Source organism: Bombus terrestris, chromosome 7 (assembly GCF_910591885.1).
Source record: "Bombus terrestris chromosome 7, iyBomTerr1.2, whole genome shotgun sequence".
NCBI classification, from domain to species: Eukaryota; Metazoa; Arthropoda; class Insecta; order Hymenoptera; family Apidae; genus Bombus; species Bombus terrestris.
In genome coordinates, this window is record NC_063275.1 from 25,380,021 (window position 1) to 25,452,109 (window position 72,089).

At 38.0% G+C, this 72,089-nt stretch overlaps 1 protein-coding gene and 1 long non-coding RNA gene across 6 annotated transcripts; one reads left to right on the plus strand and one right to left on the minus strand.

Moving 5' to 3' along the window:
- Nucleotides 1–8,665: 8,665 nt before the first annotated feature.
- On the plus strand, nucleotides 8,666–21,037 carry LOC125385360. 3 transcript variants are annotated; one of them, XR_007224499.1, is made up of 3 exons: nucleotides 8,917–12,552; nucleotides 13,592–13,781; nucleotides 20,904–21,037. It is a non-coding gene; the product is annotated as an uncharacterized LOC125385360 (long non-coding RNA). The 3 variants fall into 3 exon arrangements; XR_007224501.1 differs by lacking the exon at nucleotides 20,904–21,037 and having other exon boundaries at nucleotides 8,666–12,552; nucleotides 13,580–15,189; XR_007224500.1 differs by lacking the exon at nucleotides 20,904–21,037 and having other exon boundaries at nucleotides 8,666–12,552; nucleotides 13,592–15,189.
- Nucleotides 15,002–29,847, minus strand: LOC100646587 (phospholipase B1, membrane-associated). 3 transcript variants are annotated; one of them, XM_048406997.1, is made up of 10 exons: nucleotides 29,592–29,847; nucleotides 29,320–29,460; nucleotides 27,059–27,388; nucleotides 23,876–23,985; nucleotides 22,471–22,675; nucleotides 21,555–21,731; nucleotides 20,922–21,081; nucleotides 17,930–18,089; nucleotides 16,734–16,885; nucleotides 15,002–15,875 (listed from the first exon to the last, which is right to left on the minus strand). In XM_048406997.1, exons 3-10 carry the CDS (start codon nucleotides 27,158–27,160, stop codon nucleotides 15,697–15,699), a joined length of 1,245 nt encoding a protein of 414 aa, XP_048262954.1. In that variant the 5' UTR covers nucleotides 27,161–27,388; nucleotides 29,320–29,460; nucleotides 29,592–29,847; the 3' UTR covers nucleotides 15,002–15,696. The 3 variants fall into 3 exon arrangements, with proteins under 3 accessions (XP_048262954.1, XP_048262955.1, XP_020719399.1); XM_048406998.1 differs by lacking the exon at nucleotides 29,320–29,460; XM_020863740.2 differs by lacking the exon at nucleotides 29,592–29,847 and having other exon boundaries at nucleotides 29,320–29,546.
- Between the last annotated feature and the right edge of the window lie 42,242 nt (nucleotides 29,848–72,089).

The window sequence follows — 72,089 nt, forward strand, 5'->3', positions numbered from 1 at the left end:
ATATTTTAATGAAAACTTTCTTCCGAAAGTTTTAGCCGGCTTGCTTTCACTAGAATTGTAAGTAGCCTAGATAGAAAGAAAGTTTGTAAATTTTGTTCGGTATTCGTAATGGAAGTCATATAAATTCTTCGGTCCCTCTATGAGTAAGGAGGCCATCGTAATAAGGACATACCCATTATCAGTTGCTTCCCAAACACGAGTTTATGTATGCCACATATGCTATACGCTTGCGCATAATATATACTATAGGTACGTTCGATATTGCTACGAAGATAATCATCTCATTCGCAGTCGTGTTTGAAGACGAATGATACAATAGTAGGCACAGGAGGAGACAAGTAAGCAAGGAAAAGGGATGCTTACTTACTCCGGTATATTATCGCAACGCATTAAACCGATATCAGGTAACGTGTTTTGCTTCTTACAAGTAAAATGAATATTTTATATCAACACTGTTCTATAACGTTAAAAGGATATTTTCGTATTAGCAGAAAAATTGTCTTTGCATTTTCTTAAGATGGTTTTGAAAATATAGTTTTTTTCTATTTCATCGAAATTGAATATGGCCGCGTGAAAATTTGCTAAAATACTAAAATCGTGAAATACTACGTTATAATTGTTCAACGATTCCGGATATTTATACATTTACACGTGTGGAATCTTAAGTGGAAAAGTATACAGAATATACATTTATAACACTTGAATCTTGGATATTGAATATAACTGTTCTTGTTTTCTCTCTCGGTTATTTTGATATACTCTTAGCTAAGAATATTTATTAACTTGTCGTACTTTTCTTGAAATATTATACATATAAAGATCATAGTTATATCTGTAAGTACATGCTTTTCAAAAAACTTAATGTAATCGTATATAAATTCTAATTTTTGTAAAGTGTGGTAGAAATAAAAAATAAGAAATAAGAAAGATAAAAAAATAAAAAAGGTTCGAGCAAATTTTATGATATTCATTATGCAACAACCTGGTATAAAATTTAATTTTTTTTTAATATATGTGACAGAATATTAAAGAAACTAATGTCTATGTTACTGTTTTACACATAGAGAAATGGAAAAATAATTAGATCAGAGACAATCTCTAATAATATTTTTATTTAGAAAATAAAATTATCTCATTAGAGAATGAAACGCACATATTCTTTTTCTTGTCAATACATGTCTCTATTATTACAATATTATATAATATGCAATATAATCACAATTACGTATATAGAGATATAGGAAAATTTTTTTATATTTTTTTCTGACGGATTCGAAAAATCACAAGTGTTAGGCTACGGTTTACGGTTTAGAATAAGCGGATTTCTTTTAGCATGAAATTATATTCTTTGGAATAAAGTACTGTAACTGTGTGGCTTCTTATGCCTAACTATGACTAGCTAAGAAGATTAAATAACGTCGTGAGAAGTATTAAAAATATGCTACAATTAGTTCGACCATACTTTACTCTGCGTAACTACTAGCTTCCTATTTTTGCTACAGATATGAATTGACTGTTTACGTTTATGCATTTATTGAAAATGTAAACATGCAAATATGAACCTAAAGATGATACCTAAAGATATATAAATTTTTAAAATTATACAGCTCGTTATAGTATTTGCTAGATGTAAAACAAATCCTTTCTCAGCTTCCATTTCTTTAATTGTGTTCACAAAAACGAACATACGAATATGAATTTACATAAACCTTCACAGACTACATACGATATGCTATATTATGCGTACACATGTACTATATATATATGTATAAGTATAATTATAATCATACAAGCACTAGTCTATATAGGTATATATAGATATTGCTATTTGTGCCTTCTTACTTAACAAGCACATATTACTTTAAAAATCGTTAACAACATAAGGAAATATTCATAAATTGAAATGCGTTTTAGTCTTGATACTGTCACTAATGACGCACTATTTAAATATACATTCTAAAATCCTGGAATCTAGACGATCCCAAGACCGATCAACAATTCCAATTTTTATTTCTTGCTCACCGCTTTTTATCTCCACACACGTAAAAGAAGTGTCGTGCCTATTTTGAGCGTCACTCGCCCGGCTTATTTATGAATCGCTGATTGCGCATAAGGAAACGGCTTGTACATATATCATTCAATAACGATACATGCATAAGAAAGCGATTGTACGTCTTTCATTTATGATTTCTCGTGTACAAGCGCATTACGAACGATGAAGATTTTAAGCAGCAGTTAGTGCAAAGCAAAGAAATCCAACAAGATGTTATTAATTTGTTGCGCGCTAACGGTTAATGATATTGACCAAATAAGCGAAATTTACACGACGATATGAATATATACATAATCTACGTGTAATAATATCAACAAGCTAAGTCAAATCTACGCTGGAATGTAAATATACATATACAGGAAACGTTGGATAATTGCACAAATATCAGGACCCAATTATTGTAATTATGCAGAGGTAGAAGCGATTCTTCTATTCCTCAAAACTGAGATTCTAGACGTGCCGGGCGTAGAAAGAGGGAAACAAACAATAATGCTCGTGACAAGCTGAAACCTTTGACTCAAAAATTAAAATTTGTTATGCGATTTGTCTGATTTGCGATGCATGAAACTTTTACCAACACGTTTGTTACATTTCTCTGACTGAAAATGACACCATGACTTTAATACATGATAATTAAATACATATCGATAAGTAAATATAATTCAAATTATATTGTGCTTTGTCTCATTTTAACTAGGAAGATCTCACAAATACATTAGTAAAGGTTCAATTAAAAAGAGTCAGAAGCAGAAATGTTTTATTTTTTAATTAATACATAGATACATTGTTTCAGCGATATCTGATATTAGATCATGTTACACCGCTTGATCGCAATGAACCGTCGAGCTTATTGGTGCATCGACGGTATAGTGGGGATAACAACTTTGCAATTATGCACAGGATCTTTTTCTGCAATTATGCACAGGATCTTTTTCTGCGATTATCGAATGTTTCCTGTAATGTGAAATCATTCGCCATTTACAAATGAAAACCGCACGGACAAGATAGATACATACATATGGTAAGTTTCACAAACAAATTGCTTCTTAAAATACAGTTGCTCACGAAATTATTTCAACAGTTGAGATAGAAAATTTTTATCTATACATATTGGATGTGTTACGTAAGACAGTTTGGAATTTCATTAGCTGTATGATTACATTGGTAAAATTGAAAAATAATCCGATAAAATGTATATAGGGGTTGCGAGATATTTCTTACAAATGGTATGTTTCGTAAAAAATTAATGTACAATATGAACATATGCTTAAAGATATGTATAATAAGTGGTTAGTACAGATGTATTAAATCTACACTTATAATGGACAATTGACCGTTCAAATATATTTGTGATCTCTTCGCGTTATACGTATACCTCCTTCAAGATACCTCTTTCAATTGGAATGATGTGAAAAACATTTGATTTATTGGTTTTATTTAATGATATCAAGGGATCAATATGCTGCAAGAATATTTTTCTTACGAGAAAATATTTTCTATCGCACCAACGATAAGAACATCTGAAAGACTCGATCGTGAAATTCGTAAGGCCTGTGAATATAAATAAACGTGTCTACTATCGAACTTGGAACGACCCCTGACGTTTTAAAGACGTCATTCTCAATTTCATGATAAATTATAATAATTATATGTTGATCCTCTCAATTTTTCCATTCTAATCCTATCGAAAAAAATGTAGCTAAATTAAATGTGATTAAATGTGAAACTCCAAGAAATCTGTTCAAGATTTAAATTTGCATTGTAAAACCATTTATAGTAGAGAGTAGATATGTATAAAATTGAATAACACCAAATGCAATAATAACGCGAGTGTCATAACCTATCAAAATAATAATCGAAAGATGCGATATTTCACGTTATTAAATTGATAAGATTGTTATTGTAATATTGAATGTATGGGTCCTTTTGATTTGTCTCTTCAACCGAAATGTGGTACAATTTTTTAATGTTCTGGCAATTTCCTTACAATTTTTCGGGTTTACTTAGGTTTTTTGTAATCATGTTAATACTTATAAACCTCCGGATGACGGATGCAGGGTCATTTTGACCAAACGGTATTCGTTTCTCTGTTTCTCGTTCCAAAGTGCTACAAGTATGTAATAATAAATAAACAAACAACATAGAGACATCGTATGTGCATATTTGTTCAATGAGTTAGTCAGAATTATTAGCTATCTGAAAATACATTATGAAGGAAAACTGAAGCATCGAATTCGTATCTTATCACTCTAACACTAACGCATATGTCGTTCGTGTTTCGGTAATGTGTTTATCTCGCTACCGTGCTCGATATGAGAGTAGTGCCTCGATATGTAGTAGGCTCATGTTTGCCTCGATGCTAGATGTAGAGTCATTCCCACCATTTCCTGGAGCTGCTTCAGTCGAGCGAATCTCTGAGACTTTTATGCTTTGTTGGCGACGATACTCGACCTATCACACAAGACATCGCGGCGACAATGTCGAACGACAACGATCTTTCTATTATTTCACCCAGGTTTATTGTTCCCCGCTATTGCTAAGCAACGACTGCATCAAAATTATCAAAAACGATGCAATTCTCGGAATATACATCGATGTGCGTCTATTATCGAAACACTGTCAAATTCAACCAAAGGTGTAACATATTTATGTGTATGTATACCGCAATCATACAACATAGACAACAATTTTATGTACCAACTGTTCTTCGATATATGTAATAAGTATTATTACACATATACGTCTATGATATTTTAAACCAGAATTTGCTTCTTAACACTGCGAGGAAAAGCACTTTCTTGCAATACATTCGCTCTGCCTAGCGTCGCTGTTAAACTTTATGTAATGTGTAGGGGATGAAACTAATCTCTAGGTTCTACTTTTTTAGTTGTATTTATAAAGATATGAATTCGCAAAAAGATTTAAGCGTTACGCTTAAATTAAAGAATATTTATTAATTGGAAAGATCCGAAAGATTAAAATTCTTTTCTGCATTTGTTTCTTGCTTTTCTTTGTTTTCTTTTCCTTTCTTTCTTTTTTTTTTTTTTTTTTCTTTTTTAAGCGTGGAAGAATTTGCAGAAACTTCGGAGTACAAATGAATAAATACAACAAATACAAAACAATAAATCACAAGCTAAGAAACGAAAGGCGCGGATGCATAAAGTATAAAGATATAATATGATACAAAGAGAAGATTTTACAAGAGAATCTATTGGAGGTACAGTATAGGACAAAACGATAGCTCAGCCAACATTTTTATTTTCCCAGTCGATTTTAGCTTCTGTTTGCATTTCTTTTCACACGGTTTGATAAACCATGGTTCCACGAAAACGACTTTCAGTATGATTACAGATTACAATATAGAGAGTAGGCGAAATATATATTTTCTTGTGTATATTTGCAAAGACACATGATAAATGAAAATATTGAATGGGCTGTAATTTTGTCTTATACCGCATATCTTTGTTTCATAGTGATGAATTATCCAAATTTGTAATAAAAATAACAGCGAAAAGGGTAGTGTCAGATAATTGAATAATTGTTCTTAATTATTTGCCATTAATATAGAACATATACATGCCATTAATATAAAACACATAATATTCGAAGGAAATGTCACTTCATAAATCGATTATCTTCTTGCAACCTCGTTTTACTTCTCCCGTGTTTCTTAAATCGAGTATCTACAGTCGTATTCACCGTTATAATAAGTTATTAGCAAATTATTGTCAGTTGAAATCATACTTTGAGTTTTCTCAATTTTGGAAATGATCGATTTGTTTCAGAAATTTTAACAATTGCACTGCTATTAGGTTTGATTAAAATTTGTTAATTCTTCTTTTCTAAAAGAGACATTGATATTTGAAAATATTTCAATTTCGAATCGAAATTTGAAATCATACGGTAACTGCGCAACATTAGATTACGCTACTTACAAGCCGATTCAGATACAAATATCTCAGTATACATCAGTATCTGCCCACTCATAAAAAATAATATGTAAATAAAGTACAATTGACGTACAAAAATTAACTAATAATGAATAACGAGGTTTAAAAAATGCGTGAATCTTGGCAGCTTCTCCAAAGAATTTTGAGTCTGCTTTCGTCGTGTAGCTTGTGGCAAAAATCAAATAACCATATTTCCAAAAGAAAGAAATCTGGATACAATGAACATACTGACATGGATAACAGAAAATTAATGTGGTTTCGAGAAAATTGTCGCACTTTGCGAATAAATATGACGTATGTTAAAACTTGGTTGGAAAATTTCCATTACGAAAGACTTGACCGAGACGTCGTGTCGTGTTGCGTCGCGTCACGTCATTTCGTATATGCAGGACAATCGGTAGCAATCGATCGTACGATTTTTTCTTCGTATGATACTTTTCTTTTTTTCTTTTGGAAAAGAAAATGATCAGTTTCCGTAGAGCGTTATGGGATTAAGGTTACTCTTAAGAAGAAGCTATACATCGCAACAAGAAAACCTATATCGCAAAAGGTTTCACCGGTTAGCAGATTACGTGGCAACAATTGTGGCAACGTGTACAATTTAAATTGTATATTATATATACGGAATTAATACGACAAATACGATAAAAAATTAACGAACATATCAACATCTATTTCTTTTTATGCTATGTTAATTATGCGGTTTCTCAAAATTTAAGGAAGGAAGCATCCTACCGTACACCTCGCTTCTAAACATATAACCAATTATGGCAGGTGTGATTTTATTAATTGTATCTTCTTATTCTATAATACGTATCAGGTTTGTTCTTGAACAATTTCATTCGTAATAAAAGTAAAAAATAACGATTTGAAGTAATAAATTATCTTCACTGTTTTCCTATTTTTATTGTAAATGTAACATAGACAAAGTAACCCTACTTCGTGTTAGTATCGAATAAATTGTTATCAACTAATCTCCCGTTTTTGTTTTAGCTCTTTCAAATAAAATAACGCAGATTTTAATGTGAATTGAAATTTGAAATATTGTATTTTGCATATATATAATATATACACAATATACCTAACTACTTCTTTAATTGGCTGATACATTTCCAATTGTATCAACTATTATGCCACAATATAAAGTAGCACTTATTCTCAGAACAATCTTAACCTTGGAAGGTTTAACGTTAATTATTCTATAAAATCCGTTGCTACCATACAATCGGAAATTACTTGAAATATTATTCCAAATATAAAAATATTATATATTATTTCAAGAAACATCTGTACAAAAATAATTCATCAAATAAAATAAAAAATTACTACATTTAGTAGATAGACAAACAAAAATTGTTCCAAGAAAAATAATTTTCTTTCCGTTTCCAATCATTTTCTCTTATCCAAATAAACTAACAGATAATTATCTTAAAATAACATCGATTTACACAAGATAATATATTATTTAGATAAACATTTTTCAAATATTATATTTTATATAGGCAATCACCAACTCTATATTGAGAAAATCTACATTTTCTGAGTAACGATAGGGCTTATTAAAAAGCAATTGTAACGAGTCTTTTGACAAATATTCCTACGCTACGAACGACTACTAACGTTATTTATATATTTTTATATTATATTATTTATATTATATTAACCAATTCTTTGTATAATAATGTAGACATACATATAAGTAATAACCACAAATGTTAATAATCGTAATAAATATAGAAAGTAAGAACTTTACTAACATATTATCGTTCGAAAGTAACGAAAATTCGTTGACGAGAAAGGAATTTAGACTTTTTAACGAAGAAATAAAAGTTCGAGTAAATATTGGATCTTTTATATAACACGTGTTAAATTAAAAATTCGTATGAAGGTTAATTACATTTATTTAAAATACTTTGATTAAATATCTTGTATTATAATACTTATTTGATTCGATTTTTGGTACGGTACATGTTTAATCTTATATTTAATTTTATTTAACCAAAAATAATAATTACCGCAGAAAATGAATTATCTCCTTATAATGTATTAATCCTATATGTACTAATCCTGGAACTTTTATATTTCAATCTCGTTCTCATTTTAGCAAATGTAAAATTGAAACGAGAAACGCACAAGGATTCTTTTTATAATAACATTTCGTTCAAACTCGAAATATTTTTAGCGTTAGAAAAGTACTATTGGATTGAAAATGACCAAAAGGGAGCAGCAGGATTAAAATAGTTTCATAATAACACAGGTTTTTATTTCGTCTTCTTTTATCAATCCTGACTATTACATATAAGGTTCTTCACTTTGACCAGTAGAATATATGCATAACGGTAAATACATAGGCTAAACTAAAAATCGCTATTGGATACTAAATTCGCTAATTCTAAGAATCTTTATCACATTTCAGGAATCCGGAATATCTACATTGCATTCATAGGTCATCTTTTCGAAACAAAATTCTTTTCTCTTTTTCATCTTCTTTCCTGTCTTTACAAGATCCGTTGGCTCTTCGTGCGAGAATCAACATAAAACCACCCAGATGGCTAATCACAAAGAAACACAATGTATTTCTTGCCTTCTTTTTTCCCCTTTTCTACCGGTGCGTGTGCGTCAAACGTGAACGGCGCGACACTCATAAACAGTAAGCATTGAATATGCATGTTGCGGCACGTGGACAAAAACCTATTACCCTTGACTTTCACCAGTGTATCTTCTCTGGCGGAACCAGAGGCGACTGCACTTGCCACTTGTCATAGCATGTGTGCACATATCTCCTGAATCTGATGCACCTGTAGATCGGCCGTTTGTCGTTTCATCATTTCATTTCAGTCGTTTGCGCGTAACGAAAGATAATTGCGAAACGGCGCGGCAAGCCGATCTCATCCGAGCTCGGTCGAAGGTTACCGAGCGTCGTGGCTACATAAATACAGCGAGTGACGCTTGGCGACCATTCGAGGAGCGACCGAGGTTAAAGTAATTTCAGTCCAGTGCAGCCGTTCAGCTAGTTTTCACTGTGAAACGTACATTCGAATTCTAAAAAGTGATACGCAGCGCGTCAATCACGCGACCGAGAAAACATTTTCTTTTGGCAAAACCGATTAAAGAAGAACGCGTATCGGAAGAGATTCGTTTCGTGTTTGAGAGTAAGCCCAAAGAGAAATCAAACATGTACACCAACCCGTTTAACCGCAAACACAGTACTATACGACAGATGTTGGACAAGATACTCGATCCGACGAAAAGATCCATCAGAAGATCGGAAAGTGTGTCGAGTTCCGACAGTGGCAGTTCCAAGGGTAGCAATAGTTCCCTGACCAGATGCACGCATAGCCACAGGGGGGTTTTACACTGGGGCAGGAAGTGAACTACCGAGGAAGATAACCAGTGAAATGCTGTGATTCTCTTCTTTCTCTCCGTTTTTGCCTTTTTGTTTCATCCTCTTTGCGTATCCTCGCGAGAAAGCAAGCCGATAAGAGAAGTCATTAACAGTGCAAGAGATTTTGATCGAGTTTGCTGGCAGTATCAGCAAAGTATGCCGTGGAAAATACTATTGCACGGCATAAAAGGCCGACTTGCTACGACCCCGTCGCCGCGGAGGAGACGCGTTTTGAATCAACGCGGGAACTTGCGACGCGACTTGATGAAAATAAGAAGCCATATATCCACCGGCGAGACCAGGTGTTATTACACCGCGTTGCGCCGCGCCGCGCCGCGCCGTCGCGTCGTGAAGATCGATCGTGGCTATTTGCTCGGATCGATGATCAAAGGATATCGTACGAGTCACGGTTACTCGAATGTACGGTAAATATCACAACTGCGATATAAACGTCATTTTTGTTTAGAAGAAATCTAAATAATATTCACTACGATCAAAATATATGGAGTTGATCACTGAATATTGTCAAATCCATTCAAATACTACCGAATATCGTATCGAAATACATATAACAACCATATATCGAACTGTAAATTCAGCTTGGATATACATATTACGCACGCATACAAGCGTTATATTTATTGCATATTACATTATTTATTTTGTAGACGAAATTTAATTATACATATACACGTCTATAGCATTGTTAAGACCACCATGTGCCATAATCGTTAAAATTTGCAAACGCTTTTCAGTTGGCCATTAGTTTTATGTTACTAGTCAAAAGTCAGTATTAGTCGCTGGATCTGTACATGAAAGATACGTACATGTTACATGAATCTGTAAATCGACGATAGTATGTTACTTCTAATTTATTTGTTTCGCATGATATTCGAACCAAATAAAAGATATTTATCGAAAAATTAGTTGTTTCGTCCTTCCTCAACTCTTTTCTCATTCTTTTGCATAAGATAACATCCCTCTCATTCTTCTACATTTTAATATAAATTTTTTTCACACGATATATGTACTCATACTACAGTCAATAATTGTATGTTAAACAGTTAAAGAAACATTTTCCATCTATAAATGTAATATTTTACCCATTACTATATTACAAGTTAAACTATTTGAGAAAGCATTTTCTCTTCTTCAAACTTTCGCAAATTACATACTATTCGAAACGTATGAAGACCATAGGAAAAATCGTGATAACTACATATATATTTGTTAATTTCTTGATTGTAATGTCACTTTGTAGCTATACAAAGAAATTAAAAAAATATATTTTTTTTAAATAAACGATATTTTAATATTTTCTTTTACGTATTCTGGTAACAAAATTACTTGACAACGTATTGAAATTTCAAAACTGCTACCCTATAACATATAAAAGATGGAAAATGTACCTATGTATCATCGTCCTCTATTCCCATATACACTGGCGTTGATAAGCTGAACGATTTGATTGACTTGCAGTAGCAGTAAGTAAATTTTACCAAATTTGGTAAGTATACGAATCAAAGAGGAATTAATAACAAAGAGTTACTATCTTTTTATGAAATTACCAGACTATAATATTGATTTATATATTAAAAAATATATCAATATATATTTTACTATTTACTATATAGGTATTTATATAGAAAACTATGGATAAATTAACTTTTATAAGACAATATCCAATAATAAAATTGGTATGTATGTATCTATGTATTCATCAAACTGTAATCATCAAACTTTATATCATAGAACTACATTCTGTTACTTAACAAACTCTTTATTTTGAAATCCTTTAATTTTTGACACGGAAGACAGATTAAAAGGGTCCCCCATACTGTTTCTGTTTCCACTGTGATGAGTGGAAAGACGTAAGGCAACAATTTGGTACATATTCCTTTTCCTTGTCATTCATACGATAAATTTTGTACAATAAAAGTTGAAATAGCCACTACTAAACTAATAGTTTCTTTTCTATAAAAAAAATCTCGCGCTGTATCGATTAATGTATTAAAAGATACATGATTCCTATTAAAAGAGCAAGGTTTATCTTCACATAACCAACGCCCACATACAGAATAACTAACATCACAATATGCCTGCCTTCAATTCATTCAGCTTCTATATGAAACATTTTTCGCTGCGGGTAATAATAGTAACGTAAACCAATATCTCAATATCAGGCGAGTCACTTGGTATGTACGCGCGCGCGTGTGTCTACGTCATATTGTATATGTACATATAAATTGCGTGAATGTAATAGTCAAAACTGTAATAGTCAAAAGTAGTCTAATAGTCACTTATTATTAATAAAAATCTTATGGTCAGATACATCTTTTGATCATATTGAATTATACCGTTGATTGTAAATTTCCAAGGAAAATTCAGCTGAATGTAACAAATATGCTCGGTTAAATGATTTTATGTGAAGAGGCGTATACGTTGAGTCAATTAAACAGCTATAGTTATAAGCTAGTGCTCTGGAAACGTACGTAATAATAATAATTCAATGCTGAAATATTTACATATTACGTTATTGGCTTAATTGGAATTCAAACCGTTCCAGACGATTGAGAGACGTTAGTGAGGTCAATAAGATTTATTGTCAATAGTTACCTACAAGTGTGCTTTTGCAATAGCAAGCAATTTTTATTCGAATGATAATTAGATAATTGTCAACTGCAGTGTTGTAAATTCTCTTGTTGTTTTTATCATAGATTATCATGGATTACAGTTACTTACATCAGTCTTACTACATAAAATATTATTTCGAAGTAAAATATTATCTTTCTCGACTTTGTAAATATGCGTGTATGGTAGAATAAATATCACTGTGTTTCTCTTTAATTTAAATGTGATATGTGAATGGGATTTGATAATATAACGATGAAAATGGCGATTTTGTTATGGTATACAGGTAGCAATTATTTCTGCGGTCATCTATTAATCATCAATACATCTTTTAATAAATTTTAATAAACATTTCTCCTCCAGGCCTCCAAACTGACCTCCTTCCCTATCGTTAATCATTTTGTCAACGATGATAATACAAGATAATGAGAAAGGAAGAATAATTATAAGTAGATCGTGCATATTTATGCAATTACACATTTTTAGAGGCTTAATTAGAGAAATGAATTTTAAACAGAAATTCACTGCTAATCGTAAGTATTACAGTATAAGAGTAAATTCATTTATATACATGTTTTTGCACATTATGTACATTTTTGCAACTTTGAATTTTCTACAAATTCACAAACCAATCTAATTCCAATCTAATTATAAGGTAGCTATTAAATTAGAAATTTTAATTTCGTTGTATTAAATTTTGATTCGGAATAAATTCATGGTACATTGGCAGAAAATGCAGCGAAATATGTAATCTAAAATTCTTATTACATTTATGCACGCATAATACATATTCATACGTAGCAGTCTCTATATATTATACCATCTACCGTTGGACATAGAGATAGAAATCATTCTTAAATAAACAGAAAATTTTGCTTAAATATTAAGAAAATTGTATCGGTCCTACCTAAGAAGGTGTTACGAAATATTGAAGAACAAAATTTCATGGTACGTACGAAGGAAATTTTTTGATAAAACATGGTATCGATCCAACACACGTGTGTAAAAGTTCACTTTCCCGGCACATTATAGCGTGTACGAAGGCAGTTCGATCAATCTTGCTACGAGAACGTTCTGGATATCTTTTAACCGGACATTATAATCACGACTTATTAAGTTTAAATACATATCGCAATTTCCACTAGAAGGAAAAAGAGGAGAAAAAAATAGTTTTGTACGAGATAATTAGATTGCGAGTGTCTATTGGAAACATTTCTGGGAAATTCCAATACGCAAAAATGTATAAAATTATAATTATTTAAATATATAGAAATTTCGAGAAATTTAAAACGGTCGACTTTAAGAAAATAGCATCATAGGCTGTATAATTATCTCATGTTAGGTAACGTTATTTAAAAAGTAGCGATTTCGTTTGACACTTGTATAAATATCCGTGTATTGTGAAATGGGAGCGCAATGTAATTTAAAGAAAATAAAACTAAATCGCTTATCGTTTAAAAATGATCACGGATCATCTCATACTAGACTGTGATACATCTGTCGCTATATCATACTTTAATACTGCTGTAATATTAATTCTTCCTCTATATGTATAAATAGGTCTTGTTTAAGTTTTTGCAGATATCTCGGAAACTCAGACGGATTGAATGGCGGTAACATGCATAGGGAAAAGTTGTCCAGAATGGACGACCTTCACAATATATTTCAAGATCATCAACAATCGGTGAGGTGCAGCTGATTCCGAATAATTGACGAATAAACTTACCATGTATTTAGTGAAAAGAAGTACGTTCAATCGAAGGTTAGTGATTTTTTATTTTCATGGGCTTTGTCTGAAGGCTATGTATTGGGAATAACAGATAATAATTTTAAAAACAAGATTGATGATTCTTTTCCCATACTGTTCAACAATATTTCAGAGAATTACTTTTACTCATATATAGTTTTAAATTTACATATTATATCCTATTATAAGTATTATAGGATATTCGAATTTTGATTTGAAACTGATAAATTATTATTTTCGCATGGGAAAGTATCTTTCATCACGAACTACTTTACAAACGTAGCTAAAAATTAAATAATTGCACAAAAAATAGAAATCTGTTTCAGTTATCTGTGCGATTCTCTCTCTCTCTCTCTCTCTCTCTCTCTCTCATCAATATGTTCACAGGTAACCCCTTTATAACACAAAAATTTAGTTGAAAATATCATGTTGTATCAAAGGAACGTTGTGCCCTTAGAATACTGTTGTACGGGAAGAGAAGGTGAAGTTGTAGAAAATCTACTTCCTCTCCGATTTCGTTAGATGTATCAATCAATATCAATGTCCAGAATGTATGAAAAATAAATGTGACGATTATCACAGCGAGATTGTACACTGTCTCTGGCTCGGTAGAGATTTGTTCCAAAAAATTGCAGCAAATTATGTATTGGCATGTTGGTCGGCTTTTGAGGTCATCGTGGCCAAAATCGACACACACCGCATCGTTATACTGTCACATTTGTTTGGCACCGCCAAGCAAGAATGGCAACCAAGGTGGTATTGTCGCCTGGCAAATGCCGACGCAATGGCGACGCAGCTTAACGGAGATGTCAACTCCGTACTAGTGTGTATACGATTAATATCGTGTATGACGCACAAAAATATCTTAATTTTGAGTAATTAACGCATATCGCGCACATACACTAATAACATACTATATAGTTACTATGTAGTTATATGTACTCTACTATGTAGTAACATATAGAAAACTTTTGTATATACTATATGCGTTGGATACAATATCTTGAAATGTTATTTGTGCCACAATGAGACACGGTTTGACAGATTTATATTGGTATTTATGAACAATATTCAACATCAAAATGCATATAAAAGATGCGTGATATTTACTGTAAACATATACATGTATTTAGTAGAGAATTAATATACAGTATGACTAGCCATTTTTGATTATTTCTTTTATTATTTAATATATATTTTAAATTACGTTTAACTTGCTTTGTATTACTTAAATATATATTTCAATAAACGATACCATTTATTGCACATATTAAAAAGAATTATAGAAATATAGAATACAATTTCACAAAAGTATACAAAAGTGGAAATCGTAGAGAAGTTAGATTTAACATTATACGTATCAGTATCTCGCAGATCTACAATCCTTTTCTGGCATTATAAATAAATTAGAAGATTTTGTAAATTTGGTGTAATTTTCTTGCATGTTTCTTATATGTTAAAGTAATTCGATATCAAACAATATTGTCCAAGTTAACGTTTTTGTCATAATCGTAACATTTCAAATTTATTTTCAATGCAGTTAATTACATTATTCATTGTGATTCAACATCGTTCCATTTTGTAAATTTACAGTGATCTTTTTTCGTTCCGTCTATTTTTTAAACTTTTCTTTATCTGTCATTGTAAATGAAAGTAAAAAACATAACTTGTATAAATATAAATTATCTCGTAATTTCACTCTTTAGCTGTCCAAATGGATTATCCGTTTGTATTATAATTAATTAGTTTGGGTAATAATCAGGGTGTTAAAGTATCATGCTTTTCATTTTTTTCACTTTGCACCTCTATTTACGAATATCTGCGTGTATGTAAACGTGAAATTCTTCCGTCGACGCGGTGGATTTTTCATTGAGATACGTATCAGTAATTATCACAAGGGAAAACGTCGCTGTCAGTGCTACTCCGTTTGTTATCTAGGTATGGTCCCATCCTGGCGTCCTGTCATTCGAAAATATCTCGAATTTACATTCGTGAAAATGTACGGCGCTCTCTCGTTCGGACACAAAAGCCTTTCAAATATTTCTGGTAGCCCTTGCTCGGTTTTATTCCCGACTGGTTCCAGCATATTGTTCCACAGTAAATTTGCCCCTAAAACCAAACCATGTTACATATACATGTATAGCAAGCAAGAAACAGATACCAGATGCGCTGCCTCGTTGTCAGACAATCCATGACTTCTGATTAACTTATCTTATAAAAAGACTAACTAGTACTTGACTTTGGTATAGTCGTCGTTAACCGATTTGTACTTTCGTTTAGGATGAATGACGTAGAGTGCACAGAAAACACAATCGCCGTGTAGGCTTCCAAGATGTAATTTATTCAATTACTTTCTCGGCATAAAATTGAGATACAGATAGTTAAACGTTGAATGGTTACAATGTACGAGCGTTTATTGCCACTACATAACCCATAATTAAATTCATTTATGATATTGAATTTTTGCAAATCTTTAATCAGATATTTGTAAATGAAAATAAATTCCAGTTACAAATAATACAAAACCTATACCAAATGGCGCTATTCACTTAGTATAGAATAGAATTAAATATTTATAGAATTTATAATAGATATAGAAGAGAGACATATTAAGTATATTTTGTTGATTGCCCGATTTTAATAGATTGTAATAAGAATGAAATCATAAAAAAAGTTTCAAATAATTGTGAATCAATGATTATTATGATATATATTTTTGATGAATAACCCTTAGGTACAAGTTTCTCTTTCTTATGAAGTTCTTATGAAGAAACTTTTGAGCGATATTGTAACGTATTTACGAAGTAGGATATTACTTTCGAAATCTCGTTATCTGACATTGTATTACAAAACTAGATTATGGCCGGAAACATTGAACAACTTACCGTGAGTCTATTAAAATAGAAATTTTATTTCATTATAAATGTTCGTAATTGTATTATTTGTTATTTATAAATATATTCCTACCTAATGCATGTCCCTTTTGGCTGAAGTGAAAGCAATCGTACGTCACCAGACTAGGGTCAATCGGTGGTGCTCCCTTTGGGTTTGCGTTCGGAGCATTAAATAATTTAATGAACGGTTGCAATACCACCGTAAAATTCGGAGACGTGTCGTATCTAAAATAAAAAAGGTTGGGCATTATTCGAATTGTTTCCAATAAATATTTATCTGAGATAATTATCCGAATAAATTCGTAAGCTCGAATATTCTGTCAGCCGTATAATTTAATTATTCGTTATTCGATGAAAATTATTCTTCTTATTTATTCGAGTAATTCATTATCATTTGTTTATTATATATTCATTCGAATACTTTATTCAAACATTAATTCTAAAATTATTTGAATAATATTATAAATAATTGTCTTCGCTAAATTTTATACTGGAGTTATGCGTGTTACGGATAAAGTTCGTAAAGTATGTGTATACAAACAAAGTCGATTTTGCCCGGGCAATGTCAGCATTACACGCCACATCGCTACGCTGTCGCTGCACTATCTCTACATTGCCGTTGCGCTGTCCAGCAAAATCCGAAGAAATAGTTGAATAGCGAACATGGCCCGCTATTTGCGAAGTTTGCTAGGTTTGAAATGGGCTTAAAATCGGCTTTGCGCATAATAATAAATCCATCTGGGCAGCACAGCGTCAAGTTGTTTCTGTTTTATTAAACGTAAACGCTTTACTACCGCGCTTTATTATATTAGACGTAAACGTTAATTTGTGTTTTCATTTCAAGATACTGTTCTCATTTTCGAATACAATCTTGATATCTCGTAGGGAGATTGAGTTTATCACTTTCCGAATTTTATGTTTATCTTGCTGTAATTCAATCAATGTACCGTTAATCCTTTCTACTAGTTCTTGCCGCAAGTTGACTCTCGTACGATACACAATCGCTTTCACTGTTCCTCACAGATTTAAAAGTCTAACTTAAGTCTAAGTTTGATTTAAGATCTAGCGAACTCACGGGCCAAACAATCTCTCCTCTCCGACCAATCCATCTTTCATTATAAGGTAAATGAATAATAATTCAAATATTCTTAAACAAAATTTCATATGCTATGCAAGTTTTCTATTAATTCTATAATTATAAGCAGTTATATATTAGTTAAATTATATAAGTTAGTTAAATATTTACTGATTGCTCAATTACAAACGTACCTTCCTGAATATATTAAAGCTTCGACGGCTTGCTGATAAAGATGCGACATTTTCGAAGCCGCAATGTCCGGTCGATTACCTCTGTGCATGCAAGCACAGTAAAGTGGATGTAATATATGGCACATGGTACTTTGTGGTAACCTAATAGAAACTGTAACATCTATAAGTTAAAATATTTTAATTAGTGAAATATTTAAAACGATATCTATACGAGATATGTACATACATGTTAGCGACAACGCATTTTCTTAACGATATTACGGCAGATATTTATGACTGGGCCTGAGTAAGGATCTTGGCAGAATGAATCTTGAGTGAATGTTCAGAAAATGGATAACTGGCTGCTCGATGTCGCCAAACAACGAAGTGTCGATATGAATATGACTGTTTAGAGGATGCATGTGATGAGTTTGCGGATGGCAAGCGATCCGACGTCGCATTGCCAAAGAATAGAGATTTTGTCTAGAGGAGGAACGGACTGATGCTCTTTCTTAGACTTAGCGGACTGAGGGGGACCGCATGACATTTATCCAGTATAAAAAGATCTAACATACATATACCTGGTGGCTCACGGAAATATTTGAATACTTACTGTAGAAATTTTTATACGTACATCATGTGTGTTATATAAAACATATTAAAATTTTAATGATACCGTGATGAAATACGAGAAGTTGCGAGATATTTGCTGTATGTATATATGTACTTGATAAATAATTAGTATACAATATGAACAGCCATCTTCAATATACATCAAGCCAAGATATGTTGTGCTAAGTTAAGCTAACGTTAAGTGACCATTTGAGATTTGTCTACGCAAGTCATACGCTGACTGTTTATAGTCCACTTTAGAACGAGGATAAGATAAGACGTAATCATGAATGCACAAAGAACAAATAAGCGCACTGATTATTGCTCAAATTATATAAAAAAAAGAGATAGAAAAGCAATGCAGAAAGAAAAGTTGTCGGATCAGGGCGTGGGTTAATGGCAGGGAAACATGTTCATCATTTATAACGGAACTTCAAATTCAATATACCCAGCAATTTAAGAATTTTATACATGCAGTACACAGTGAGTGTATTTGCAAACTTATTGTCACCATATAGACTACTATATTATTCTAAGCGTAGCACAAAGTTCATTACATTTACACGATGTTTCTACATGAACCGACCGATGACTATCAATGTTTACAGACCCTGTACAAAAACTTGCCGTTTACCCGCTCGATCTTTAAGCGTTCGAGTATTTTTATGACCCTGTTAGGCATACCTTTGCAATTTTGCTTATTCTCTTAGTTACAGTTTACAATTTTCTTGCAAAAAAAAAAAAAGAAGAAAATGTCCGGTGATTTTATTTATCGTGTTGGAAATAATGGTATATACCTTCAAATCTTCAGTTTACAAGCAAGTAACTGTTGATAGTATACACATGTCTGATTAACGATTACCAGTGCATATTTAGATGGTTCAGGTTCTTTGTGTGCAGTCTTCTTAAAATAGATGTATTGCATAATCCAACTGCTAGATTGTATGGATGGCTTTCTTCTACTCGCTGTTTTTATTTCTCGGCGGAGTATGTGGCAATGCTAAATTGAAATGATTTCGATTTTCGAGAATTTTCGACAAGTTAGCCGTCTACTTGAATATATATCCAAGTACTTTACCATGTTCGTTTGTGATATAATTTTATCGTTTGGCAATATAGCAGGAGTTGATTATTTCTTCAATGCAAATGTGATGTGTTTGGATTTATTTGTTTTCCTTGATTTCAATATTACACTTTTTAAACGAAATTTGAAGTATCCGTAATGTTCGTTGTAAAGCATTTTTTCGTTTTCATTTTTAGTTATTTGTAGCAATATCATCCGCAAATGTTGATAAAGATGTATCTGGTGACGTTGGTTACATACTTGCCGTGTGAAGATTGTACAGCACATATTTACGTATGTACAAGCTATAAAAGCAAGAAGTAGGGAACAGCAAGAGGTCTTGATAGCGAAACCACTTCTAGATAGACATATAATTTAATTGTCCATATGGCAAACTTCGATAATGATAGGTAACTTGCAGCAAAATCCCGCTTAGCTGAACGTATAGCCACAACCAATTTACTAAAGGGACAAGGCATCGTCGAATAGCATCAAAGGTACCGCTCGGAGTGTCGCCTCTTGCTGTGTCTTACTGCTTATTCCTTGCTGTAATCGTGCCGTGTTGTGTCTCGTATCGGAACAAATAATATACATATACATAAATCCACCTTGAACCGTGTATGGATGTTTCGATGAAACTCATCTTTCCTTCATTAATGTTTCATTTGCACAAATATTATCCGATTCACTTCACACGTTCTATTATGCACTACGTCATAAAATTAAAGAATCACTGAATTTTGGTAAAAAGAATTGTCGATATGTATTTGAACTGATGTAACTTTATGAAAACAAAGAGATCGCACAGTTTATTTCATTTTCAAGGCTGAATGTTGAAATCACATTCTCGAACTTCACTTTTTTGAAGATTGTTCTCAAACAATCAAAACAGTATGGGAAATTCAAATCGCTTTTTCCTTTTCCAAATTTTACGAATTCAAGCGACTCTACGTGGTTTGAACAATACTTTTTTAGCGCTCGTAAGTTTAAGCAATTGTACGTATTATAAAAGCTCTATTTCTATCATTTTTTTATAATATAGAATTTAAAAATTTTCTTATACTTTAGACTATTATTATAAACGTAGAACTAGAACTATAGAATATTTATTTTAAATTATAATTTTGAATTAAATTAATGTGATTTTATGACACTCCCTACTTATATATTCACCATTTTTATAGTTATGTTGTATCCTGATCCTTGCAATAAATTGGCCGAGTTTCTCTCTTTAATTTTTTAAATTTTAAGTTGCACCTGTTTTAGGTTGCAATATTAGACGAAGATTCCATTTGAAACGTTCAAACCATTCTTTTTCAGAATTATCGTAAACATTACCTATGACTGGCACAAGATTGACTAATGTACGAGGTAGAACAATTTTCAAGAAGTCCAACGTCCTTCGCAGATGAAGAGCGTAGCGAAGAGGCGAAAATTGCACACGATTGAAACATTCCGCGGAGCAAATATCGTTTGCGCCGAAGAATATTGTAATCAGCTATAACACAGAAATATTCAAACTTGTTATTTTTAAAGCAAACGTATCAAGTAAACGTATTCGTATCAATAACGTATTTCGTTCTGCATACATATATTTCTTACTTATCATTGTAGTAAACACTGCAAAATATCTCATACACTTTCGTCTATTCAAAGTTATGTGTTAACCTTTTAAGAATGCGATTGATTCATGCAAGTTGTCAAGTATAGCACTATAAATTTCGCATCTTAAATGTAGTAATAGCTCACCCAATTGATTAATATTTATTTTCTATAAAATGTTGAAAGTATGTACGTATGTCTTTTTTCTTTTTTTTTTCTTTTTTAGTTGACACCAGAAATGCAAAAATAATTAATTTTTAAATAGTTCATTTGGAATTTTTCGTCATGTTTCATTAAATTATTAAGAGCTTTGGGCTAGGTTCTTTTATTACTACCTGTCATGTGAATATTATGTAATATTTCACATACCTTCCACTGCTTCTTTATGTTTATTCTTCGATCCCTTTTGATCCTCTGAACAAGAATCCGAGCTTGTTGTAGCGCATCTTCCGTAGCAGCGACAGGAAAGGCTATATTTAGTTTAGCCTTTGTTGAGATAAATTCACCTGTGCCCGTTGAATATCCTATTAAATTGGGATTGAACACCTAATACAATAATACAGAACAATTATATGCAATGATACAGTACATAATAATGTTCGATTTTGTAAGGAATTTTTGAAAATAGCAGTTTCTCGACACATTAGTCGACCCGCCACGATATCGACAATGAGAAGAGGATCGCGACGCAAAGCGAGCGGACCGTCTTCGCGGTGCGGTGTTGCGCCAGAGCCTGGAATTATTAGTATTTGGAATACTTTGGAATAATCCAGAATCCAGAAAATTCCCGAAGATTCGTAAATCGTTGACGTATAAATAGGGCGCGATCAAGCGTCGGGCAACGCCATGCACCGCAATGTGCCGACGATCGGTGCATACATTAGATATTTAATTTCTAATATAAATTCTAACCATCTGTTAATGATATTTATTAATACTACCGTACTATTCATTGAAATTACGATAAAACTACAGTGTAGTAAGGATACAGAGAATCATAGGTATTTTTATTAAATTCATACGCACTAAAAAGAAAATTTTTCGTGAAAAGTGAGTTTATAAAAGCAATCAAAGGTCGTAACATAAATATATTCCTAGAGTATACGAAATAATATCTATACCAATAATTATATCAGAGTTTCATTATCTTTAAATCAGAATAAATGTCTACTGTACAACAATAACAATACATGAGCATGCATTGTGAAGAACATGCGTACATTGCGTTTCCCTTCTATTTGCTAAATTGGATTCAAGGAGAACGTAAATTTAATGCGTTTAATACCTTTAGTAAATTAGGAACGGTTAAGAATCGTCTCCAATCACCTTGACCACCCACACACCAGCTAACTCCACGTGCTTCTATAAATGTTCCTACTGCAAACTCTTCTAGAGCTCCGCTTCCTGCGACCAACGAATCGCCCAGTCCACCGACTACATCTATATCACCAGGCCGTAAACGATGCACATTGTCAGGCGTTGATAATGATCTAAGGTAAAAGAATAGGGAGTAGGAAGGATAATTGAAAATTATTGATACTATTATTACGCATAACGATTACTATACATACTATGTACTATGTGCATTTGTAAGTTGCAATAAAATATCTTGTATACTTAAATATTATAGTCTTGCCTCGAAATAAGTAACACGCTCGTCATTGACCAGCTGTTTATTACGAGTCAGGCAGGCATACTATTCAGGTTGACTTTGCTCTCGAAAGAGGGAAAGAGAAACGAAGTCTCCAGAGTGTCGAGATAGCGGCAAATCATAAAGTGATCGGCCGGGCAGTCTTCTATTTTAAACGACGTTTCTGTTTACTCGATCGTAAAAATTTGTGGTCCCTCGCTTTTACGGACCTCTTACTCGTTCTCGGATATCTCACTTTCTCTCGACGACTTCAAATAAAGAAGAGGAAACAGATAGTTGCTTATTTCGAGTCAGGAACTAGTTGTTTACTTCGGAGCAAGAACTATGTACCGATGTTATTAAACAATGATAAACCAGATTGATACCTAAGCTGTTGAGGATTAAGAGAATATTTCTGTATTACGAACTCATTGGAGTTCATTTATTGTAACATTATTTGGTGTGTTTTACTAAAGATTTATCGAAATTTATCTATTAAAAACTATTTTTTACTAACGAAACAAATTTTCGTAGCAAATTTTTCAAAGTTTTGGCTTCCTGTTTTGAAAATTATAGGAGATAAATAGATTGTTAAATAAATAAGCGAATAAATAAAGGTAAAAATCTAAAAATTTCAAAATAATAACTATATTTAAAGATCGTTGTAATTTAAACAAAATACAAACTCGTATATCATTGATTTCCATTGATTAATTAATTCTTGAAATTACTTACTATTACAATACTTGATAAGATAGTAAGTAACGAGACTTAAGAAATATACTAGTAAACCTTAATTGCTTTTATATACTTTTGCTTTTAATATTTTTTGTTTCTCTTCTTTCTCTAATTAATGACGTATATTACACATACATATGTACGTGGTTATACATTATACATACATATAAATAAGCGACCCATAATAATTGTAATAGGACTGATGCGATAAGGTGCCACGTTAACATTATATTATATCATACTATATAGTGCGTTATGCTGTACTATGATAAGGCATGCTTCGGTGAAGGATCTTAATTAAAAAGGTGTTGATCGAACATACCTTCCAAATTGTACATTACACGGAAATGGCACATGATCAGGAACACGAGGTTGACTTCTTATGCCACCATATATCACAGGATACACAATTCCATTTTTTTCGACATCGTCCTAAGAAGATAATCTTTTTTATATTTAATTATTTATTCTATGTCCAGAACATCTATCTGTACTTTTTTTTTTATTATTTGAATGTAATTACTTTTAATAAAATGTGTTTATACTTATGCATTACACATACACGTATGTATAATATACATTCGTTATACAGGATATTCGGTGACAGGTGTCAGGAAATTTAAGGAGTGATTCTTGCAGTCGAAATAAACCGAATGTCAAGAATAAAAAAAAAATTACATCCTCGGCTTTGTTTTTGTAGTTATTGATAATTAAACATTAGCCGAAATATCTTGAGTGTGCGAGCAAACCTCCTTACACGAACTGTCCATATTGTATCGTTCGATTTGACGATCCCTGTGCACTCCGTTGCTTAAGCTGTCTTACTTTCGTTCGTCGGATAGAAGGTCTGCTCGCATGCAGGGGTATTTTGGCCTGTCTTTTTTCTTTTTTTTTTTTTTTTTTTGCTGTATTTCCTGACACCCGAAACCGAACAACTATTTATACATATAAATATATATAACATTTTTCTCTGTTAAACTTATAAGTTTTCTTTCACTATAAAATTTTATATAATTAATTGCAATTAATTACAATTCATTATTAGACCTGGGCAGAGCCAGAAATTCATATGGTTTAATGATCGATTCAACATGTGAATTTGCTCGTGCCGAGTAGTAATTGTGAATTAAATTGTAACTAATTAAATAAAGTTAGAGTTAGTTACTTGTTACATATTGGGTATACATATTACGTTACATATTAGGTTTCTCTATAACGATAACGCGAGAGATACGTATAGCAGTATAACGGAACATAACATGCATCTTATTTTATTTTTAAAGAATAAAAACGAAAATCTCCTCGAATTACTTTACGCTTTATAATCTATAAAACTAATTAAAATCCGACCGAGAATATAACAGATAGAATCTATAGAATGAATAGAAGACGAATAGAAAATAATGAACAACCAAGGAAAGATAATGACTCTGTTGCTAGTGATAAAAGTGACTATTTGAAGATTATAGATGAGAAACATAATAAATCATATTTCTCATTTTTTTGACAGGAAAAACAACTGTTCTCAAGGGTTCGATATATTCGATATGTACTTGGTTTGGCAGTTTTATCCTCTTTAAAATATTGCTTGTGTTAATAATTATATTTTGAACGTTCATAAAACTTGGTCAAGTCATCATAGTTATTGTTAGAAAACTTACATCCTTCGATCTGACAAGCTTGTTTTCGTTTCCACCTACGTCGTATTCAAATTCTCGCGTTTAATTTTAAAAACACATTTTAAAATGCAAAAATAAAAGAAAACTGTACTTATCACGTTTCCTTTGTGATTTTCATTCTATATCATTTCAAATATGTAATTACCTAAATGTTTCTGATGTAATTTAACAACTTCTCGAATGACTCTACCGTATACGTATACCGATAATTTATTTTCAACGAGCATCTTATAGAAGATAGAAAATTTTCAATTAATAGCAAAGAAGAAATTTACGTGCGCGCGTTTGTCACATTACTACTTACGGTTAGCGAATTCTTTATTTTCGTTCTTATTCTAGCGCGAGTTCTTCAGCGAGGCATAAAAGTTCCGTTGCGTATCATTTTGCGAGCATTCGCGGTATCATGTTCGATGTATACATGGCACCATCAGTTTCGATAGAATTTTATCCTATACCAACCGTCATTTTAGTGGCAACGGGTTTAGCACATATAAAATACAATGCACGTCGCGGCAGTTGCTTTCCTTCATTTGCATTCTATCGCATCGTGGCTTAAATACAGGTCGCAAATAATTTACGAACAACCGTGCCCGTGCATGAAAATGGACTGACTGAACATGAGACCGAACAAACACGGGGAATCCGGTCTAGTTTGTTCTTTCAAAGAAAAGTACTGGCCTTTCACTAAATTACTCGGCATGCAAAGCACTCTTTCGTTTCCTTGGTTGTCTAGTCGTTCTTCCGGTTTAACGTAACATGTACATAGGTCGCAATGTCGCGTTAACGTGCAACATTCTGGCGCGGAAACAATGAAGTCGATCAAAATTCAGCAGTAACATGATTGATAGTCAAGTTGATATTATTCAGTTAAATCAACCGATATTTTGTAGAATAAATAATACTTTTTGTATTAACCGAACATTGATCGATCAATGGATTAGACGAATGAACGTGGCCTTATTGTTAGTATAGTAGCTGCTGAAAGCGATTGCGAGGAGAAAAATAATTTGCGGAAGTAAATAATTGTAATTAATTATAATTTTGGTTTGTGAAAATAAATATTGTATTGGTCAAAAGATTGTATTGGTTCAATCTAATTATCATATATATTTATTTCATTATACTGCTACAATTCGAAATCTATTTCAGCTTTACAAGTATCTATAATCTACAATATTTGTATAGACAAAAAAAAAAGGGAAGAAAAAAGAAAAAATGCATATGTATATTTTTTAAAATTATGTGCAGTCTGTAAATGTCTGCATTTTTATGCATTTATTGGAAATTTGAAGACTATTTAGAAGCGTATAAATGTACCGAATGCATGTAATATCCAAAAAAATGTTCCTATCGGAAATATGACTACCACCTGTGGCGTTAGGCATTCAAAGTCCAATCATTGCATATTGCTACCTAAATATTAATTGATCAACGTCTTTCAGTCAATTCCCAGTGCCAATTAATTCTTTTACATAACAGTAACAAATTTGAGAATGAAATAGACAAGTTGTACGAATCAATTTTATAAATTACCAGCTGATTGTTCTATTCGATATCAAGTCCAAAAATTGAGCAATTAAAATTTATAACCTATAACTTGTCATTCGTTATTAATATACTATTATCATGAACAGCTGACAAAGCGCAAGAGAACCCAGATGTCCCATTATTTATAAAGTGAGAGCGTAACTGATGTTTATTAATAACAAAAAAACCGTAAAGACACGATATTTCTAAAATTTTGTAGTTAAAATTAATTTAGAAAATTAATTTTGTAGGTGGAGGATTATTCAAGTGTTTTAGTGGGCCTTAGCCAAAGAACTTACCCTTCCTGATTGAAGCATGTTTCGCAACAAGTCCACGAAAGAACTCGCGACTGCTGGCAATAGTATTAAGATCAACGGTGGATACTTAGTTTCGATTCTCATGGTGCAACGCAAGAGAATCAAATGATTTGCTAAAAATTTCGTGCTATTTTTTCAATGCTTTCCTTTTAAGGTTTCAAGGTTTATAGTAGCTCGAGAGATTTATTTCAACGAACGAAACTTTCTCTTCTTTCTTCGTATCGATATCGTTACCGTTGCCGAAACCTTGAACTCGAGCTTCCTTCAAGCATGTCCTGGTTATTTCACGTGACATACGGTCTTCGAAGAAAACTGCAAATTGCATTATTATATGTTGGAATTTTATATACAATAGAAGAGGGAAAGTATTTCAACGAAATGAAATTTTACAAGTTACAAGCCACCTGATTATCCTTCTTGACAAAAAAAGCAAAGTAAAATAAAATTGATATTTATAATCTATAATTTGTAGTTTATCGATTCACTAACATTATTAGTTAATAAATTATCGTGCAAGAGTCAAACTAAGATCAAAGTACTTAAACTATCAAACTGAAAATTAATCAAATTATGCAAATCTTTTGTGCTTGTTAATTTTTCTTTTGTTAAATTTTGCAAATTATAAACAATCTACATAAAATTTCGTGTCTTATAAACTGTTTATTAATCGAATTCGCGATTTGATTAAACGGAGCTAATAACATTTTGGCATGCGTGACGCGTAAAACTTTCTATTATTCCTGAACTATTCCTAAACGAACAATCGTGAAATTCGATGAATCGCGCTAACCCTCGAATAATGGGATAGAACAGCAAACATTCAAACGATATTACATAACGTATATAAAGATATAACGAGAATCATACAAGACGACGTTTTTTGCCAACGTTTAACATGTTTTACGATACCGTACGAGTACGAAGTGTTTCGTTTCTATGGTTGAATATATAAAACTTGTAGTTGTAAAACTTAAAGTGTACTTAGTTGCTAAAACCTTATTGGTAATTTGATGAAAAACTATTAACTTCTGTATCAAATACTGAAGTAGCTACTACAGTAAACTAACTATAAATGCTTTCTTAAACTGTTACCGCTTGTACAAGTTTAAAGTCAAGTACATCTTCAGATTATTTTATCAAATTATAAATTTAGTCGAAAGTTCTTTCGACAACCTGATCTCTCTGGAATTTTGTCAGATAATTTTTTAACAAGAATGGATAAGATAATCCGTTGTTTCCATATGGCACGATATGTCACGAAGCGAAACAACCAGTCGCTTTAACCAAAGGAAAAAATTGTTTATATGTTTGAAAATATTAATTTTTTCCATCTATCTTTGTTAGGATCTTTTGGCATCATTCGGCGAGTGCTATCTAATCTAAAAGTTACAAACCTTTATTCTGTCACCCTGTACCATTGTATCAGCAATAATTGCTCGAAATGTTTTTTCGCGTAAATGAACGAGACGAATACGATATAAAAATTCGATACGTACATGATTTATCACATACGCGATATTTTTAAAGTAGTCGCCCTTTCAATACAGTCTTGTTGCACAGTGATGTTATTGTGAAAAAAGTGTACAGTAGTTATAAATAGTGTCTAAAATGGGCATTAATATTTGTAACATTTTGACGAATGTACACTCAAACACGACATTAGTAGACATTCGAGACCAAATAATTAAACGATTACTAGATTCTGAGTTCCTGATTATTAATTTCATAAAACATTATGCCCTGTCCTAATGAAAGATTAAAAATGTATTTACATGGAGAAACTACAAAGTTTATATTTAAAAAAGAAATGACAAAAAAGATACATTTAGGTAGGTCCATGATAAATTCCAATTTTCTTGCTTATCATAATTGTATCACAATACATTAGCATATTATCTAATGCAATTCATAAGATATACTTTAATATTTTCTATGTTTAATATGTTTCCTTTTTTGTTTCCTTTTAGTTTTTGCATAAACGTAACTTCTTAACAATAAAAATTCTCAATTTCAAATTTATTCGATTCAATTATATACATACATACGTACGTATATATATGTATGATATTCATAAAAGATCATGTTTTTCATTTAAAGAAAAAACTAATATGTATACACAACGTAAGCAATAATATTTTGAAGTTAAAATAGGACAAACCGTGCAAATTTCGTTTGAAGGATAAAAAAACATTCCACATCCGTACCTAAATTAGCGTATATAAATTTTACAAATGGTGACTTACACATCAATGAAAAATGTAACTTCTCCGTGTATCAATATCTTGCAGTCGTTTCAACCAAAACTAGGCCCGACGAGGCTTCATTTTAATTTACACCCGAGTTTTCAAGAGAAATTCATTCGTGATTCCTTAAGCTTCTTTACACTGTTTTTACATCCATGTTCTTTTAATTATAATACTATACTATACTATACTACTACAATAACAACAACAACAACAACAACAATAATAACAATAATAATAATAATAATAATAATAATAATAATATATAATACCATCGGTTTTAACGCAATGATTGATCATTTTCACTTCTTCTTCACTAAATTTTAATCGCGCACTTTCTCACTGTTTTTAATTCTCTTTATACGAACTATAATGTTGCCCACATTAAAAAACCGCAAAGAAAATATCACAAAAATATAGAGGGAAAAATTAATCTTCGTTATTTCCACTACAAGCAAGAGATCAAACATGACATGAACGAAGTCAGTGGAAGAAACGTACATATGTACTACGTATATTCGTCGTCGGTAACCCCTCTACTTTTCAACTAAGCGAAACACCTGCGTTCTTTTGTATTCTTACACGGTAGTAGTCGTACGTGAGTCCGAGAGCTATGTATCCATTTATCGCGTACCCTCGTATCGTATCGACAACGCGTATCAATTTGACGGGCAAACATGCATAACCGTTTTTGAGGTACGAATTCTCGAAACGTGTCATCATTGCGTATCAATTTACTATTAATTTACAACTTTTAAGTTATTAATTTACAACATCTAAACTTTTAATTTGTAATATTTGAGTTATTAATTTACATTTAAACTAATCATTTACAATATTTAAACTATTAATTTACAACATTTACACTATGAATTTACAACATTTAAACTATTAATCTACAATATTTAAAGCAGTAATTTGTAACAATTCACCATTAATTTATAACATTTGAACTATTAATTTAAAACATTTGAGACATTAATTTATAACTTTTAAAAACCACTTCTTATGATATCAGCAAACCGTTTCTGTTTGATCGATAAGTGTATGCCAACAAATATATACGGAACACACGACACGCGCGCGAGTTCATTTCCGTTTCAACTACCGTACCGTGAAGATCGAAGAAATGAACTTTTATGAATTAAATTACCAGTTTGTAACATTTGCGCTATTAGTTTATAACACTTAAACTGTTAATTTACAACATTTAAACTATCAATTTGTAACAATTTAGTATTAATTTGTGAATTAACGTCCAAATTCACGGTCTGCTTCGTGGAGCGGCGCTGGATCACATTAGAATGTTCGACACGACTGCAATTTTTCAACTTTGACCTCAATTTATAGCAAAATTGCAAAAGCTATACGATTCCTGTTGGGTTCAATGAATTCCAAGGACTTCAACTAATACATTGATATACAATAGTTTATCAATATCAATTTGCATATATCTATAAATGTTAAGTAAAGCTGACGGGATCAGCTTTGGCCCTAATTTTGTACTCTTTTCGATTTTTCTCAAAAAGTAGAGGTCTGATGCGAATTCTGACCATCGCACGCAATTTTGTGAACATTTTTCTATAAGAAATGTTCATAGCGCAAATCAAAAAACTTTTCAATTCCGTACAGAAAAAAGGAAGTAGTCATGCATGTTCGTCGGAGAACAACGACGCGCGTAAGGAACATGCACGAAGAAAATAGTGTTAAGTTACGTTAAATTTTTAAAATCGATTGACAAAAGACCGGTATGTATGTTAGCTACTTCAAAAAATCATAGGTGTGTTATTGTTCAAGGGAAACATAGTAAATTAAAGCCAGACTATTTTTTTTTTTTTTTTTTTTTGATAATGATGCTAAAGAGGGGGTTGATCTATCCGATTCTGATCATCTGTGTCATCCTATTATACTTGTTTGCGCAGAACCATAAAACGGTATAAAAAGATTATAATAGAATTAATATGCGGGACTTGCCTCGTAAATGCGTGGTATGTACATAGAAAATGGGGTACTAAAAGTATTAAAATTTTAAAATTTCGCGAAGAAATTATTTATCACCTTTTAAATATAGTGAATCCCCACAGAAAAAAATGCCAAGTAAAAATGAAGTATTGGCCAAAAAACGTTCACATTTTCTGCAGTCGTACCAAGAGCCCGCGAGTAAGACGAGACGGCGGTGTAAAGAATGTTATAAACGCATTTCTAGAATAAAAAGTAGAGAGTATGACGCGGAAAGAATCAAAAAATGTAACAACATATTGTGATCGTTGTAAGGACCAGCCAGCACTCTGTCTAACATATTTCAAAAAATTATATGAGAAAAGGAAATAATTATGTTAAGTTTATAATATTGGATTGTTATGTTTTTACTATTGTATGTCTGCTTATAATGTTGAGATAAAATAATATAAATCTATTTTGTATTACCTATTTTGTGAAATACATGTATGTTGACGCACGCCGGCGTTAACGTGTTAAGCTATTAATCAACAAGATTTAAACAACAACTAATTTGTAACAATTTACCATTATTTTATAACATTATCGATCGGATGATTTCTACACAGAAGAAATACACATACAATCACAAAAAACTACGTATTATCATTGGAGGAAGTCGCGAGAGGAAGCACCGAAGCAGAGTTGGCCTCTCCCAAGGACGGGTTCCTCCGCCGCCCATCAAGCGCAGCGAGCCAACCTATCGAAGAAACGTCTGGTGGACATACCGGGTACCAACCGGATCTGGCCGAGGAGATGAACGCACTCATTCGGCGAACATATGGGCGGGAATGTTCCGACAAGCCGCGGTGGTAGCTAAGGTTGCCGAAATATTTGGCAATCTTAAAGGCACATCGGTGAAATCATTGAGACACGCGTCGAATGTATTCGCCACTGGCGTAACAGTGATGGCGGGAAGAACGAATACCGCTCCTTGCGCTGCCGTCATCATAGAAGCACACCTGGCGGCACTGGACGTGGAGAAAGAGGCGCAGCGAAAAGAGAAAACAAGCATCCTCACTGAGTTCGGGCGCAAGACGGAGGAGCTGGGTATCGCTGTGGCCCGACTAGGAGAGGATCGCTTACAGGACACCGATAGAAAGAACGAAATGGAGGTCGTCTCCAAGCAGACCACGGGAAGGATTTACACTGGAGCCTTAATCACCTCAGCGACTAAGGGTGGACAAGCCGCTATTATAGAATGGCAGACCGTGGAAAGTAGAAGAAAAAGCAAGAAGACGTCGGCCGAGAAATATCCGTCGAAGACAACTCCAGGGTCAGGGTCAAAGAACCCTAGGAAAGCTCCGAAGCGAAGAACGGAGAATGCGGGAAAAAGGGGAGAGAAGGGGACATTGGGGACTTCCATGCTCACTCATCGTCGTGGGCCTCTCGCAAGTCCGACTGAAGGTGGCGCGTCGCATAGGACTGGGAGGCGGCGCCCGATCTCCGGCTTATGAACCGGGGGTCGTCCAGCACATGCGTGGCGATGCGGGGCGCCGCTGTGGAGTCCTCCGAGGAGACTCTTTCGGACTACCTCTACATCGTGGGTGGCACCGACACCGTTGGACACCATTGGACGACGTTGGACGCCGTTGGACGACGTTGGACGCCGTTGGACACCATGGGATGCTGTGGAACAACGTGAGATGCGTGCATGTGTTTTAAACTTAATTATTCATGTAGTATCAAAAAGAAGAAAGAGGGGCGTACGCTTTGCTACGCTACTAGGCTTTAGTATGGTTACATGAATAAAGTCGCTAAGCCAAACGAACACGTTGACATTGTTTATCACTGAATAAACTGTAACGCTTTATCATTATATTCATCGTTATTAAACACACAAACTATACCAACTTGTTAACAAATAAAATGTAGCGGCTCTCGACAAGAAATACCGCTACACGACACCAACTAAGCAACGGACACGGTAGCGCAGTGGTTAGCGCCTGTCCTGTTTTTGCGTCCAGGCTTTCAGGACATAAATTAAAATATCGTACATAGGCACAGCGCAACAGCGGCTTAATTTTATTTTATTTAACAATAATAATCTTAAAAAAAAAAAAAAGAGAAAAGAATGTAATAATGCATGGCTACGTCGTACCGCCGCGTATCGGTACTCTTGCCTGTACCACCCTACAATTAGAATTCAGCGTTTATTCTGGAAAAAAATGATGTAGAAAAATATGTAAATAACCTGGAACAAATAAACAGAGATAAAAAAAAAAAAAAAAAGCAGTGGTTAGCGCTCTAGGTTTCGAACGTTCGGGCCCGGGTTCGATTCCTGGCGCCCGTGATCCTATATATATATGTCGGGTTGGCGTTAAGATTAGAGTTAGGGTTAAGGGCGTGAAAAGGGTATTCGAACAGTTGAATTGATGAAATTGAGGAATAGAAAACATATTTCAGACAATGTTCAGTAACAATTACGAATAAGATTATGTTTCTAATGAAAAGCTTTTATATTACACGAATGTAGCTGCTACTATTAAACAAAATATAGTATTAGTATATTAGTATATTACTTAATTATTCATACAATTATTAGTAAATATATTTCAATAATTCAAACATTGTAATAAATAGAAAAACGTGACAAAAATGTTAGCAATTTAGAATGATCTTTGAAAACTACTACTATCATGTCTACTATCAGAAAAAGAGAAATTTCTTTAATTGAAAATAATTTATTATCATTATTTACTTTGCTATTGATTGATGTATAAATTCTAAAATTTTTATTATTTTATCATGATCTTATTTTAGGAAGTAAAACACACTTGTGCGTGTAAGAACATATTAGATTTATATATTTAATAATTAATTGTTGAACGATGGTATATGTCTAGAATTAAGTTATGAAAATTGATAAATTGTTATAAAATATTATGATGGATCATTAAAGTAGATAATGTTCGTAAGAGTGCCAAAAAATCAATAATTATTACAAATTGAAATATTATATAGATTCTTTCTTTTTTGGGCTCTTGACCACTGGTCAACTTCATTTTTGGCTATTATAATAAAATTATGTTTGTTATAAACTGCTATTGAATATAGATTAAGACAGTTTTACGTCAAAAAGTAGTACCATAGAAATGCAACTTTAGTTTCAGCTGATAAAAAATATAAAAATTATGAAAATGGTTATTATAATAGATTGCTTGAAGGCGTCAATTTACAATAAAAAATTAAAAATTATTAAATTCGATTGTGTTATAATGAAAAATCAACTTTTAAGATACCAACAAACCGTTACCGTTTGATTGACATTGTCAAGTGCATGCCAGTGTTATATAAGGAAGATGCTACTCGCGCGCGAGCTCATTTGTGCTACACCTCTCGCACTGTGAACATTAAGAAAGAACTGTTGCGATTTAAACTATCAACTTAAAACGTTTAAACTATTAAACCATAACATTTTAACTATTTACTAACAAAGTTTAAACCACTAATTTATAACATTTAAACTATTAATTTATAACATTTAAGCTATTAATTTATAACATTTAAGCTATTAATTTATAACATTTAAGCTATTAATTTATAACATTAAAGCTATTAATTTATAACATTTAAGCTATTAATTTATAACATTTAAGCTATTAATTTATAACATTTAAGCTATTAATTTATAACATTTAAACCATTAATTTATAACATTAAAGCTATTAATTTATAACATTTAAGCTATTAATTTATAACATTTAAACTATTAATTTATAACATTTAAGCTATTAATTTATAACATTTAAGTTATTAATTTATAGCATTTAAGCTATTAATGAACAGCATTTAAACTCTTAGTTAACAACATTTAATCTATCAATTAACAACATTCAAACTATTAATTAACAACATTTAAACTATTAATTAACAACATTTAAGCTATTAATTAACAACATTAAAACTCTTAGTTAACAACATTTTAGCTATTAATTAACGACGTTTAAACAATTAATAAACAATATTTAACCAGTTAATTAACACCATCTAAACTATTAATTAACAACATTTCAAATAATAATTAACAATATTTCAACAACTAATTAAAAACATTCAAACTATTAATTAAGAACATTCAAACTATTAATAAACAACATTTAAACTAATAATTAACAACATTTAAACTAATAATTAACAACATTTAAACTAGTATTTTGTAACAATTATACTATTAAATTATAACATTACGTGGAATATTTGTGACCGCGCGCAATGCGGTTTGTAGAGTCAGTGTTTGCTACGCAATAGTTTTTTTTCAAAATTTTAAAATCATTATAGTTTTTATTAAAGTGGCGGAAACGTAGCCTTACTTTATATATTATCCAACATTCGTTTTCGGTATTAGAGTCAGTGCATATCTCAAGAGCATAAAGCCTATTTCCACCATTGGACTTTCAACGGTCCCTTCCTGATGTGAGTCTTCCTGATGATATTCGCTGGGGTGGCGCAGCATCCATAATACGTCCTTTGTTTCTCCGCTTCGAACGGTGAGTCGCATGCATTTCTGTTCCTCCGGTCACTCAATCATGTCGTAGGATGAAAGGTCCGAATCGACACGAGTGACTGGTTGTATTACGTAGAATTTTTTGTGAGCATAGTGACCGCGGGTATTTTTTATACCCGTGAGTAGTAACATTCTTTTCTCAAATTTATTAGTATAGGATAGGTCTTCTTGTACATCGCGATTATAATAATTAGTTTAAACATATACACTTGAGAATATATTCGTGTTATTTATAAATATGCATGTTAATATTCCCTATAAATATTTGCAAACGGCAAATATGTACACGAATATATCTGTATGACATAAATATACTTGATCTTAAGCAATGAATTAATCGTGACAATATTAAGTCACGTTCGTTTATTTCACTTATTAGAATTTAAAATATGAGTTAAAATTCATTTTTTTTCCGTACAAGGATGTGTGAAATTTTACGTGCAAGAAGACATTTCGCGACAGGCAGATTTTTTAATCAAAGCAATAATTTTGAACATTGCTTTTACATTTTCGAGTATTTGCTTTGATAAAGAGATCGCCTGAGATTATTTCTTTCTTAGTAATATATTTAGAGTCAATTATTCCATTTGATCGAGTCTCAGTCTTTTTCAATTAACGCTACCTTTTTTGTAATATTAAAATTTTGTTCTAATTTATTAAATTAATAAAGTAGAGTTACTTAGTTACTATTAAATTAATAAAGTAGACTTACTTAATTACTATTAAATTAATAGAGATAATCAGAAACGAAGTAGTAGAATATAAAATCAAAGAACTTTAGTCCGTTAAATAAAAATTACACAAACTAATCATCTTTTTAGATCAGGATTTTCAGGTTTAACCCTTTCCGTGCCCATTGTCAGGATCTCATTCACGTGCCCAGGTGCTACTTGAATGGGAGAAAGACATTGGGCACGATGATCTAGAATTAAGTAATATAATAATTTCTCAGCGACTGACGATGTGTTAGTGTATCGTGCACGACGTATTTTCCACATTGTGTGTGTGTGTGTGTGTGTGTTGTTAGGCAGTGGAATTGCGTCGCTTTTTCTCATTCGTTAAAACTTCAAATATTAAAAATGTCGAGACATATATCGATTGAATTTACGTCTCGATGCAGTCACAGTTGTGATAATATCATTTACACGATTAAGTGTAATCACACTCTTAATATTGGTATCAATTGCAATTATAATTTCAAGTTTACTTATATCTATTTTAAAAATATAATTTCCTCAGACGTGTTTTATCACGTATTACGCAATGGTCACTAGCCTTCGTCAGTCGATTTCAGGAAAAAGGTAAGTACCTTAGAGTGTGCATGTTGTATTAAGCTCGGGTGTCGGAGGCGTCCCGGGACGTCCTCTCTAGTGTAGGACCTTTGCGCCCGGGTGGTATGTGTGAGAACCGTGGAGTGAGTGTGTTGGTGTGCATGTTTTGCCATTTTTTAAATATAGCGTTAGGTAGGATAGGTAGTATACTTTCTGGTATGTCTGCTAATTATAAGTAGGTAGGGCCGGGCAGGTTGGCACAGTCTCTAGTCGGGTAGGCGCGTTTTCGTGTGACCAACCTGTTTCTGGAAATCTAATTTGAAAAATCGACGGTGAAACTGGCACGAGTAGAGCATGCACTCGTCTCTGGTTTTGCCTTTCGATTTTTCGAATTTCGCGGTCGCGGTCGCGAATGGTCTCGAAACGAACGTTTATTGCTCGAGCACGCACATGCGAGTGAGCAACGATCACTGTTGTGATCGTTGGTCAGTCCATATGCACTTCCATCAGCTTCCGCGGTTTATATTTTTATTTTATAAGTTTTTTTTTTGTTTGCGATTTAGAAGTCTCGAGCTTAGATTTAAGTTTCAGCGGGCATTGCGCCCGAAGAAGGAAGAGGCTATAAGCCGAAGAGGCCCGACAAACTGTCACTCAAGAGGGCAACTACTAATGGCTCCCCATCCTCTGGGTCATCCGGAGCATGGGAAGTCATTATCGTTACTACTTTGTCACTATGCTCGCTTTTAGTATTTGTAGTAGTAGTAGTAGTAGTAGTAGTAGTAATAGTAGTAGTAGTAGTAGTCTTTGTTTTTTTGGCCGATATATATATCGGTCCATCGTCCCATTGGGCAAATCGCGATTTTTCTTATTAGTGTTGCGACAAATTAATTACGGGTTGTATTAGAGTTGCGAAATAATATCACGGCTTTTCATTAGTGTGACGAGAGAATGATTACGGTTTGAATTAGAGTTGCGATAAAATGATAATCGCGTTTGCTTTAGAGTTGCGAATTACGATATCGCGATTGTCTTTTGCAATTTTTAGAATTTTTTCTGTTTAAGTAGCAATACTAGGATATTTAAAGTAGCTTTTTCAAATAGTAAATAGCAATTTTCATTAAATTCACTTTAAGAATTAGCGTTGCGACATTGTTCCATCGCGAGTTCTACTTATTTTTCCTGTTAGCGTTGCGATAATGAATGATCGCGTTTTGTTAAGTAGAGTTGCGTTCACAAACTGCCCAAACCCTCCGACTGCATTTGTCGGACACTGCTCCTGGATCACACGTACAGCCTAAAGAGCTGTACAAGTGTGATCGTTCATCGGCAACCTCCTAAATGGTTGCACTGCAATCTCTCGCTATTAGTGTTGCGTATTGCTTAAATACGAGTGCGTAGATTTATAGTTATTAGCGTTGCGTATCAGATATCGGGAATTTTCAGATTTTTCTCTTTTTTTTAATGGTAGATTAATTGATATTGCAGATGTAACGAAGCACTCGTCGCGTTTGATTTTGAGAATTTTCTGCTTCATAAATATTAGTAGTAAATTAGTGTTGCGAAACAAGAATATTCAGTTCCACTCTCGGCGTGTTGATCGGGTTTATATAGAGTGGAAGACGATTGAATTTTAGTAGCCCTTCTGGCTACTGCTTTGTTTCTTTTTCAGCGCCCCTTATTACTACGTTTATTACTGAAAATACTGCTATAAGACATATTCCTTTGTCAGCGTTAACGTTACCATGACTGCTGAAATACGGAACTTTATTACGAATGTATAATATATATGTCGGGTTGGCGTTAAGATTTGAGTTAGGGTTGAGGGCGTGAAACGAATCCCTATTGGCGCTAGACGTGATCATTATGCAATAGAGGAGATATTTACTAGTGCAAATATGACTATGATGGAATTGGACAAGTAATCGCGATAATTAGATACTCGAGAAGCTAATGACAATGATCCTAGGCTCACTAACGAATCCGCGGTCAAGGGGATGACGAACTTTTCTTCAGCGTCTAAGTTGTACTCAATGTTAATGCACGAGGCAATCACTACGTATCTGAGAGTTACTTGAATCGTCTTTGAGATCGTGCCGGAGAGTGGTTCTCCATCGCGGTAACGCTGTCGAGGAAAACTATGATGGGTATGCCTAAGGGCACGAAATCATCGGATTCGTGGAGAATTTTTTTCTTTGATCTCTTTGGTATCTTTGTTTACTCTTCATTAGAGTTTCCCTGGCTTTAAGTAGCTTGGCATCCCATTCTCGTTTCCTGAAGCTGATCTCATCAGCGTATGTTCTTTGCGGATTTTGGGATATGGTAGATGGGAGATTGGCCTTGTGTCCAAATGTTAGTTCGAAAGGGGTATATCCAGTGGCATCATGAACCATAGTGTTGTATGCTAGACACACAAAATTTAGGTTTTGATCCCATTCTGTTTCATTATCGTTTTGTATAGCTTTTAACATGTCGGATATTACAGTATGTGTTCGTTCTAGGCTTCCGTTGGATTGTGGATGAAATGAGGTGGTTTTTATGTGTTTGATCCTAAATGCTTCTTCGTATCGTTGCATTAGCTCGCTAATGAAACTTTGTCCTCTGTCAGTTAATATACGTTTCGGTGCGGAGAATATATAAATGTAATGATTCAGTAAAGCATTCCAGATTGATTGGGTCTGTTGTGTTTTTAGGGGCACAAGTATTAAATATTTGGTTAGTTCATCGTGTATAGAGAGAATGTATTGGTTTCCTATCTTGGTCTTTTTCAACGGGCCTATCACATCCATAGCGATTTTGTCGTTAGATTCTAACGGGGTGTCGGTTATCTGTGGTTCCTCCTTTCCTCTTATCCGAGTAGTCTTTGATGTTTGACATGTCGCGCAAGTTCCTATTCTGCCTTTTATTCTGTCTATTAGATGTGGGATATCATATTTGCCTCGGATTCTGTCGTACGTCTTTTGTATTCCGGGATGTCCTACCAAGTCATGATTTTCTTTTAGTACTTGTTCTATTTCCTCTTCGCTTAAACTCTGTATTGGTTCGTAAGCAAATTCTATGTCGTCGCGTTGGTCATTGAAAAATAAAAGAAATCTTTTTATGTGTGCTTTGTCTTGTGCGTTTAAGTTATTGTCTCCTATTCCTATCTTTCTATTTGTTTTAAGTATGTCTGATATTTTCTGTAACCATACGGTTTCGTCATATGGGCCCAGATATGGTTTTGTTAATTGGAAAAAGTTGTCTTTGTTAGATGTTAGTTTCAATAATTTTGGTATTTCTTCTGATTTTTCCCAGTCTCTGAATTGTCTTAATAAAACGTCAGTTTGTGTTATCGCGTGTACTCTGGATAGGGTGTCAGCGGCTACGTTTTCCTTTCCTTTTACGTACTCTATATCGTATTCGTATTCCTCTAATCTCAATCTCCATCGAATCAATCGACTAAAGGGGTCCTTGCAGTTGTGCAGCCATTTAAGGGCTTGGTGGTCTGTTTGAATTTTGAATTTGCGGCCTAATAAATATTGCCTAAATCTTCTAACTGCCCAAACGATGGCCAATAATTCTTTTTCCGTCGTAGTATAATTTCGTTCAGGGGGGTTTAATGTCCTTGAAATGAAGCAACAAGGGTGTCCGTCTTGTGAAAGGATGGCTCCTAGACCTTCATTACTGGCGTCCGTTGTTAACGTAAATGTTTTCGTATAGTCGGGGTATTTTAGTACTGGTGCTTGGCATAGTCTTTCTTTTAATGTATCGAAGCTAAGTTGTGTTTTGTCAGTCCAGTGGAATTGTATGTCTTTCTTAGTTAGTTCCGTTAACGGTTTGGCAATTTTCGAGAAATTCCTAATAAATTTTCTATAGTATCCGGCTAACCCAAGGAACGATTTTACATCCGTAGGATTTTTGGGTAGTTTGAAGTTCTTTACTGCTTCTATCTTTTCAGGGTTAGGTTTTACTCCGTTTGCTGTCACTAAGTGTCCTAAATATTCCAATTCGGGTTTTAGGAATTCACATTTATCCGGTTGTACTTTTAGACCTACTTCCCTGAGTCTTTGGAGTATAATGGCTAGGTTTTTATTATGTTCCTCTATCGATTGCCCGAATATAATGATATCATCGAGATAGACGAAACAATGATTATTAATTAAACCTCTTAACGCGGTGTCCATCATTCTTTGAAAGGTAGCGGGTGCGTTCTTGAGCCCGAATGGCATTCTGGTATAGTGAAAGTGCCCTTGTGGTGTGCTAAATGCGGTGTACTTCCTCGAATTCTCATCCATGGGTATTTGGTGGAATCCCGAGGATAAGTCTAAAGCGGAGAAATATTTTGCGTTCCCTAGTTGCGATAGTATATCGTCAATGTCGGGTAATGGATATGCGTCTTGGTCCGTTAATTCGTTTAACTTCCGAAAGTCAATCACTATTCGCCACTTTTGTTTCCCCGACGCGTCGATTTTCTTTGGGACGACCCAGACGGGAGAGTTATAGGGAGAGTCGGAGGGTTCTATAATCTTTTTGTCTAACATTTCCGTCATTTGTTTGTTTATTTCGATTTTATGGTGTTCGGGAGGACGGTAGGATTTTACGTTGATGATTTTATCTTCTTTCAATGTAATGGAATGTTTAGCAAGAGATGTACACGGTAATGTTTCGCTGTCTAAATTAAATACATCCATGTAATAGAGAAGAATCTTTTCTATAGGTTCTCTGAAAGGTTTTTCTATGTGCGATAGTCGAATCGAAGATTTGAATTTTTGGATTTGATCTATGGTATTTGTATTTTCGATAATGTTAGAAACTTGAATTGAGGACTTACCACCATTGATAAAGCACACTGGCGTTGGCTTCCCTTCGAGGTATACAATTTTTTGAATGGTTTCTCCTGGTGCAAGGGTTGCTTCTTGTTGCAGCAGAAGGGTGTTGTTATCTAATTTCAATGTTTCGTTGGAGAGTTCGAATCGATATTGATTCAAACCGGGTAAGCCTAATACGCCATCTTCTATAATTGGGAAATCGTCATCTATTAAAGAGAAGTCTATCTTTTTGTCGAACAAATTCAATTTGACTTTGGAGTTAGATTCGTATTCGGAATGTCCCATGGAGAATTTCTTTGTGTCTGGTATTGTTGTCTTTCCTGGGTAGCAAGCACCTTTGTTTAAGCAAGTTGATTCCTGCCCCGGAGTCAACGAGAAATCGCAATCCTGGTCGTCCTGGTAATTGTAATAGTATTGTGGGTAATCTTCCTGAGGTAGCATTGTTAATTCTGATTGTTCTTGAACGTGGTTTATTCCTGGAGGGGCTTTTCCTTGAGGCGGTATCCGAAAATTTTGGCATTGATTGGGAAGGTGTCCCAATCGATTGCATTTGGGACATTTCGCTTAATGGTCTGTTCCCAAACTTCGTAAAATTGTTCGTTCTTGGTAGAATAATTTGTGTGAGTGGAGTTTTATTATTTGTGTTACTTGTAATAGCGAGGCGATTGTCTACTGGATGAAAAGCCTGGTTACGATAAAATGGCGGGACGGTTGTCTGTCGCGTCATTTGTCTGCGAGAGCTGTGCTTGCGAAAGTATCTTTCCATATTCATTGCTTTCCTTTCTGCTTCGATGAGATTTGGGGGGAGATTAACCATTAGCGTCTGCCCTATTTCTGGACGAAGGCCTCTTACATAGTCGGTCACAGAGTCCATGTATAGTTGCTCGTTCATCACCCGTCGAGTTAGTTCGTCTCTATACTCGTTGGTAATGCTGTGTTGGAGTTTGTTAAAAACACTTCGAAATCTGATGTTATAGTTTTGCACGCTTTCGGTTAATCCTTGCCTCATTCCTCTTAATTCGTCCTGTTGTTCTCTCACTGATACTTGCGCAGCTACATTACGTCTCAATGCTTCGTACAGAGATTCGAATTCGGTAATACGAATATTGCGGATTGCCATTGCGGCTTTTCCTACAATCTTCTCTATTTTAATCATTTTTAGTAATAGTGTTGGTTCGCTACACATTATTCTTACTTCTTGTATTTCATGAATAAAATCCTCCACGTCTATATCATCCTCTCCGTTTAATATCGGAATGCATTTTAATGCACTCTCAGCTTTTAGCTCTGGTTGCGTATATCGTTCAGGAAAAGTCCTTTCCCAGGATGGTTAAGGTGGTGTTTGAAGTAATGGGCGAGGTTCTCGAAGGACCGATTGATCTTTAGCGGTGTGGGTTACTTCGTCTACGGTTATTAGGGAACTGGCCTCCGATACATTTCCCGTTTTTGTTTTTGCTACAACTTCATCCATACGCAGTGTAAGCATACTCATTTGTTTCTGCATTGCATCAAGCAAAGCTTTAACTGTTGGGTCTATTCCGCTGTTAGTTAAAGCGGCGCTAACAGTTTCGGTTTTGTCTTCTCGTGGCGTTGCCATTGTTATACTAATTGTGCTGTCTGTTCTCGATCTGTATTTGACAAAAGAATCCAGGGCTTGCTCACCATGATCGTTTAACCCGTAGGAAAGGTTCCGTTGAAATGTCAAAACATTTCATAGCATATTAAATATGTATGCTAGATGCCCAAATGATTTTTCTTCCATCGTCTGATTGTTCAGGCTTCTTCCCGTTTTCCCATTTTTAAAAGAAAAATATTGCGGTCACGTTGGAGTATATAACTTTTCGATATCTTCATAAGCTTAGTACAACGAGTCGTATGTCTCTTTTGCAAAACTCTAAATTGTATATACAGTGTCAGTACTTTCATTTCCTTTCTGTGGTTCCAAGTTAGACATATGTATCATTGATACCGAATGTTGCCAGTACGGTTGCGAATTATTGTACAATGTTTGTACCGATCGATGTAATTGTTTTCGCAGATTAATCAGTTGATTAATTTTCAGAAAACGACTACATTGATAAGTACAAACATTGCACAATAATTCGATACCAAGCTCAGAATCACGCTAATACAGTCCATTTTGGATTACGAAAAGCCACGAAGAGAATTTTGGATAATCTAAACTGGACTGCAACGTGGGATGCCGTTGGACACCGTGGGACGCCGCTGGAGACCGTAGAACACCGTTGGTCCAGTGTAGATCACCAAAAAACGCGAAAAGAATTTTGGATGATCTACACTGGACTGCACCGTTGGACATCGTTGGACACCGTTGGACATCGTTGGACACCGTTGGACATCGTTGGACACCGTTGGACATCGTTGGACACCGTTGGACATCGTTGGACACCGTTGGACATCGTTGGACATCGTTGGACACCGTTGGACACCGTTGGACACCGTTGGACACCGTTGGACACCGTTGGACACCGTTGGACATCGTTGGACATCGTTGGACATCGTTGGACACCGTTGGACACCGTTGGACATCGTTGGACATCGTTGGACATCGTTGGACATCGTTGGACATCGTTGGACACCGTAGGACACCGTTGGACATCGTTGGACATCGTTGGACATCGTTGGACACCGTTGGACACCGTTGGACACCGTTGGACACCGTTGGACATCGTTGGACACCGGGGGACACCGTAGAATGCGTGCGTTTTAGCCTTAATTAATCGTAAGATAGATACCTATGTTAAGTGCATTGTGAGCTCATTCTGTACAACGATACTTATCCATCTTGGAACGAAAAATTGTACCCGCGATTTGTCGGTTCGCGATCACTCAGTTCTTTCAAACTGTCGCGTGGCGTACTCGCTCGCGCGTATCCCGGGTACGTGCGGGTCAACGTGCACTGGAAAACTCTTTGGATTCGTAAGGCGGCCCAAGCACACCTCAGTCTTGGTGACTGCTCGACGACTGCTCGACGTTCGCACCGAATCGCGGGAGTTGTCGTCGCGCCGCTGATGCTTGCGAATCTGTTGGGGATTCAGTCGTGGATCTGCACTCCTGTCCGATTGGTACTTCGGTACTCGGGCAGGGACCTGTAATTTCACGTCCTCCGTAATTCTGTTCGGGCCCGCGGGGGTGGGCCCCACTGTTCAGTTGAGGCTTCTGCCTTCGTAATTCTGTTCAGCGGCCCCTCCCCGGGTTCCACATGTTCAGTTGGAGTGTGTTAAGTTGCCGGCCTATGTGCTGGATCCACGGCTGGATCACCAGCGGATCACTGGCATCATCGGTCGGCGCCATCGACCGCGACTCGTATAAGTTTCGAACGGCGAAGCAGGAATCGAGTTATGGTCAATACTTGGGCTTTCCGCTAATCCTTCGGGTTATCCGGTGCACGGGAGTACGTCGCGTAGGTTTGTTAGTTCGTTCGTTAGCTTCATTTCCTTTCATTCGTTCCAAGTTAGACAAATGTGTCTTTGATACCGAATGATGCCAGTAGGGATACCAATTATTGTACAATATTTATACTGATCGATGTAATCTTTGTGTGGGAGATAGATGTTGTGCTATGTATGTTGTTTTAAGTTTGTAAAGATTTGTGTAAGCGCTGCGTTGGAGATATGTGTTTCGCAGGCCACGAAACAACTATTTCTTTACGCAGGCCCATGGTCAAGTAGAGTCGGAACTCGACATTCTGCCACTAGGTTGAATGTCGAGATCGATGTGTAATGTTAAATAACCCATGGGCGGGTCTCTTGCGTAGTCACCTCCGCGTGGTGAGACCTGGTAATTGGCTTCGTTTTCCAAAAAATTAATCAGTTGATTAATCTTTGGAAAACGATACCAAGCTAAGAACTACGCAGCAGTCCGGTTTGTATCTCCAAATGCCGCGAACAGAATTTTGGATGATACAGACTGGGCTGCACCGTAGGTCACCGTGGGACAACGTTGGACAACGTGGGACAACGTTGGACAATGTGGGACAACGTTGGACAACGTTGGACAACGTGGGACAACGTGGGACAACGTGGGACAACGTGGGACAACGTGGGCCAACGTGGGACAACGTGGGACAACGTGGGCCAACGTGGGACAACGTGGGACAACGTTGGACAACGTGGGACAACGTTGGACAACGTGGTACAACGTGGGACAACGTGGGACAACGTGGGACAACGTGGGAGAACGTGGGACAACGTGGGACAACGTGGGACAACGTGGGATGCCGTTGGACACCGTGGGATATGTCTTGTCTCTCAAATCCATTCTGAGCCCATTCTGTATAATGGTACTTATCTGACTTGGAATCTAGTATAAAAATCGATTCTTTTTTTGCATTGAATCTTGTGGTTATTTTGTGCACGGGAGTGCGTTGCGTAAGTCCATTGATTCTTTGGAAAGATCGCGAACGAACGAGTTTGCGCCGCGATTTTTCTTTCATTGTCTGTTTGTTCGGGCTTCTTCTTATTTTCCCATTTTCAAGAGAAAATTATTGCGGTCCTGTTAGAGTTTCTAACTTTTCGATATATTCAAAAGTTTTGAGCCGCGAAAATAGAACGTTAAACAGTTTAGAACAATGACTCGAATGTCCCTTTTTCAGAACACGAAATTGTGTATGCAGTGTCAATAGGTTCGGTTAAACAAATTATTGTTTTATTTCCGATATATGAGATCATTCTCTTATTTCAAACGAATTTTTAATAAGTTATTTTATTGTTTCAAATTGAGTTATATCTCAATAATTCACTTATGTAATTCAATTTTTTTTTGTTGTATTATGTGTATTTGCTTCAGTTAACGTCATAAACTTGCAACATAGTAACAGTTAGATTCAAATACCTCGAAACAAGTATTCTTTAAACATATTTAGTGGCGAACTTTTGAATTCTTGCAAATATTTTCCAATATTTATAACAGGCGACTATAGTGTATTAGTGCAGTGTATATTTCGTATTCTAATAACGAAAATTCACAGTATATATTCTAATTGCGAACAGTATAATTCTTGAAATCGATTGCATTGCATTCACGGTATTCGTAAGCATTTGTTTGCTATCGAGAAATATCTCACAATTTTCAACTTATAGTTTCATACTTGTACCAGTTTCTTAATAATAATTTTTAAGTGTAAAGAAATAGCAGTATTTTCTAAATAAACGTTCAATAGGAAAAAGGGGAAAATTGTCGAAACAACGTTTCGCTTCTTTTCCACCCCCCCCCCCCACCTCCGGCTCTAAACTGCTTTATTTTCAGGAAATATTTGTGACCGCGCGCAATGCGGTTGTAGAGTCAGTGTTTGCTACGCAATAGTTTCTTTTCAATTTTTTAAAATCACGATATTTTTGATTAAATTCGATCAAATAATCACACGCGAAAGTAATAAAATTTTATCAATTAAATTTGTACGCGATATTAGAGTCCTTGTTCGTCGATCATAATTTAAGCGGTCGTGGTAACGTAGTCTTTTATTTTTTTTTTTTTTTTTTTTTTATATTTATTGTTTCGAATATTCGTTTTCGGTATTAGAGTCAGTGCCTTCCTCAAGAGGATAAAGCCTCTCCTGGAACTCAAGAATGTAAGTAGTTTTATATATTGTATTTCAACTTGTCCTATTTATTATATTTTGTTTGAAATATTGTTAATTATAAAATAAGAATGGTTGATAACTTAAAAAGCTGTAAATGTTCTCTTTAATTGAAATAAAGTCTTAAAGTCTTAACGTTAAAATGCAATAAAACTGTCCGATACGTATCAAAAATCACTGAATTGCTAAAGTTCCATGTTTTTTATTGTGCATTAACGATATTAATGATATTTTATGTTTTGTTATAGACATATCACAGCTTCAACTTCCTTGTCTTCTTTGGGAATGCACCAATGGTGGCTCAAAAGCCAAAAATGTAAGTAACTTTGCATATCGTACTTCAATTATGTCTATTCTGTATATTTTTCTTTAACGACTAACAATTAATAGACACAATCCAATTGAAAATTTGTGAGTTTAGCATTTTCTGAGGTTATTCTTTCATTGAAATAAAATAAGAGTTAAAGTCTTAATACCGAATTATGGAACAAATGACTAACATATTTAAAAAATCATTAGATTCTTGATTTTTATATTTTAGACTTTCATATTAGAGTTTTAGTTTTTATACTTATCAAAGTTTATTAGAATTTCAATCTTTATTACTACTAATATTACTAAAGTTAATAAACCTTCATTTTTCATTATCTTCGACTTTTTAAATAATCAGCAATCACTCATCGTGTTTTGCTCTGTAACAGATTGTTCGCAACCTCCATTTCCAACACTGGACCTTACACGGTTCCTGCCTGATGTTAGTCTCCCTGATTATCCGCAGCATCCATGGTACGTCTTCTGTTTCTCCGCTTCGAACGGTGAGTCGCATGCATTTTTGTTCCTCCGGTCACTCAATCATGTCGTAGGATGAAAGGTCCAAATCGGCACGGGTGACCGGTTGTACTACGTAGAAATTTTTGCGAGCATAGTGACCGCGGGTATTTTTTATACCCGTGAGTAGTAACACTCTTTTTTCAAATTTATTAGTTTAGGATAGGTCTTCTTGCACAGCGCGATTATAATAATTAGTTTTTTAATAATTAGGTTAAACATATACACTCGAGAATATATTCGTGTTATTTATAAATGTGCATGTTAATATTTTGTATGAATATTTGCAAATGGCAAATATCTACACGAATATACCTGTATGACATACATATACTTGATCTTAAGTAATGAATTAATCGTGACAATATTAAGTCACGATCGTTTATTTCATTTCGGTTAGAATTTAAAATATGAGTCAAAATTCATTTTTTTCCGTACAAAAATGTGCAAAATTTTACGTGCAAGAAGACACTTCGCGACAGGCAGATTTTTTAATCAAAGCAATAATTTTGAACACTGCTTCTGCACTTTCGAGTATATGCTTTGATAAAGAGATCGCCTGAGATTATTTCTTTCTTAGTAATATATTTAGAGTCAATAATTCTATTTGCATGAGTCTCAGTCTTTTTCTACTAACGCTACTTTTTTCGAAATATTAAAATTTTGTTCTAATTTATTAAATTAATAAAGTAGAGTTACTTAGTAACTATTAAATTAATAAAGTAAATTTAATCAGATGCAAAGTAGTAAAATATAAACTCAAAGAACGTTAGTCCGTTAAATAAAAATTACACAAACTAATCATCTTTTTAGATCAGGATTTTCAGGTTTAACCCTTTCCGTGCCCATTGTCAGGATCTCATTCACGTGCCCAGGTGCTACTTGAATGGGAGAAAGACATTGGGCACGATGGTCTAGAATTAAGTAATGTAATAATTTCTCAGCGACTGACGATGTGTTAGTGTATCGTGCACGACGTATTTTCCACATTATGTGTGTGTGTGTGTTGTTAGGCCGTGGAATTGCGTCGCTTTTTCTCATTCGTTAAAACTTCAAATATTAAAAATGTCGAGACATATATCGATTCAATTTACGTCTCGATACAATCACAATTTGTGATAATATCATCCACGCGATTAAGTGTAACCACGCTTTTTATATTGCCATAAATTACAATTATAATTCCAAGTTTACTTACATTTATTTTAACGATATCATTTCCTCAGACGTGTTTTATCACGTTTTACGCAATGGTCACTAGCCTTCGTCAGTCGATTTCAGGAAAAAGGTAAGTACCTTAGAGTGTGAATGTTGTATTAAGCTCGGGTGTCGGAGGCGTCCCGGGACGTCCTCTCTAGTGTAGGACCTTTGCGCCCGGGTGGTATGTGTGAGAACCGTGGAGTGAGTGTGTTGGTGTGCATGTTTTGCCATTTTTTAAATATAGCGTTAGGTAGGATAGGTAGTATACTTTCTGGTATGTCTGTTAATTATAAGTAGGTAGGGCCGGGCAGGTTGGCACAGTCTCTGGTCGGGTAGGCTCGTTTTCGTGTGACCAACCTGTTTCTGGAAATCTAATTTGAAAAATCGACGGTGAAACTGGCACGAGTAGAGCATGCACTCGTCTCTGGTTTTGCCTTTCGATTTTTCGAATTTCGCGGTCGCGGTCGCGAATGGGCTCGAAACGAACGTTTATTGCTCGAGCACGCACATGCGAGTGAGCAACGATCACTGTTGTGATCGTTGGTCAGTCCATATGCACTTCCATCAGCTTCCGCGGTTTATATTTTTATTTTATAAGTTTTTTTTTTGTTTGCGATTTAGAAGTCTCGAGCTTAGATTTAAGTTTCAGCGGGCATTGCGCCCGAAGAAAGAAGAGGCTATATGCTGAAGAGGCCCGGCAAACTGCCACTCAAGAGGGCAACTACTAATGGCTCCCCATCCTCTGGGTCATCCAGAGCATGGGAAGTCATTATTGTTACTACTTTGTCACTATGCTCGATTTTAGTATTAGTAGTAGTAGTAGTAGTCTTTGTTTTTTTGGCCGATGTATATATCGGTCCATCGTCCCATTGGGCAAATCGCGATTTTTCTTATTAGTGTTTCGACAAGTTAATTACGGGTTGTATTAGAGTTACGAAATAATATTGCTATTTTTCATTAGTGTGGCGAGAGAATGATTACGGTTTGAATTAGAGTTGCGATAAAATGATAATCGCGTTTGTTTTAGAGTTGCGAATTACGATATCGCGATTGTCTTTTGCAATTTTTAGAATTTTTTCTGTTTTTCTGTTTAAGTTGCAATACTAGGATATTTAAAGTAGCTTTTTCAAATAGTAAATAGTAATTTTCATTAAATTCACTTTAAGAATTAGCGTTGCGACATTGTTCCATCGCGAGTTCTACTTATTTTTCCTATTAGCGTTGCGATAATGAATGCTCGCGTTTTGTTAAGTAGAGTTGCGTTCACAAACTGCCCAAACCCTCCGACTGCATTTGTCGGACACTGCTCCTGGATCACATATACAGCCTAAAGAGCTGTACAAGTGTGATCGTTCATCCGCAACCTCCTAAATGGTTGCACTGCGATCTCTCGCTATTAGTGTTGCGTATTGCTTAAATACGAGTGCGTAGATTTATACTTATTAGCGTTGCGTATCAGATATCGGGAATTTTCAGATTTTTCTTTCTTTTTCTTTTTAATAGTAGATTAATTGATATTGCAGATACAACGAAGCACTCGTCGCGTTTGATTTTGAGAATTTTCTGCTTCATAAATATTAGTAGTAAATTAGCGTTGCGAAACAAGAATATTCAGTTCCACTCTCGACGTGTTGATCGGGTTTATATAGAGTGGAAGACGATTGAATTTTAGTAGCCCTTCTGGCTACTGCTTTGTTTCTTTCTCAGCGCCCCTTATTAATGCGCCCCTTATTACTACGTTTATTACTGAAAATACTGCTATAAGACATATTCCTTTGTCAGCGTTAACGTTACCATGACTGCTAAAATACAGAACTTTATTACGAATGTATAATATATATATATATATATATATATATATATTTACATGTATGAAATTGTGAGCGATTTCATGCGCAACAAAGTATTATAATGAAATATCTTAATGTTGCTATGAAGGCTTGAAATATTTTTTAAAATTTAATTCATTGCAATTGGAATTAGTGCCGGTGATTGTTCGTTCTTAGAACCATAACTTTTAGAATTTTTTCGACCGCGATATTTTCACTTCAATCTTTTAACAGTAATGTAGAATTTTATAAATATTCGAATTTCATTTGCACGAAACTTTTGTTTCGTCACAAAACAAAGACATCGTCACGTTTGTAGCAAAAATTCTGCAAAAAATGACTTATGCACATACCTTTCGGTTTATTATGTTGCAAATCACTATGTGGTTGTAGAAAATAACAGATACTGTTAAAAGTTAAAAGATAAAGCAAGTGATTGTATAATAACCGGGGTTTCTCTCATCTTAGTTATTCCAAATGAACTTTTCAATTTTTAATTCAGTTTAAATTCAATTACTTAAAATTCTTGTTTCCAACGTAACCCTAGTTTCGATTAAAAGATACACCTGATTCTCTATATTTGCTAAAATTCAATCAATAGTAATTTGATCTATAATTGACCATTATTAATAGTTTATTTTTCATAAAATGTTTCATAAAATGTTCTCGTTTTAAAGATGTCTGTTTCTTCCATATACCAAATCCAGTAAATGAGTTTGTTTCGGATTTATCAATTTACAGAAAATACGTTTCAGTTACATATATGAACATTTCACAGCATATTAAATATGTATGCTAGATGCCCAAATGATTTTTCTTCGATCGTCTGATTGTTCAGGCTTCTTCCCGTTTTCCCATTTTTAAAAGAAGCATATCGCGGTCACGTTGGAGTATATAACTTTTCGATATCTTCATAAGTTTAGTACAACGAGTCGTATGTCTCTTTTGCAAAACTCTAAATTGTATATACAGTGTCAGTACTTTCATTTCCTTTCTGTGGTTCCAAGTTAGACATAAGTACCATTCATACCGAATGTTGTCAGTACGGTTGCGAATTATTGTACAATGTTTGTACCGATCGATGTAATTGTTTTCGCAGATTAATCAGTTGATTAATTTTCAGAAAACGACTACATTGATAAGTACAAACATTGCACAATAATTCGATACCAAGCTCAGAATCACGCTAATACAGTCCATTTTGGATTACGAAAAGCCACGAAGAGAATTTTGGATAATCTAAACTGGACTGCAACGTGGGACGCCGCTGGACACCGTGGGACGCCGCTGGAAACCGTAGAACACCGTTGGTCTAGTGTAGATCACCAAAAAACGCGAAAAGAATTTTGGATGATCTACACTGGACTGCAACGTGGGACACCTTTGGTTCAGTGTGGATCTCCAAAAGCCGCGAAAAGTATTTTGGATGTTCTACACTGGACTGTAACGTGGGACACCATTGGTTCAGTGTGGATCTCCAAATGCCGCGAAAAGAATTTTGGATGATCTACACTGGACTGCACCGTTGGACATCGTTGGACACCGTTGGACATCGTTGGACACCGTTGGACACCGTTGGACATCGTTGGACACCGTTGGACGACGTTGGACATCGTTGGACATCGTTGGACACCGTTGGACACCGTTGGACACCGTTGGACACCGTTGGACACCGTTGGACACCGTTGGACATCGTTGGACACCGTTGGACACCGTTGGACACCGTTGGACATCGTTGGACACCGTTGGACATCGTTGGACACCGTTGGACACCGTTGGACACCGTTGGACACCGTTGGACACCGTTGGACACCGTTGGACACCGTTGGACACCGTTGGACACCGTTGGACACCGTTGGACACCGTTGGACACCGTTGGACACCGTTGGACACCGTTGGACACCGTTGGACACCGTTGGACATCGTTGGACACCGTTGGACGACGTTGGACATCGTTGGACATCGTTGGACACCGTTGGACACCGTTGGACACCGTTGGACACCGTTGGACACCGTTGGACACCGTTGGACATCGTTGGACACCGTTGGACGACGTTGGACACCGTTGGACATCGTTGGACATCGTTGGACACCGTTGGACACCGGGGGACACCGTAGAATGCGAGCGTTTTAGGCTTAATTAATCGTAAGATAGATACCTACGTTAAGTTCATTGTGAGCTCATTCTGTACAAAGATACTTATCCATCTTGGGACGAAAAAAGAAAAATCTCGTCTCTCTCCCGTCGCTTATCACACTGGAGAAATTGTACTCGCTATTTGTCGATTCGCGATCACTCAGTTCTTTCAAACTGTCGCGTGGCGTACTCGCTCGCGCGTATCCCGGGTGCGTGCGGGTCAACGTGCACTAGATAACTCTTTGGATTCGTAAGACGGCACAAGGACATCTCACTCTTGGTGACTGCTCGAAGTTTGCATCGCGTCACGGGTGTCACGTAAAAATAAAGAGAAATTTTATAAGGAAGAAGAAAACTTTATTTTTACTTCGTTTATACACTTATAAGACACTTCCGAGCTCTAGCTCTCATCTAGATAGACGAAACAATGATTATTAATTAAACCTCTTAACGCGGTGTCCATCATTCTTTGAAAGGTAGCGGGTGCGTTCTTGAGCCCGAATGGCATTCTGGTATAGTGAAAGTGCCCTTGTGGTGTGCTAAATGCGGTGTACTTCCTCGAATTCTCATCCATGGGTATTTGGTGGAATCCCGAGGATAAGTCTAAAGCGGAGAAATATTTTGCGTTCCCTAGTTGCGATAGTATATCGTCAATGTCGGGTAATGGATATGCGTCTTGGTCCGTTAATTCGTTTAACTTCCGAAAGTCAATCACTATTCGCCACTTTTGTTTCCCCGACGCGTCGATTTTCTTTGGGACGACCCAGACGGGAGAGTTATAGGGAGAGTCGGAGGGTTCTATAATCTTTTTGTCTAACATTTCCGTCATTTGTTTGTTTATTTCGATTTTATGGTGTTCGGGAGGACGGTAGGATTTTACGTTGATGATTTTATCTTCTTTCAATGTAATGGAATGTTTAGCAAGAGATGTACACGGTAATGTTTCGCTGTCTAAATTAAATACATCCATGTAATAGAGAAGAATCTTTTCTATAGGTTCTCTGAAAGGTTTTTCTATGTGCGATAGTCGAATCGAAGATTTGAATTTTTGGATTTGATCTATGGTATTTGTATTTTCGATAATGTTAGAAACTTGAATTGAGGACTTACCACCATTGATAAAGCACACTGGCGTTGGCTTCCCTTCGAGGTATACAATTTTTTGAATGGTTTCTCCTGGTGCAAGGGTTGCTTCTTGTTGCAGCAGAAGGGTGTTGTTATCTAATTTCAATGTTTCGTTGGAGAGTTCGAATCGATATTGATTCAAACCGGGTAAGCCTAATACGCCATCTTCTATAATTGGGAAATCGTCATCTATTAAAGAGAAGTCTATCTTTTTGTCGAACAAATTCAATTTGACTTTGGAGTTAGATTCGTATTCGGAATGTCCCATGGAGAATTTCTTTGTGTCTGGTATTGTTGTCTTTCCTGGGTAGCAAGCACCTTTGTTTAAGCAAGTTGATTCCTGCCCCGGAGTCAACGAGAAATCGCAATCCTGGTCGTCCTGGTAATTGTAATAGTATTGTGGGTAATCTTCCTGAGGTAGCATTGTTAATTCTGATTGTTCTTGAACGTGGTTTATTCCTGGAGGGGCTTTTCCTTGAGGCGGTATCCGAAAATTTTGGCATTGATTGGGAAGGTGTCCCAATCGATTGCATTTGGGACATTTCGCTTAATGGTCTGTTCCCAAACTTCGTAAAATTGTTCGTTCTTGGTAGAATAATTTGTGTGAGTGGAGTTTTATTATTTGTGTTACTTGTAATAGCGAGGCGATTGTCTACTGGATGAAAAGCCTGGTTACGATAAAATGGCGGGGCGGTTGTCTGTCGCGTCATTTGTCTGCGAGAGCTGTGCTCGCGAAAGTATCTTTCCATATTCATTGCTTTCCTTTCTGCTTCGATGAGATTTGGGGGGAGATTAACCATTAGCGTCTGCCCTATTTCTGGACGAAGGCCTCTTACATAGTCGGTCACAGAGTCCATGTATAGTTGCTCGTTCATCACCCGTCGAGTTAGTTCGTCTCTATACTCGTTGGTAATGCTGTGTTGGAGTTTGTTAAAAACACTTCGAAATCTGATGTTATAGTTTTGCACGCTTTCGGTTAATCCTTGCCTCATTCCTCTTAATTCGTCCTGTTGTTCTCTCACTGATACTTGCGCAGCTACATTACGTCTCAATGCTTCGTACAGAGATTCGAATTCGGTAATACGAATATTGCGGATTGCCATTGCGGCTTTTCCTACAATCTTCTCTATTTTAATCATTTTTAGTAATAGTGTTGGTTCGCTACACATTATTCTTACTTCTTGTATTTCATGAATAAAATCCTCCACGTCTATATCATCCTCTCCGTTTAATATCGGAATGCATTTTAATGCACTCTCAGCTTTTAGCTCTGGTTGCGTATATCGTTCAGGAAAAGTCCTTTCCCAGGATAGTTGAGGTGGTGTTTGAAGTAATGGGCGAGGTCCTCGAAGGACCGATTGATCTTTAGCGGTGTGGGTTACTTCGTCTACGGTTATTAGGGAACTGGCCTCCGATACATTTCCCGTTTTTGTTTTTGCTACAACTTCATCCATACGCAGTGTAAGCATACTCATTTGTTTCTGCATTGCATCAAGCAAAGCTTTAACTGTTGGGTCTATTCCGCTGTTAGTTAAAGCGGCGCTAACAGTTTCGGTTTTGTCTTCTCGTGGCGTTGCCATTGTTATACTAATTGTGCTGTCTGTTCTCGATCTGTATTTGACAAAAGAATCCAGGGCTTGCTCACCATGATCGTTTAACCCGTAGGAAAGGTTCCGTTGAAATGTCAAAACATTTCATAGCATATTAAATATGTATGCTAGATGCCCAAATGATTTTTCTTCCATCGTCTGATTGTTCAGGCTTCTTCCCGTTTTCCCATTTTTAGAAGAAAAATATTGCGGTCACGTTGGAGTATATAACTTTTCGATATCTTCATAAGCTTAGTACAACGAGTCGTATGTCTCTTTTGCAAAACTCTAAATTGTATATACAGTGTCAGTACTTTCATTTCCTTTCTGTGGTTCCAAGTTAGACATATGTATCATTGATACCGAATGTTGCCAGTACGGATGCGAATTATTGTACAATGTTTGTACCGATCGATGTAATTGTTTTCGCAGATTAATCAGTTGATTAATTTTCAGAAAACGACTACATTGATAAGTACAAACATTGCACAATAATTCGATACCAAGCTCAGAATCACGCTAATACAGTCCATTTTGGATTACGAAAAGCCACGAAGAGAATTTTGGATAATCTAAACTGGACTGCAACGTGGGATGCCGTTGGACACCGTGGGACGCCGCTGGAGACCGTAGAACACCGTTGGTCCAGTGTAGATCACCAAAAAACGCGAAAAGAATTTTGGATGATCTACACTGGACTGCACCGTTGGACATCGTTGGACACCGTTGGACATCGTTGGACACCGTTGGACATCGTTGGACACCGTTGGACATCGTTGGACACCGTTGGACATCGTTGGACACCGTTGGACATCGTTGGACACCGTTGGACATCGTTGGACATCGTTGGACATCGTTGGACACCGTTGGACATCGTTGGACATCGTTGGACACCGTTGGACACCGTTGGACACCGTTGGACACCGTTGGACACCGTTGGACATCGTTGGACATCGTTGGACATCGTTGGACACCGTTGGACACCGTTGGACATCGTTGGACATCGTTGGACACCGTTGGACATCGTTGGACATCGTTGGACATCGTTGGACACCGTTGGACATCGTTGGACATCGTTGGACACCGTTGGACACCGTTGGACACCGTTGGACATCGTTGGACATCGTTGGACATCGTTGGACACCGTTGGACACCGTTGGACATCGTTGGACATCGTTGGACATCGTTGGACACCGTTGGACACCGTTGGACACCGTTGGACATCGTTGGACACCGGGGGACACCGTAGAATGCGTGCGTTTTAGCCTTAATTAATCATAAGATAGATACCTATGTTAAGTGCATTGTGAGCTCATTCTGTACAACGATACTTATCCATCTTGGAACGAAAAATTGTACCCGCGATTTGTCGGTTCGCGATCACTCAGTTCTTTCAAACTGTCGCGTGGCGTACTCGCTCGCGCGTATCCCGGGTACGTGCTGGTCAACGTGCACTGGAAAACTCTTTGGATTCGTAAGGCGGCCCAAGCACACCTCAGTCTTGGTGACTGCTCGACGACTGCTCGACGTTCGCACCGAATCGCGGGAGTTGTCGTCGCGCCGCTGATGCTTGCGAATCTGTTGGGGATTCAGTCGTGGATCTGCACTCCTGTCCGATTGGTACTTCGGTACTCGGGCAGGGACCTGTAATTTCACGTCCTCCGTAATTCTGTTCGGGCCCGCGGGGGTGGGCCCCACTGTTCAGTTGAGGCTTCTGCCTTCGTAATTCTGTTCAGCGGCCCCTCCCCGGGTTCCACATGTTCAGTTGGAGTGTGTTAAGTTGCCGGCCTATGTGCTGGATCCACGGCTGGATCACCAGCGGATCACTGGCATCATCGGTCGGCGCCATCGACCGCGACTCGTATAAGTTTCGAACGGCGAAGCAGGAATCGAGTTATGGTCAATACTTGGGCTTTCCGCTAATCCTTCCGGTTATCCGGTGCACCGGGGTACGTCGCATAAGTTCGTTAGTTCGTTCGTTAGCTTCATTTTCTTTCATTCGATCCAAGTTAGATAAATGTGTCTTTGATACCGAATGCTGCCAGTAGGGGTACCAATTATTGTACAATATTTGTACTGATCTATGTAATCGGTGTGTGGGAGATAGCTGTGGCGTTATGTATGCTTTGCTCCACGTTTGTAAAGATTCATGTAAGCGCTGCGTTGGAAATATGTGTTTCGCAGTTAGGGTACGAAACAACTATTTCTTTACGCAGGCCCATAGTCAAGTAGAGTCGTAACTCGACATTCTGCCAATGGGTTGAATGTCGAGATGGATGTATAAAGTTAAATAACCCATGGGCGAGCTCTTGCGCAGTCACCTCCACGTAGTGAGACCTGGTAATTGGCATCGTTTTCCAAAAAATTAATCCGTTGATTAATCTTTGGAAAACGATGCCAAGCTAAGAACTACGCACCAGTCCGGTTTGGATCTCCAAATGCCGCTAAAAGCATTTTGGATGATCTGGACTGGACTTCAACGTTGGACAACGTTGGACATCGTTGGACATCGTTGGACACCGTAGAATGCGTGCGTTTTAGGCTTAATTAATCGTAAGATAGATACATATGTTAAGTGCATTGTGAGCTCATTCTGTACAACGATACTTATCCATCTTGGAACGAAAAATTGTACCCGCGATTTGTCGGTTCGCGATCACTCAGTTCTTTCAAACTGTCGCGTGGCGTACTCGCTCGCGCGTATCCCGGGTACGTGCGGGTCAACGTGCACTGGAAAACTCTTTGGATTCGTAAGGCGGCCCAAGCACACCTCAGTCTTGGTGACTGCTCGACGACTGCTCGACGTTCGCACCGAATCGCGGGAGTTGTCGTCGCGCCGCTGATGCTTGCGAATCTGTTGGGGATTCAGTCGTGGATCTGCACTCCTGTCCGATTGGTACTTCGGTACTCGGGCAGGGACCTGTAATTTCACGTCCTCCGTAATTCTGTTCGGGCCCGCGGGGGTGGGCCCCACTGTTCAGTTGAGGCTTCTGCCTTCGTAATTCTGTTCAGCGGCCCCTCCCCGGGTTCCACATGTTCAGTTGGAGTGTGTTAAGTTGCCGGCCTATGTGCTGGATCCACGGCTGGATCACCAGCGGATCACTGGCATCATCGGTCGGCGCCATCGACCGCGACTCGTATAAGTTTCGAACGGCGAAGCAGGAATCGAGTTATGGTCAATACTTGGGCTTTCCGCTAATCCTTCCGGTTATCCGGTGCACCGGGGTACGTCGCATAAGTTCGTTAGTTCGTTCGTTAGCTTCATTTTCTTTCATTCGTTCCAAGTTAGATAAATGTGTCTTTGATACCGAATGCTGCCAGTAGGGGTACCAATTATTGTACAATATTTGTACTGATCTATGTAATCGGTGTGTGGGAGATAGCTGTGGCGTTATGTATGCTTTGCTCCACGTTTGTAAAGATTCATGTAAGCGCTGCGTTGGAAATATGTGTTTCGCAGTTAGGGTACGAAACAACTATTTCTTTACGCAGGCCCATGGTCAAGTGGAGTCGTAACTCGACATTCTGCCAATGGGTTGAATGTCGAGATGGATGTATAAAGTTAAATAACCCATGGGCGGGTCTCTTGCGCAGTCACCTCCACGTAGTGAGACCTGGTAATTGGCATCGTTTTCCAAAAAATTAATCCGTTGATTAATCTTTGGAAAACGATGCCAAGCTAAGAACTACGCACCAGTCCGGTTTGGATCTCCAAATGCCGCTAAAAGCATTTTGGATGATCTGGACTGGACTTCAACGTTGGACAACGTTGGACATCGTTGGACATCGTTGGGCACCGTAGAATGCGTGCGTTTTAGGCTTAATTAATCGTAAGATAGATACATATGTTAAGTGCATTGTGAGCTCATTCTGTACAACGATACTTATCCATCTTGGAACGAAAAATTGTACCCGCGATTTGTCGGTTCGCGATCACTCAGTTCTTTCAAACTGTCGCGTGGCGTACTCGCTCGCGCGTATCCCGGGTACGTGCGGGTCAACGTGCACTGGAAAACTCTTTGGATTCGTAAGGCGGCCCAAGCACACCTCAGTCTTGGTGACTGCTCGACGACTGCTCGACGTTCGCACCGAATCGCGGGAGTTGTCGTCGCGCCGCTGATGCTTGCGAATCTGTTGGGGATTCAGTCGTGGATCTGCACTCCTGTCCGATTGGTACTTCGGTACACGGGCAGGGACCTGTAACTTCACGTCCTCCGTAATTCTGTTCGGGCCCGCGGGGGTGGGCCCCACTGTTCAGTTGAGGCTTCTGCCTTCGTAATTCTGTTCAGCGGCCCCTCCCCGGGTTCCACATGTTCAGTTGGAGTGTGTTAAGTTGCCAGCCTATGTGCTGGATCCACGGCTGGATCACCAGCGGATCACTGGCATCATCGGTCGGCGCCATCGACCGCGACTCGTATAAGTTTCGAACGGCGAAGCAGGAATCGAGTTATGGTCAATACTTGGGCTTTCCGCTAATCCTTCGGGTTATCCGGTGCACCGGGGTACGTCGCATAAGTTCGTTAGTTCGTTCGTTAGCTTCATTTTCTTTCATTCGTTCCAAGTTAGATAAATGTGTCTTTGATACCGAATGCTGCCAGTAGGGGTACCAATTATTGTACAATATTTGTACTGATCTATGTAATCGGTGTGTGGGAGATAGCTGTGGCGTTATGTATGCTTTGCTCCACGTTTGTAAAGATTCATGTAAGCGCTGCGTTGGAAATATGTGTTTCGCAGTTAGGGTACGAAACAACTATTTCTCTACGCAGGCCCATGGTCAAGTAGAGTCGTAACTCGACATTCTGCCAATGGGTTGAATGTCGAGATGGATGTATAAAGTTAAATAACCCATGGGCGGGTCTCTTGCGCAGTCACCTCCACGTAGTGAGACCTGGTAATTGGCATCGTTTTCCAAAAAATTAATCCGTTGATTAATCTTTGGAAAACGATGCCAAGCTAAGAACTACGCACCAGTCCGGTTTGGATCTCCAAATGCCGCTAAAAGCATTTTGGATGATCTGGACTGGACTTCAACGTTGGACAACGTTGGACATCGTTGGACATCGTTGGGCACCGTAGAATGCGTGCGTTTTAGGCTTAATTAATCGTAAGATAGATACATATGTTAAGTGCATTGTGAGCTCATTCTGTACAACGATACTTATCCATCTTGGAACGAAAAATTGTACCCGCGATTTGTCGGTTCGCGATCACTCAGTTCTTTCAAACTGTCGCGTGGCGTACTCGCTCGCGCGTATCCCGGGTACGTGCGGGTCAACGTGCACTGGAAAACTCTTTGGATTCGTAAGGCGGCCCAAGCACACCTCAGTCTTGGTGACTGCTCGACGACTGCTCGACGTTCGCACCGAATCGCGGGAGTTGTCGTCGCGCCGCTGATGCTTGCGAATCTGTTGGGGATTCAGTCGTGGATCTGCACTCCTGTCCGATTGGTACTTCGGTACACGGGCAGGGACCTGTAACTTCACGTCCTCCGTAATTCTGTTCGGGCCCGCGGGGGTGGGCCCCACTGTTCAGTTGAGGCTTCTGCCTTCGTAATTCTGTTCAGCGGCCCCTCCCCGGGTTCCACATGTTCAGTTGGAGTGTGTTAAGTTGCCAGCCTATGTGCTGGATCCACGGCTGGATCACCAGCGGATCACTGGCATCATCGGTCGGCGCCATCGACCGCGACTCGTATAAGTTTCGAACGGCGAAGCAGGAATCGAGTTATGGTCAATACTTGGGCTTTCCGCTAATCCTTCGGGTTATCCGGTGCACCGGGGTACGTCGCATAAGTTCGTTAGTTCGTTCGTTAGCTTCATTTTCTTTCATTCGTTCCAAGTTAGATAAATGTGTCTTTGATACCGAATGCTGCCAGTAGGGGTACCAATTATTGTACAATATTTGTACTGATCTATGTAATCGGTGTGTGGGAGATAGCTGTGGCGTTATGTATGCTTTGCTCCACGTTTGTAAAGATTCATGTAAGCGCTGCGTTGGAAATATGTGTTTCGCAGTTAGGGTACGAAACAACTATTTCTCTACGCAGGCCCATGGTCAAGTAGAGTCGTAACTCGACATTCTGCCAATGGGTTGAATGTCGAGATGGATGTATAAAGTTAAATAACCCATGGGCGGGTCTCTTGCGCAGTCACCTCCACGTAGTGAGACCTGGTAATTGGCATCGTTTTCCAAAAAATTAATCCGTTGATTAATCTTTGGAAAACGATGCCAAGCTAAGAACTACGCACCAGTCCGGTTTGGATCTCCAAATGCCGCTAAAAGCATTTTGGATGATCTGGACTGGACTTCAACGTTGGACAACGTTGGACATCGTTGGACATCGTTGGGCACCGTAGAATGCGTGCGTTTTAGGCTTAATTAATCGTAAGATAGATACATATGTTAAGTGCATTGTGAGCTCATTCTGTACAACGATACTTATCCATCTTGGAACGAAAAATTGTACCCGCGATTTGTCGGTTCGCGATCACTCAGTTCTTTCAAACTGTCGCGTGGCGTACTCGCTCGCGCGTATCCCGGGTACGTGCTGGTCAACGTGCACTGGAAAACTCTTTGGATTCGTAAGGCGGCCCAAGCACACCTCAGTCTTGGTGACTGCTCGACGACTGCTCGACGTTCGCACCGAATCGCGGGAGTTGTCGTCGCGCCGCTGATGCTTGCGAATCTGTTGGGGATTCAGTCGTGGATCTGCACTCCTGTCCGATTGGTACTTCGGTACACGGGCAGGGACCTGTAACTTCACGTCCTCCGTAATTCTGTTCGGGCCCGCGGGGGTGGGCCCCACTGTTCAGTTGAGGCTTCTGCCTTCGTAATTCTGTTCAGCGGCCCCTCCCCGGGTTCCACATGTTCAGTTGGAGTGTGTTAAGTTGCCGGCCTATGTGCTGGATCCACGGCTGGATCACCAGCGGATCACTGGCATCATCGGTCGGCGCCATCGACCGCGACTCGTATAAGTTTCGAACGGCGAAGCAGGAATCGAGTTATGGTCAATACTTGGGCTTTCCGCTAATCCTTCGGGTTATCCGGTGCACCGGGGTACGTCGCATAAGTTCGTTAGTTCGTTCGTTAGCTTCATTTTCTTTCATTCGTTCCAAGTTAGATAAATGTGTCTTTGATACCGAATGCTGCCAGTAGGGGTACCAATTATTGTACAATATTTGTACTGATCTATGTAATCGGTGTGTGGGAGATAGCTGTGGCGTTATGTATGCTTTGCTCCACGTTTGTAAAGATTCATGTAAGCGCTGCGTTGGAAATATGTGTTTCGCAGTTAGGGTACGAAACAACTATTTCTTTACGCAGGCCCATGGTCAAGTAGAGTCGTAACTCGACATTCTGCCAATGGGTTGAATGTCGAGATGGATGTATAAAGATAAAGAAGCCATGGGCGGGTCTCTTGCGTAGTCACCTCCGCGTGGTGAGACCTGGTAATTGGCATCGTTTTCCAAAAAATTAATCAGTTGGTTAATCTTTGGAAAACGATACCAAGCTAAGAACTACGCAGCAGTCCGGTTTGGATCTCCAAATGCCGCTAAAAGCATTTTGGATGATCTGGACTGGACTTCAACGTTGGACAACGTTGGACATCGTTGGACATCGTTGGACACCGTAGAATGCGTGCGTTTTAGGCTTAATTAATCGTAAGATAGATACATATGTTAAGTGCATTGTGAGCTCATTCTGTACAATGATACTTATCCATCTTGGAACGAAAAATTGTACCCGCGATTTGTCGGTTCGCGATCACTCAGTTCTTTCAAACTGTCGCGTGGCGTACTCGCTCGCGCGTATCCCGGGTACGTGCGGGTCAACGTGCACTGGAAAACTCTTTGGATTCGTAAGGCGGCCCAAGCACACCTCAGTCTTGGTGACTGCTCGACGACTGCTCGACGTTCGCACCGAATCGCGGGAGTTGTCGTCGCGCCGCTGATGCTTGCGAATCTGTTGGGGATTCAGTCGTGGATCTGCACTCCTGTCCGATTGGTACTTCGGTACTCGGGCAGGGACCTGTAATTTCACGTCCTCCGTAATTCTGTTCGGGCCCGCGGGGGTGGGCCCCACTGTTCAGTTGAGGCTTCTGCCTTCGTAATTCTGTTCAGCGGCCCCTCTCCGGGTTCCACATGTTCAGTTGGAGTGTGTTAAGTTGCCGGCCTATGTGCTGGATCCACGGCTGGATCACCAGCGGATCACTGGCATCATCGGTCGGCGCCATCGACCGCGACTCGTATAAGTTTCGAACGGCGAAGCAGGAATCGAGTTATGGTCAATACTTGGGCTTTCCGCTAATCCTTCGGGTTATCCGGTGCACCGGGGTACGTCGCATAAGTTCGTTAGTTCGTTCGTTAGCTTCATTTTCTTTCATTCGTTCCAAGTTATATAAATGTGTCTTTGATACCGAATGCTGCCAGTAGGGGTACCAATTATTGTACAATATTTGTACTGATCTATGTAATCGGTGTGTGGGAGATAGCTGTGGCGTTATGTATGCTTTGCTCCACGTTTGGAAAGATTCATGTAAGCGCTGCGTTGGAAATATGTGTTTCGCAGTTAGGGTACGAAACAACTATTTCTGTACGCAGGCCCATGGTCAAGTAGAGTCGTAACTCGACATTCTGCCAATGGGTTGAATGTCGAGATGGATGTATAAAGTTAAATAACCCATGGGCGGGTCTCTTGCGCAGTCACCTCCACGTAGTGAGACCTGGTAATTGGCATCGTTTTCCAAAAAATTAATCCGTTGATTAATCTTTGGAAAACGATGCCAAGCTAAGAACTACGCACCAGTCCGGTTTGGATATCCAAATGCCGCTAAAAGCATTTTGGATGATCTGGACTGGACTTCAACGTTGGACAACGTTGGACATCGTTGGACATCGTTGGGCACCGTAGAATGCGTGCGTTTTAGGCTTAATTAATCGTAAGATAGATACATATGTTAAGTGCATTGTGAGCTCATTCTGTACAACGATACTTATCCATCTTGGAACGAAAAATTGTACCCGCGATTTGTCGGTTCGCGATCACTCAGTTCTTTCAAACTGTCGCGTGGCGTACTCGCTCGCGCGTATCCCGGGTACGTGCGGGTCAACGTGCACTGGAAAACTCTTTGGATTCGTAAGGCGGCCCAAGCACACCTCAGTCTTGGTGACTGCTCGACGACTGCTCGACGTTCGCACCGAATCGCGGGAGTTGTCGTCGCGCCGCTGATGCTTGCGAATCTGTTGGGGATTCAGTCGTGGATCTGCACTCCTGTCCGATTGGTACTTCGGTACACGGGCAGGGACCTGTAACTTCACGTCCTCCGTAATTCTGTTCGGGCCCGCGGGGGTGGGCCCCACTGTTCAGTTGAGGCTTCTGCCTTCGTAATTCTGTTCAGCGGCCCCTCCCCGGGTTCCACATGTTCAGTTGGAGTGTGTTAAGTTGCCGGCCTATGTGCTGGATCCACGGCTGGATCACCAGCGGATCACTGGCATCATCGGTCGGCGCCATCGACCGCGACTCGTATAAGTTTCGAACGGCGAAGCAGGAATCGAGTTATGGTCAATACTTGGGCTTTCCGCTAATCCTTCGGGTTATCCGGTGCACCGGGGTACGTCGCATAAGTTCGTTAGTTCGTTCGTTAGCTTCATTTTCTTTCATTCGTTCCAAGTTAGATAAATGTGTCTTTGATACCGAATGCTGCCAGTAGGGGTACCAATTATTGTACAATATTTGTACTGATCTATGTAATCGGTGTGTGGGAGATAGCTGTGGCGTTATGTATGCTTTGCTCCACGTTTGTAAAGATTCATGTAAGCGCTGCGTTGGAAATATGTGTTTCGCAGTTAGGGTACGAAACAACTATTTCTGTACGCAGGCCCATGGTCAAGTAGAGTCGTAACTCGACATTCTGCCAATGGGTTGAATGTCGAGATGGATGTATAAAGTTAAATAACCCATGGGCGGGTCTCTTGCGCAGTCACCTCCACGTAGTGAGACCTGGTAATTGGCATCGTTTTCCAAAAAATTAATCCGTTGATTAATCTTTGGAAAACGATGCCAAGCTAAGAACTACGCACCAGTCCGGTTTGGATATCCAAATGCCGCTAAAAGCATTTTGGATGATCTGGACTGGACTTCAACGTTGGACAACGTTGGACATCGTTGGACATCGTTGGGCACCGTAGAATGCGTGCGTTTTAGGCTTAATTAATCGTAAGATAGATACATATGTTAAGTGCATTGTGAGCTCATTCTGTACAACGATACTTATCCATCTTGGAACGAAAAATTGTACCCGCGATTTGTCGGTTCGCGATCACTCAGTTCTTTCAAACTGTCGCGTGGCGTACTCGCTCGCGCGTATCCCGGGTACGTGCGGGTCAACGTGCACTGGAAAACTCTTTGGATTCGTAAGGCGGCCCAAGCACACCTCAGTCTTGGTGACTGCTCGACGACTGCTCGACGTTCGCACCGAATCGCGGGAGTTGTCGTCGCGCCGCTGATGCTTGCGAATCTGTTGGGGATTCAGTCGTGGATCTGCACTCCTGTCCGATTGGTACTTCGGTACACGGGCAGGGACCTGTAACTTCACGTCCTCCGTAATTCTGTTCGGGCCCGCGGGGGTGGGCCCCACTGTTCAGTTGAGGCTTCTGCCTTCGTAATTCTGTTCAGCGGCCCCTCCCCGGGTTCCACATGTTCAGTTGGAGTGTGTTAAGTTGCCGGCCTATGTGCTGGATCCACGGCTGGATCACCAGCGGATCACTGGCATCATCGGTCGGCGCCATCGACCGCGACTCGTATAAGTTTCGAACGGCGAAGCAGGAATCGAGTTATGGTCAATACTTGGGCTTTCCGCTAATCCTTCGGGTTATCCGGTGCACCGGGGTACGTCGCATAAGTTCGTTAGTTCGTTCGTTAGCTTCATTTTCTTTCATTCGTTCCAAGTTAGATAAATGTGTCTTTGATACCGAATGCTGCCAGTAGGGGTACCAATTATTGTACAATATTTGTACTGATCTATGTAATCGGTGTGTGGGAGATAGCTGTGGCGTTATGTATGCTTTGCTCCACGTTTGTAAAGATTCATGTAAGCGCTGCGTTGGAAATATGTGTTTCGCAGTTAGGGTACGAAACAACTATTTCTTTACGCAGGCCCATGGTCAAGTAGAGTCGTAACTCGACATTCTGCCAATGGGTTGAATGTCGAGATGGATGTATAAAGATAAAGAAGCCATGGGCGGGTCTCTTGCGTAGTCACCTCCGCGTGGTGAGACCTGGTAATTGGCATCGTTTTCCAAAAAATTAATCAGTTGGTTAATCTTTGGAAAACGATACCAAGCTAAGAACTACGCAGCAGTCCGGTTTGGATCTCCAAATGCCGCTAAAAGCATTTTGGATGATCTGGACTGGACTTCAACGTTGGACAACGTTGGACATCGTTGGACATCGTTGGACACCGTAGAATGCGTGCGTTTTAGGCTTAATTAATCGTAAGATAGATACATATGTTAAGTGCATTGTGAGCTCATTCTGTACAACGATACTTATCCATCTTGGAACGAAAAATTGTACCCGCGATTTGTCGGTTCGCGATCACTCAGTTCTTTCAAACTGTCGCGTGGCGTACTCGCTCGCGCGTATCCCGGGTACGTGCGGGTCAACGTGCACTGGAAAACTCTTTGGATTCGTAAGGCGGCCCAAGCACACCTCAGTCTTGGTGACTGCTCGACGACTGCTCGACGTTCGCACCGAATCGCGGGAGTTGTCGTCGCGCCGCTGATGCTTGCGAATCTGTTGGGGATTCAGTCGTGGATCTGCACTCCTGTCCGATTGGTACTACGGTACTCGGGCAGGGACCTGTAATTTCACGTCCTCCGTAATTCTGTTCGGGCCCGCGGGGGTGGGCCCCACTGTTCAGTTGAGGCTTCTGCCTTCGTAATTCTGTTCAGCGGCCCCTCCCCGGGTTCCACATGTTCAGTTGGAGTGTGTTAATTTGCCGGCCTATGTGCTGGATCCACGGCTGGATCACCAGCGGATCACTGGCATCATCGGTCGGCGCCATCGACCGCGACTCGTATAAGTTTCGAACGGCGAAGCAGGAATCGAGTTATGTTCAATACTTGGGCTTTCCGCTAATCCTTCGGGTTATCCGGTGCACCGGGGTACGTCGCATAAGTTCGTTAGTTCGTTCGTTAGCTTCATTTTCTTTCATTCGTTCCAAGTTAGATAAATGTGTCTTTGATACCGAATGCTGCCAGTAGGGGTACCAATTATTGTACAATATTTGTACTGATCTATGTAATCGGTGTGTGGGAGATAGCTGTGGCGTTATGTATGCTTTGCTCCACGTTTGTAAAGATTCATGTAAGCGCTGCGTTGGAAATATGTGTTTCGCAGTTAGGGTACGAAACAACTATTTCTGTACGCAGGCCCATGGTCAAGTAGAGTCGTAACTCGACATTCTGCCAATGGGTTGAATGTCGAGATGGATGTATAAAGTGAAATAACCCATGGGCGGGTCTCTTGCGCAGTCACCACCACGTAGTGAGACCTGGTAATTGGCATCGTTTTCCAAAAATTTAATCCGTTGATTAATCTTTGGAAAACGATGCCAAGCTAAGAACTACGCACCAGTCCGGTTTGGATCTCCAAATGCCGCTAAAAGCATTTTGGATGATCTGGACTGGACTTCAACGTTGGTCAACGTTGGACATCGTTGGACATCGTTGGACACCGTAGAATGCGTGCGTTTTAGGCTTAATTAATCGTAAGATAGATACATATGTTAAGTGCATTGTTAGCTCATTCTGTACAACGATACTTATCCATCTTGGAACGAAAAATTGTACCCGCGATTTGTCGGTTCGCGATCACTCAGTTCTTTCAAACTGTCGCGTGGCGTACTCGCTCGCGCGTATCCCGGGTACGTGCGGGTCAACGTGCACTGGAAAACTCTTTGGATTCGTAAGGCGGCCCAAGCACACCTCAGTCTTGGTGACTGCTCGACGACTGCTCGACGTTCGCACCGAATCGCGGGAGTTGTCGTCGCGCCGCTGATGCTTGCGAATCTGTTGGGGATTCAGTCGTGGATCTGCACTCCTGTCCGATTGGTACTTCGGTACTCGGGCAGGGACCTGTAATTTCACGTCCTCCGTAATTCTGTTCGGGCCCGCGGGGGTGGGCCCCACTGTTCAGTTGAGGCTTCTGCCTTCGTAATTCTGTTCAGCGGCCCCTCCCCGGGTTCCACATGTTCAGTTGGAGTGTGTTAAGTTGCCGGCCTATGTGCTGGATCCACGGCTGGATCACCAGCGGATCACTGGCATCATCGGTCGGCGCCATCGACCGCGACTCGTATAAGTTTCGAACGGCGAAGCAGGAATCGAGTTATGGTCAATACTTGGGCTTTCCGCTAATCCTTCGGGTTATCCGGTGCACCGGGGTACGTCGCATAAGTTCGTTAGTTCGTTCGTTAGCTTCATTTTCTTTCATTCGTTCCAAGTTAGATAAATGTGTCTTTGATACCGAATGCTGCCAGTAGGGGTACCAATTATTGTACAATATTTGTACTGATCTATGTAATCGGTGTGTGGGAGATAGCTGTGGCGTTATGTATGCTTTGCTCCACGTTTGTAAAGATTCATGTAAGCGCTGCGTTGGAAATATGTGTTTCGCAGTTAGGGTACGAAACAACTATTTCTTTACGCAGGCCCATGGTCAAGTAGAGTCGTAACTCGACATTCTGCCAATGGGTTGAATGTCGAGATGGATGTATAAAGTTAAATAACCCATGGGCGGGTCTCTTGCGCAGTCACCTCCACGTAGTGAGACCTGGTAATTGGCATCGTTTTCCAAAAAATTAATCCGTTGATTAATCTTTGGAAAACGATGCCAAGCTAAGAACTACGCACCAGTCCGGTTTGGATCTCCAAATGCCGCTAAAAGTATTTTGGATGATCTGGACAGGACTTCAACGTTGGACAACGTTGGACATCGTTGGACATCGTTGGACACCGTAGAATGCGTGCGTTTTAGGCTTAATTAATCGTAAGATAGATACATATGTTAAGTGCATTGTGAGCTCATTCTGTACAACGATACTTATCCATCTTGGAACGAAAAATTGTACCCGCGATTTGTCGGTTCGCGATCACTCAGTTCTTTCAAACTGTCGCGTGGCGTACTCGCTCGCGCGTATCCCGGGTACGTGCGGGTCAACGTGCACTGGAAAACTCTTTGGATTCGTAAGGCGGCCCAAGCACACCTCAGTCTTGGTGACTGCTCGACGACTGCTCGACGTTCGCACCGAATCGCGGGAGTTGTCGTCGCGCCGCTGATGCTTGCGAATCTGTTGGGGATTCAGTCGTGGATCTGCACTCCTGTCCGATTGGTACTTCGGTACTCGGGCAGGGACCTGTAATTTCACGTCCTCCGTAATTCTGTTCGGGCCCGCGGGGGTGGGCCCCACTGTTCAGTTGAGGCTTCTGCCTTCGTAATTCTGTTCAGCGGCCCCTCCCCGGGTTCCACATGTTCAGTTGGAGTGTGTTAAGTTGCCGGCCTATGTGCTGGATCCACGGCTGGATCACCAGCGGATCACTGGCATCATCGGTCGGCGCCATCGACCGCGACTCGTATAAGTTTCGAACGGCGAAGCAGGAATCGAGTTATGGTCAATACTTGGGCTTTCCGCTAATCCTTCGGGTTATCCGGTGCACCGGGGTACGTCGCATAAGTTCGTTAGTTCGTTCGTTAGCTTCATTTTCTTTCATTCGTTCCAAGTTAGATAAATGTGTCTTTGATACCGAATGCTGCCAGTAGGGGTACCAATTATTGTACAATATTTGTACTGATCTATGTAATCGGTGTGTGGGAGATAGCTGTGGCGTTATGTATGCTTTGCTCCACGTTTGTAAAGATTCATGTAAGCGCTGCTTTGGAAATATGTGTTTCGCAGTTAGGGTACGAAACAACTATTTCTTTACGCAGGCCCATGGTCAAGTAGAGTCGTAACTCGAAATTCTGCCAATGGGTTGAATGTCGAGATGGATGTATAAAGTTAAATAACCCATGGGCGGGTCTCTTGCGCAGTCACCTCCACGTAGTGAGACCTGGTAATTGGCATCGTTTTCCAAAAATTTAATCCGTTGATTAATCTTTGGAAAACGATGCCAAGCTAAGAACTACGCACCAGTCCGGTTTGGATCTCCAAATGCCGCTAAAAGCATTTTGGATGATCTGGACTGGACTTCAACGTTGGACAACGTTGGACACCGTAGAATGCGTGCGTTTTAGGCTTAATTAATCGTAAGATAGATACATATGTTAAGTGCATTGTGAGCTCATTCTGTACAACGATACTTATCCATCTTGGAACGAAAAATTGTACCCGCGATTTGTCGGTTCGCGATCACTCAGTTCTTTCAAACTGTCGCGTGGCGTACTCGCTCGCGCGTATCCCGGGTACGTGCGGGTCAACGTGCACTGGAAAACTCTTTGGATTCGTAAGGCGGCCCAAGCACACCTCAGTCTTGGTGACTGCTCGACGACTGCTCGACGTTCGCACCGAATCGCGGGAGTTGTCGTCGCGCCGCTGATGCTTGCGAATCTGTTGGGGATTCAGTCGTGGATCTGCACTCCTGTCCGATTGGTACTTCGGTACTCGGGCAGGGACCTGTAATTTCACGTCCTCCGTAATTCTGTTCGGGCCCGCGGGGGTGGGCCCCACTGTTCAGTTGAGGCTTCTGCCTTCGTAATTCTGTTCAGCGGCCCCTCCCCGTGTTCCACATGTTCAGTTGGAGTGTGTTAAGTTGCCGGCCTATGTTCTGGATCCACGGCTGGATCACCAGCGGATCACTGGCATCATCGGTCGGCGCCATCGACCGC

Coding starts and splice junctions, on each gene's coding strand:
- LOC100646587 (XM_048406998.1), bottom strand. CDS start 27,160: ATGAGAATCGAAACTAAGTATCCACCGTTGATCTTAATACTATTGCCA. Junction 18,090..20,921: donor CAATCTTGTGCCAGTCATAG/GTAATGTTTACG, acceptor TTTAACTTATAG/ATGTTACAGTTTCTATTAGG. Junction 16,886..17,929: donor GCTTTAATATATTCAGGAAG/GTACGTTTGTAA, acceptor TTTTTATTTTAG/ATACGACACGTCTCCGAATT.